Source organism: Ambystoma mexicanum, chromosome 2q (assembly GCF_040938575.1).
Source record: "Ambystoma mexicanum isolate Mex_15411 chromosome 2q, UKY_AmexF1_1, whole genome shotgun sequence".
Classification (NCBI taxonomy): Eukaryota; Metazoa; Chordata; class Amphibia; order Caudata; family Ambystomatidae; genus Ambystoma; species Ambystoma mexicanum.
This window is the reverse complement of record NC_090924.1, coordinates 708,874,950-708,947,038: the sequence shown is the minus strand read 5'-3', so window position 1 is coordinate 708,947,038 and position 72,089 is coordinate 708,874,950.

The window sequence follows — 72,089 nt, the reverse complement described above, 5'->3', positions numbered from 1 at the left end:
GCCCCATGTGTGACCAGTATGCAACCTCTCTTAAGATTTCAAGTGTTGTATGAAACCCCCTATGACCGGCTGTGGCCGCATCATGGGCGTGACTTAGCATCAGGCTTCTGTTACGCTCACCTGGTATCCACGGGGATGCCACCCAGCCAGTTGGTCATTGGTGCCCTTCCCAATGATTCCCTGGTGTGGTCTCGGTGTCCATGGGATTCCGCCTGGAAGTGAAGACTATATTAGGACTGGGCGACCAAGGTAAGTTTTTCCCCACCTCCCTTGTGTTTCCAGCCCCTCCATGTGGTCTTCTCACCTGGTTGTCGGAATCGGTGGGCTCTCCGTCCTGCTCTCTGGGCAGGGGCGTGTTGTCTTTTGTGGGCGCTTGCGGTCCAGTTACTTCACTGACTGCTGCCCTTGTAGTGTCTTTCAGGTAGGTCTTATTGCGATTGATGGCGTTGTAATTCTTGCATGCCTTATCTCTGTTCTAAATGTCTCTTTTTTATCTTCCTAGGAACGCGGACTGTCCGCTTGGAGAACTGGGTATGCTGGTTCTCACCAGGAGATGATGGCGCACTATAGCGCTATGATGCGGTAAGGAGGTGCTTTGCTTAGCGCAGCAATGTCTTCTCCTCACTGACCTGTGCTTTTCTCTTTTCGTAGGTCGCTGTGAGTTCCCAGCGCAGATGGAGTTCTGGAGCTATGCTGGCCGAAACGCAACCAACCAGGTAAGTCTTTAAGCGCTTTGTGGTTGTAATGTCTCCACTACCTCCTTTAATGATGTCTTTCTCTTTTTCTCAGGTCCTTCGATCCGGGCGGTGAACTCCACCAACAGAGCTGCCCAGGAGCTGCGAACAGTGAAGGATGATGAATGCAGGTAAGATTCTGCTGCTAACAATGTTTTTGGTTTTTCTGCAGGTCTGGAATTCAACAGGGTCGTGAGTAAGCTGGACACGGTGAGCGTATCGTTGCTAGAAGCAAAGTAACACGAAGCGTGTTGTCTTGTTCGGGTGTGGTTTAAATAGCCACAGTAAAGTAGTCCAGGTTAAATAGTCCCTAGGCCACCACACCCAAAACACTAGACAGCATAGCTTGGTTCTGGGAACCAAGCTATGTGAATGCCTCCATGTTGGCTGAAAGCCTAAATAAAGTAGTTCCTCAAGCAGGTGTCTTTCCTTACTGATGAGCCTGGCCCCAAGAGGGCCTGAGAAGTGGATGCCAGGCCTTATTAGTGATCCGAGCCCTGATTCCACCTGGCCAATGGGCTTGCCAGTGGGCATCAGGGCTGAGGGTTATGACAGCTTCGGAATGAGGTAGGAAGCACCCACTGATCATGGCCAGCTAGGGATTTCCTCACCAACAAACCGTCTTGGATTTGGAACATTTTTGGACATTTCATCAACACTCTGAGGTCCAATTTCCCGATGTAATCGTTATCCGTCAGGGGAAAGTTTTCAGGGTCCTCAATGTGTTGATAAAACTTACCAATTATTGGATCCACTTTTTGAGCCGTAATCAAATCAGTGTCTGGGGTCTCCTTACTCCATTGTGCAGTTGAGAGGTCATTGTGAGCATTTGTCTGGGACCTAGTGATAGCAGTGACCTGGATTTCCCCCAACAGGGACTCGATCTCTATTAGATCCCCTTGGATGGCCCCGGTATTGGCCAGCTGATCGGCTAAGTCATTTCCAGTTTTGTCTGGCCCTTCTACTTTAGAATGACCATTGATCTTTTTCCAGTATATGGTCATCCCATTCGAGGTGACCAGATCATCAATATTTTGGATTAACTTCTCATGTTTCAAGGGTTTGTTATTAGCACATAGCATGCCTCTGGTTTTCCAATTAACCAGGTGCTCCATAAACCCGTTCCGTCATAATCCGAATCGGTGATTATGACCAGTTTGTGGAGTTGATGTTGGACAGCAGTGAAGATGGCCTGATACACAACCATCAACTCTGCCACTTGACTACTTCGGGGACCAATCTTGTACCCAGCGGAGGGTTCTGCGATCTCATTCACCCATGCATTCCCTACGCCGGCCACAAGTTATTTTTCCCCGTTGTTGTCAACATGGTAAGAGCATCCATCCACATAGACAGTGGGCATTCTCTCACACTTGTCTTCTTCAAAGACTTTGTGTGGGGAATTGAGGTATGCCTCCATGTTGTCCTTGATTTTTAAACTCGTGTCCTCAAATCAGTTTTCTCTGGCACAATCATGCAAGTCAGCCAGACCTTGCGTGAGGGACTCTTCTTGTTTTGGCCATATCTGACCTCTACAGGAAAGCCTTGCATTGACAGAATCCAGGAAGTAATTCAGGAATTACGCACATTTCCGGCCCGGATTCTGTCACTTTGGAGATATTGCAGAGGCTGGTGTGGAGTCTCCACTATGATGTGTTCCCCCTGGAAAACGGGCGGTAATTCTTCAATGCCCACACCGTTGCCAGGAGTGCCTTCTCACAATCGTTGAATTTTTCCTCCACAGAGGATAAAGTTTTACTCGCATAGGAGATTACTTTATTGACCTTGTCATACTTTTGGTATAATACTGCAGTCAAGCTTGTATTTCAGAACCCTGTCTCCAAGAAGAACTCCTTGTTTCTGACAGGATAAGCTAGGCAAGGCGCTTGTGAGAGGCTTCTTTTGAGCTGTCTTACTGCCTCGGCTTGTTCTGGACCCCATTCCCACTTGACCCCCCCTCCTTCAAAAGATGAATCAGGGTCTGGTGATCTCTGCGTAGCCCTCAATGAACTTTGTGCTGTAATTAGTCAGTCCAAGGAGGTTGCTTAGTTCCCACAGAGTTGTGGGATCTTTCAGTTTCTGGAGTGCTTCCACTTTCTTTTCCTGGGGACAGAGACCCTGAGGAGTAATATCATGCAGCAAGAAATTGACACGGGTTCTACACCACTGTGTCTTTTGAAAGGAAAGTTTTGCTCTGGCTGCCCTCAACTGTGTCAGAATATAACAGATCTCCACTATGTGTTCCTCCACAGTTGAGCTTTTGATGAGGACATCATCTAAATAAGCCAGGTTACCCCTTTCACTCAGGTCGGGCATGGCCTTATGCAGAAAAATGTTGAACTCATTGCCGGAGTTGATGTATCCGAAGGGAGTCCGGGTCCAGGTGTACTGCTGCCCCCAAAGGTAAAGGCCAGTTTGTATTAGTCCTCCCTACTGACAGGTGCAGTCCAGTATACATTGGTCAGGTCTATTGCAGTGAATACCTGTGACCCCTGGATCTGGGCCAGCCCTTGGTCAATGTAGGGAAGAGGCCATCGGGAAGTATGGACCTGTTTGTTGAGCTCCCTAAGGTCGGCGCAGAGTCTCCAATGGCCGTTTGGCTTCAATATCCCCAGCACCGGATTATTGAAGGTGCTGTGGACTGGACGGATTATCCCACGGGACTCAAGGTTCTTAATTATTTCAGTAAGGGACTCCATTGATGCGAGAGGCAAGCGATATTGCTTCACAAACACTGGAGTCATGCCAGAGTCCGTGGGAATTGTTGTTGTGTGGATGTCGGTGCGACCACAATCATATGAGTCCACCGCAAAGAGATCTTGAAAATCGAAGAAAACTTGTTTCAACTTTTGCTTCTGCTCCAGAGTCTCACAGGCATCAGCTAGGTTGACTCTCTCTTCAACCATCTGCCTGAATTTGGAAAGACTTCTGGTTTCACTATCTCAGCGGCCTCCTCCAGCTGGTTGGAGAAGACCCTGGTCAAGGTGCTGATTTGTACTTGTGGCTTCAGGTGGGAAAGGCAGCCCTCATGGACCTGGAAAATCACCTCATCCCTCCTGAAGTCACAGGTCACATCTTCCTTACCATAAGGGCAGGAAGTGTACACCAGGAAGTTCCCCCCATGCCGGGTAAAGATCCTGTCTGGTGTTGTGTCGTCATCACTGTCACTGTCAAAACAGTCCTTGGGGATTGGTCCTAACAGTTCATTTCCTAAATCTAGGGAAAAATGTCTGTCATCAACCGCCATTCCAATAATGGTGCCTGCGGCTAGAGTGATACTCTTAAAGTCGCTTTATCCACCTCTATTGGAATGGTGTCATGTTCTATGTTGACTAATGGTGTTGGGTTTACCCCCAACACTTGCTATTGGAGAGAAGCATTTAGATGAATATAAGCATCAGGGTTTTTCAATTTCTGTCCTCTTTTAACTTTCACTTCCAGGGAGAATTGTCGGGTCCTTTCTGGGATGGTGACTTCCTCTCCAATCTGAATTTCAACTGCATAAGGCAGCAGTTGAGCTGACCTAAATGCTTTCTCTGGGTAATGAAAGTCCATGGGATTATCCGTTAATCAGGACCAAGCTTTGAAGTTTATTAGATCCAAACTAATGGCAAAGCGATTGAGAATGTCACTGCCTAAGTAAAAGGCGGTAGTGATGTCTCGCACGACCCAACAATTATGGACTATGCTCTTGTTGCCTATGGAGATTTTTAGTATACACCTGCTTGGCAGGAGATGTTTGGAATTGGGTGTTTCCAGATCCATTTCCCATTTGTCTATCAGTCTAAATGTGGGAATGGCTGGATCTTTTGGGAGTTGGCGGAACATGGCTTCGCTGATGAAGCTCTTACCGTTGTTCACACACACTCGGCGAGAACAGAGTCCTTCCCTTCATTTAACTGAACAGGGATGAACAACTGCTCTCCAATTTGTTGAATATCAGCCAGGCTCTGAGCTGATTTCACATCCTTCTGAACTTTGGGAGTGGGAATACCTGATTGTGGATTAGTAAAGAATTTCAGAGTGTTTCCTTCCAGTGTGGAATGCCACCTTAAACTGGAAGGAAGGTTGATTTTCCGAAATAGAGAGGACCCCCCATCACCAGTTTGCTGTCCTATTGCTATTAATGTCACGTCTGGAATTTGGTTGTTCTGGAAGTGAAATTCTACTTGGTCGGATTTTTGTTCAACCGTGTGGCATGTGCCATTTAAACTAACATGGTTGACGCTTTGTTTCAATTGTATTGGTCGGCTAGACTGGGTCCAGAGGACCTTGTTTACACAGTCTATTAGAGGTGACAACCTTCTCAGGAGGTCGCTCCCTAGTAAACAAGGGGTGCCCTCTGGAGTCACAACTATGACCGGGTGCTTCACCTTGTGTCGCCCAATTTTAATGTCCAAATCCGCAGTCCCCTCGACAGGAATTTCGTTCCCGTCAAAGTTCTGAAGTTGTCCAGGAAGAGAGGTGAGAGGAATTTGATAATTCTCCCCCCTTCCTGAATTCAGTTTATCAAAGGCCTTTTTGGACAGAAGGGTAGCTTGGGATCCAGTGTGCACCAGTGCCAAAATTGTACCTTGCCCCTGTATTTGTACCGCGGCATAGTATCTTCCCTCCTTCTCCACAAGTGGGCACAAATAATGTACATTTTTGTACAACTGTTGGGTGAGTCTTGTAGTCTTTGGACATTGAGAGAGAAGAGATTTGGGCAGAATTCTGTGGGGAGTCTTGGGAATCTGAAAGAAAAAGGTGGCAACTAGAGATGGGAGAAGTTTTGAGTTCCCCTGGTTCTGGTTCTGGGCCGCACCCCCCTTTTTGGAGGCAGTCACCAGGATGGGTTTGAACCAGGGGATTTTCATGCTGTTGGTTCTGGGATTGGATGATGGGCAGCGCTAGCTCAATCCCCACATCTACCCAGTCTGGATTTGAATCCTTTCGGACCCATTTCTCTTTGGGAGGAGTTTCCCCATCTCTGGAGGAGAAGATCCTTTTCGCAGGATCCTCTGGGGATCCCTCTCCTTCAAATTGGAAGATCTGTACTTCCTCCACAAAATGGGTCTGTTTGGACCCTTTGTTTCTCCTACTCCCCCTCTGCTCCTTGGGTGGCAGGCTTTCAGGGACAGGAGATTTTGTTTCTGGTTCCTGGGTTTCCAGGGGCTTTTTACAAGTGGGGAAGGAAGCTTCCTCCAAGGCTTTACACCCCTCTTCCCCTTGTGTCTCCTCCCTGGGAACCGGTGGGTTATCGGGGTGCTGCCCCCGTCATTGTTCTGGAGCACCAGATCCGGAGTTTGGGGCATTCTGCACCGGCATGCTCATCTGAGGGTTCTGTTGAGCCCTCAGCTTGTGACCCAGATCCTGTGCCATATTTTGGAGCTGGCGCTCTAGCTGTGAAACCCACTCAGGCTGATACGGGGTTCTGTTTTCTCCCCTGGGCTGAGCCCGGGAAGGGTTCCCATCCCTTCACTGGTAATACGCCGGGTTAGGAAGATTTGGGTACCCCTCCACCTTCGGCCTCCCCTCTCTCGGATTAGGTTGTCTGGTCTCAGGAAATTGGGGAAAGAAGGATGGATGATTTTGGGGTTGAAAGTTTTGTGGGTACCTGGGGAAGAAGTTCTGTCCAGGATTTGGGGAATTTCTGCCCTCCTGAGGGAAGTGAGGAGGGAAGTTCCCTGGGTTAGGTGCTGCAAGGCTGTATCCCCCCCCTTGGGCTGGAGGAGTCCACACATAACCCAGGATGGGTCTGTTCCCCTTGTAGCGGGGACTTACATAGTCAGGGGAGGGAGGGATCCCATTTGTGGGACTACCTCCTTAGCTCCCTGTCTGTGACTGGCCCGAGGGCCTTCTGGGCTTGGGATTATTCTGCTATGCAGGTGGGTTTTTGGGCCCCCATCTCCAAATCCATAATGGGGGCAACCTTTACCTCTGCCACCTTAGCAGCAGCAGGGATGTTGGTTGGTTTAGGGATTTTTTGAACATTCTTGTTTTCTATGGGCTTTTGCACCTCGTAGATCTGGGTGGCCTGTTCAATGACTCAGTCTAGTGATCTTTTCTCATCAGAATCTCTCACTAGCTGGGTCATGCTGTACTTTGGTAGAGCATGGAAAAAAGTATTAACAAATTCCCTGCTTTCCGTGCGCACCCTTCTGGTAGTCTGCGCAAAGGCAACCTTTAGTTCCTGCACAAATTCTTGTGGGGCCTGATCCTCCCCACATTGCAAGTTTTAGGCTGCCTTACGAGCCTGTTGGGAATTTCTGTGTACAGAAAAATGCTTCAAGATGGCTGCCCTATAGGTGGACCATCTTGAATGATTTTGGTCCTCCAGCCCCGCAAAGAAACTGGAGTATTCTGTTGAGAATGTCCATTTCATGTACTGAATGCAGCTACTACTATCTTTCAAATAGAAAGTTTCCATCATCTGCACAAAGAGCTCTAAGTGCTCCCAAACAGAATGCTTAGCGTTCTTATGATAAGGCATGATGACGCTCCTTATTGCCTTGATCTATTTTAACGGGTCCTTAAGCAAGGCCCTTTTTGCCTTATTGGCCTTCTTGGTTCGGGTAACCATGGTTCATTCATCCTCTGACTCAGAGGCACTGCTCCCAGAGGTGCCCGTCTGGTCTTCTAAGTTTTCCCGGATTCTGCAAGCCTGGGAATGGCTGGCAGAATGTGGGGACCTAGTCTCCTGTGTCCTGGGGCGCTCAGAGGAGTCTTCTGATTCCTCCTTGTTCCCAGGATTTGATGGGCACCCCCCACTGTCCTAGCTGGGCAGAGGTTTTTAGGATGCCCTTAGTGGGCCTACCCTCCTGGAGTTCCCCACTAAACTTCACAGTACTTGGGTACCCATACCCAGGTGCCTGCCTATCCATTCCTGGGAGGTACTGGCCTATTAGCCCCATCCTTCTGACTGGATAGTAATCTGCCATCCCGGTGGCCCTGAGCTCATGTGCATCAGTGGACATGGGGGTGGCAGAGTCCAGGGACTGGGAGAGATGAAGACCTCTGGTACTAGGGTTCCTGAGGTTATGCTCAGGTGTTTCCCTTTCCCAGCGAACCTCATCTCTATCAGCCCCTGCTCCCTGTTGCCATGCAAGAACCTGAGCTTTCTGTTCCTCAATCAAGGCCTTACTAGTCTCTATCAGTCTCTCTTGCATGGCTACCTGCCTGTGGTGCCTGTCATTATTCTCACAGAGAGCCTCATTTTCTCTCTGTGCTTCCTGGATTGCTTTTGAGTACTGGGCCAGTCTTTGCTGCAGGAGGATTACCTCCTGAGTCCTGTCCCTACTGGCCTGCTCCTTTCTTGCCAAAGCATTTTACACCCTCCTTGTGTGCTCTAACAATCTATCATGCTCTTTTTGGAGGTCACCCAGTCCCTGGACTCCTTCCAGTTTCCCTTTTAAGTGACAGACTTCCTGTCCCTTTCCTGAACAAGAGCCTTCCTCTGTGCCGCCAGGTCGCCCCTCTGTCTTTGAAGGGCACCAGCTTTCTGGCACTCTTCATCAAACTCTGCATGGGTGTCCAGGTCTTTCAAAATGAATTTGTTGATCTCTGCCTTCTCTCTATCTAGGTGGCTTTGCAGGGTGACTACCTGCTCTGCGCATACCCTGTTGAAGTCCAGTTGTTGCTCCAACTTTTTCGGGCTCTGCAGTAGAGTCCAAACCTTCTTGGTACTCCTTGTGCAAGGCCAGAATTCTGGTATCATGGTCTGCCTTTTCCTGTTGCAGGATACCCATATCCTCTTTGATTTTAACTAGATACTGCCTGCTTTCATTTTCTGACTCCTGGCTCCTCTGCAGCCTCTGCTCAGAAGAGTCCAGATCAGATTGGGCCTTTTCTAATGCCATCAGTTGCCTACTTGCCAGATCTTGGCCTTCAGCATATTTGTCCTGTATGGCTCCCATAGATAAATATAAATATGCTGCTATCTTGGCAATCTTATTTTGCTCATCCTTGGCCTTAGGGGCCATATATAATTCACTCAGGGCCACATGTAAGGGACCCTGATCTCTCCAGATATCTAACCCAGTTGCAGTGATCTGTTGTGTGATTGCCTGCAACCACACATTCTGGTCCTGCTCAGTCCACTCACCTCTCACAAATAACTTATGTAAAAGGTGTTATCTTGCTATCTTGATGCCTACCAATGGCGCCATTTTGGAAATATTGATTTCCTTCCTGATTTACAGAAGTTTTTTATTTTATTTTGCAAAACAGACTGTTTCCTTAGAGTGTTTCCTTTTGAGGGGTGCTTTTACAGCGTAAAACAGTGTAGTAGGCCAACAGGATTTATGTATCCTGTCAGTTAGCACAGTGTATTAAGCTGCACAAGTGGTAGACCTAATCCAGAAATCCAGCGCACGAGCCCCCAATCTGTAAGTGATTTCAATCCAGCACTCCAACTAAGTCAATGCGTAATATGGGATGCCCAATGAAAATCCTTATTTATATATTTTTATGTCAAAAGTTTGTTTCATTCTGGATGATGTACCCTTATATAAAGCCCCTCTCTTTGAATTCCCCTGGTCTCACTGAACCAAGAAATAGGTTTGTTTTGCAAATTAAAAGATTTATTTGAAGAACTGACCAATATATATAGATTATACTTTTATGAATATGAATAATATCTGAATATCACACTTATGAATATGAACAATGATCAGCAATGGGTAATATTACAATATCAACAATCTCTTTAATCACTTACTAGTAGAATATGAAGAATAATCTAGCAGAGAATACTTTATATGGGTTCAAGAGATTGCAATGATAGGAAGAATTGCAACACAGAAATAAAACTTGATATGACTTCAATCAAAAGACAATATGATCACTCTTCCCCCCTCTTGTTACTCACTCCCCCCAATATGCAATATGAAGATATGGAATGAGGGCACACAGGTATCAAGGATAACAATCAACAATGCAGTTCAATCCCAATTCCCCTCAGCAAGCTTAGAGAGAACAGGAATGTTTTTAAAAACAGGTCAAAATGCTTTTGAATGTGATTTGCAATGAATGGAAAAATGCTAGAAATGATTTTAATTCGCTAAATGAGATTCAGAACTAGTGAGAGTTGCTTTGGATTGGTTCAGGTCAATACAAGCAATGATTGTACAATGATTAGCAGATGGAAAACCAAATTCAGAAGTGGAAAGCAAGAAATAGCTGTTTTTCTATGAAGTGAAATTGAGCCAAATTGCAAATTTGTGGCAACTTTTCCGCGTGCGGGAAACACGATTACAGAAAAACTATAAGAATTTGGAATGTCGTTTGGGGTTTGAAAGCTGAGGATGTTAGCTTCAAAATGACATTTAAATTTCATTTCTAGGACGCGCGGTTCTAAATTTACAGAGGTTTTTGTGAAGGTAGATTTTTCAGAAACAGAGTCAAGATTTCAAAAATGAAAGGTTGCGCTTTAAAGATTAGGAACCAAGATGGACTTATACTAAGGGGCTATGAAAGTACAAGATACCCAACGGGACAACCACCAGAACAGGGCGCCTTCCACTCTGATTGTTGTGCAGCAGGACACTTGACTTTCTTCAGAAAATATCAGCGCACAGATGATTATCGCTACAATTATCACAGACTATATAATGAGAAGAATTCAGGATGGACACAAGATTCTATAATGCATTTATGGATAGGTTGAAATGGATTGAATAGGATTACTTTAAACTAAGAGATGACTATGGACAGTTCTAGACTAAATACTCAGTACTATGGCTTTGGAATGGAATGTACCCGTCAAAGATCTGGTCAAGGGTTTGGCTGGGATTCTCACACCACCGGACAGGTTCAGGCACTGGGTTCTGCTCTCATCAAGGCCCTCTGGTCTGCACAGCCTCTTGGACTGGATCTGACGGGTTGGTTCTTGGTACCGCTCTGCTCTGGGGGTCTGGATCTTGGTTCTAGCACGAGGTTCTTAGCTAGAACAGCAAAACAGATCAGCCAGGCTGTTGGATTTTGTGGTGCCCCTTGGAAGTTTTGGGGTTAGAATCAGGTTGCTAAAGATTCTGAAGGCCAGCTGAGAAGAGTTCAGCTTTTGGATTGGCCTTCCTGCTTCAAAGTTCTAAAGTCTGGATTCTGTGTCCGGTTCTAAAGTCTGGAGCCTAGATCTTCCTGCAGGGTGCTTCACCAACAAATCAGTTGATGAGTGGAAAGTGTGTCTTGTCTGTCCTCAGCAGTCCCTATTTATCCATTTCCAAAGTGGGTGGGGAGGCTGATTATCCATGCCCAACCCTCTAAGGATCTGATAGGTCAGAGAATTCCCTGTCCCCTGATTTGAGAAAGGAACAGTGTGTCATCATGTGTCAGAGTGATGCTGCCATTTACAACGTAGGGAAGAACCTCCCCTTTGCTTTTACTTTGAAAGTATATTTTTCCCAAAAAACATATTTCCCATATGCACAACTTGTTGATAATACATAATTACATGACAGATTGCTTAATGTATATTGCTATGCAACTCTCATCTTCCTGCGAGCTTTAGTTCATGAATGACAACTTTTTTGCACTTTTGGTAGGTTTCTCAATGTTAGTCCTGCACCAATTTTTATACATGCATACACATCCCATCTGGGCATATTCCTGTAATTTCTGCATGTTCCTAACATAAACACAATGGCTACAATATGAATAATTTCTGGGGTTCAGTATCAGAACATCGCACAGATTCCTAATTAGTCTTAAACTGTGAGCACATTTTTTGTTTTAACAACCTATAAGTTTCGTATTTTTGTCAGTTCAGTACACTTTACTATAAGCATGTTTCTAAAACATACATTTACTTCAATCTTCAATCCACATTTCCAGTCTGGCCCGCCTCCAAAGCTGTGCTGAGTCAGAGGGTCACATGGCTTGCCTTCCTGCCAGAGCTGTTGTTGTCAGTCACACCCGAATTAGCATTTTCTATTCAGTTCAAGGAACCCATTCTTTCTTGCTCAGGGCAGCAGAGGAAATCTCCTCCCCTTCTGATTAACATGCCAATGCAAAATCCTCTCCTTTTGGTGGGAATGAACAAGGTCTGAGATTCTCAGGGAAAGAAAGCCTTTTGGAAGTTTTAGTTAAATCAGGTTACCTTATGGTCAATTGTAACATAGTTCCTTGTGAAAACATTACATTTATACATTTAAAATCAGCAACCATATCTTTTAATTCCAGTCTTTTTCAACATGAAATCCATGTGTGGCACTCTATATGGCATTTTGATGGAAATCCATTCTTTGGCATAGTTTGAGTTCAATGTACAACTTTACACCTGACAGGTTTTAAATCGCTGGCTTCTGACAAAGGTGATTAACGGTACTACACCCATTTTTGACAGATTTCTTCCAGCAAGCAATCTTCAAAAGCGGACTTTGTTCAGATAATATATACTTCTGTGGACATTGTATTTATGTGGATTCTCGAAGTAGAATGGTGTTCACCACCCAACAAGGAGATTGGATCTTTTTGAGTGGTTTGTGAGCCATAATTTTTGCAATTTTGACAGCCAGGGAAAAACAGATTTTTAAAACAGCTCTTTGTTTCTTTTGCAATGATTTTGCTCTGTGGCAAGCCAAATGATGGGCTTTGGCAGTGGTCTCCTGTGTTCCCACTGTCATAGGCAAAAGTGGATGGTGGCCTACTTTTCAGATTTTTACTGCGCACTTTCTGGTGATTTTTAGCGAGCATCATGCTTTGCGGCAGCCATTCTGAAGTTTCTGCTGCAAGCAATGCACAGTAATGTTGCAGGGCCTAGACTAGTGGGTTGAAACATCCCACAATATGAAAAATGGCTCATTAAGTAATGCAATGAAAGCACTCCATAATTTGCAAACTGACATGGAAAAGGAAGGAGGGATTACCAGAGAACAGGACTGCTTAGCTGAATTGTTTTCATGGATGCCCACCAGGTTAACATTGACAAACAAAACACTCCCGTTCTGGTCTTCCTCATATTGATGTATTGCATATATCAAATAACAGTGTGTCCTAAGGGAATAAAAAAGAGTGCTTAGAACAGGTAATGCCATTTCTCATTGCACACATGAAAGCACCTAGACAGATGAATGGGTTGACAATAACAAACCAAACATTGTAAGGATTGAGTGCCTAATTAGCCCCTCAGGCACAGTTTGGTCACCCCCCGCCCCTCTGTGGGATGTTTTAACCCACTAGGCTCTGCCCTGCGACATCCCTGTGTGCTGGTGGCACCAGAACCAGCAAAATGGCAGCAAAAGTCCTATGCACGCTAAACGTATGAAATTGCACTCCGAAACCAGAAGAGATGGCCGCCAATCTACTTTGCCTGTGTCAGTAGTGGAAGGAGACCACACTGCTGAAACCTGTCACTGGGCTGCCCACCGAGTGAACATGGAAACTGCATAAAAGGCAGTGCTTTATTGCAAGGAAACCCAGAAATTGCTCTGAAATCCATTTTTCTTGGTTCATGAAAATACAAAATAATTGTTCCAAACATCAGAAAACATCCAACATCCTTGCTGGGTGTTACCCGTCACTGTATTTAAGGAATCAACAGGAGCACACAATGCCAGGAAAAGCAGAATCTATCATCAGAATATCCACATTAAAAAGTGTGCTTGCCCGTGAAAATCTGTCAAGATATGGGTGCAGTACCGCCGGCCACCTGTATGACAGCTGTCAGGAATTGCATTATAAACTTAAATTTTTGCAGTTAAAATCAAATGGTTGGATTTAAGTAACTTGCTATCAAAAGTAATATAGGTTGCAACTATTTCATTTGCCTGTTTTAAAGGCTGGAATTAGAGTTCTGTTTGCCTGTTTTAAAATTGTAAGTTTAATTTCAACAAAGAAAAATGTAACAATTGACTTTAAAGTAAGCCAGATTCAGTAAAACTACAAACAAGCTTCCCCCACCGGGAAAGACACCTCCCTTCTGCTTCGCATCAAAAGGCCAGGAAATCACATTCAGGTGTTGATGAAGAGGGGAGGAGATTTGGGCTGCTGCTCCTGGGAGAGACAAAGGACTTCCTTGGCTGAAAGTGTATGCAGATTAAGGTGTCAACAGTAGCTCCTGCCAGAGGAAGAAGGCGGGGATTGCTCTTGAGCCACCAGAAACTTTGGGGGCCGAACAGACAGTTTTGTTGATTCTCAAAGCACAGAAAAGTATATTTTTGAAAAGGACTGACAAGGGACTGTGCGAATTTGTAAAAATTGTAAAATTACAGTATTGTTAATGTGAATTTTTGGGGGCATGTCTTAAAAGGACTCAGAACTCTGTGCAATGTTCTAAGAAGGCGTAGTGAAAATGTGTTTTTTTTAGCAATTGTATTGATGTCAGACGCATGAAACTTCATATGATTATGCCCAGATATCATGCGGACATATGTATGAAATTGTGGACAAATCAGTCAATTGGGTCCTGGACAAAAGTGCAAAAAGTTGCCAAATCCAGACCTAAGCTCTCACAGCGACGGGGCTTGGATGAATACTTGCTCCACAAAATATGTGATATAGATATGCTATTGATATCAAGCTTGTAAAATTGTAAATATGTATTATATGAAAAGTACATTTCATGTGCAAAGCCAAAGGGGAGGTTTTTCCCTGGATCATAAAACACATCATAATGATGACACTCTGGTTTCTTCTCCAATCAAAGAAGAGAAAAGACCCTTACCAATGGACTACCTAGGGGGTGTGCCTAGGATAATTCAGCATACCCACCCCTTTAGGAAACACATAAATAGATACAGCTTAGGGAATAGAAAGACACACCCATTCACCCACCAACCGATTGCTGGCGGAGCACTTTGCAAGAGAAACCCATATTCCAGACTCCAGAAAATTTGAAAGCAGAAAGGCCCATTTCCAAAGCTGAACCATTCTCAGCTTGGCCTTTAAAAATCCAGAAACCAGATTTTACCCCAGACCTCTAAGGGGAACCAAAGAACAGCCTGGCTGTGCTGTAGCTGCTTTCCTGCTAAGAATTATTGCCAGAATCCAAAGCTCCAACCCAGTAGAGCCGTGCTGTGACCAGATAGCTGTGAACAAGAACCAGAGCCCGTGGGATCCAGTCCAGTCCCACCGTGCCGTGTCCAGAGGGCCTTGCTGATCGCTGACCAGACCATTCTGGTGCCCAGCAGTCTGTCCCAGAAAGTATCCCTGCCCAGATCCCTGAGGGGTCCATTCAAACATTGGTAGTGAGTATTCATAGCATAGGATTGTCACTAGCATATGCATTGTCCATAAGTCATCCCTATCCAAATTCATCCTCTCTTATATCCAGAACTGCATTGTTAGAAATTATTTTTGTCTTGCCTGAACTCTTTCTCTTATCCTATAGTCCTTTTGTAATAGTGGTGTTAAAATCATCTTTGCGCTGAAATATATTTTCTGAAGAAAGGCGAGCGTCTCGACAGGCAAAACCAGCCAGAGATATCCTGGGCTGGTGGCTGTGCTGTCGTGTAGTTTGCATTTTCATAGTCTACCCCATAGCGTAACAAAACCTTGTTTGTAATTTTAAAAGCGCCGCAAATTTTTCGTTTGGCTCAAATCTATAACGTGTGAAATAGCTATTCATTGCAACCGACCTCAAAATTAAGTTTTCAACTTGCTAGTTACTCTATAATCATTGCTAGTGTTTGTCTGATACCATACAAAGCGGCTCCCACTAGTATTGAAACCATTTCAGTGAATTAAATCCATTTTGAGTGTTTTTACCATTCATGGAAAGCCAAATCTAAACCATTTTTGACAAGTTTGCCAATCAATTCTGTTTTTCCCTGATGTTTGCTGGGGGGAAATTGGGATTGATACTATTTTGTTGAATGCTGTATTCCTGAAACCTGTTTTCTCTCCTTCCATCTCTTTATATTGCATATTGGGGGGGATTGAGTAGTGTGCAGGCGGAAACAGTAATCACATTGCATTTTGATTGAACCCACACAAAAGTATTATCTCTGTGTTGCATTATTTTTCCTATCATTACTTACACCTTGAGATTAAAGAGATTGTTAGTGTAACATCACCCCATTGGTGATCATTGTATAACCATTAAACTAGTGTGATATATATATTGTGAAATCCATAAAATAAATATTTTTAACTTTGCAAATCAGCCTGCTTCCTGGTTCAGTGTGACCAGGGGGGATTCAAAGAGAGGGGCGTGATATAAGTGGCACATCGTTCAGAAATAAAATAATTTATAGACATAAATAAATAATAAGGGTTTCAGCTGTGCATCACACGCTAGGCATTGACTTAGGTGGAGTGCCGGGTTGAAATCTCTTACACCCCAGACCCAGAAAGATACCATGAGTGTTATGTAGATCCCTCAGCAGATGGATGTTGCACCTTTCTAGGATGTAGTCTGTGGGATTATGCAAAGGGGGGAGGGAATTTGAGAAATGTCAGCAAAGTATGGATCCCCAAAGATGTCTATGATTGGTCAAGAGAGCAAGAGTTGAGAGATAAGGAATTAACGGGGGAGGTCATTCGAGAAGTAACAGAAAGGGAATGTTGGAAAGGAGCTCAAAATCCCCAAAAGTAAGAGAAAGTATACATTAAGAAAATATATATAGAATGAACTATGAGCCTGTTAGTGTGCCAGTGGCCTTAGTCACCAGTGCATCCTCCTTACTCTGTTTAAGCAGCAAGGGGTATAGGTAAGTTTCTGAGAGCATTCCATGAAGAATTGTAGGGTAGCAATGTATAGTAGAACTCACACTAAGAGTAACATAATGCAGTAGGTAAATAGTGTGCATAATGCAGTAGGTAAATAGTGTGCAGTAGTGCATTAGGTTTGCAAAACAATGATAGGCAGAGAAAGGTGTAAAGGCCACCATAGGTAGTTGGAATAGCCTTTTTCATAATACCTTGGTACTTGGATTCAAAGACTATTGAATATACCAGTGTAATCTAATATCTAAAGATAACCTTTGGTGACAATATGAATAGGGAAAAGGACCAACTATGATGTGTAACAGCATGCTGCCACTTTAGGTATCTCAGGGCATTTGACAATAGGTCTGGTGGTTTTAGTGTACTACCACTAATCACTGCCTACAAGTTGAAAATGTTGCCTTCATTTCTATATGGAGCTGAGTCCTACCCTGCTGAGGGCAAAACGTGGTTGGACTAGTTGGAGAGTGCACTAAGGAAACCGTAGTTGGGCCTATCCATGAGTACTCAATACAATAGCTCCTGGAAGAGCCATTTGTCGACTCCATTGCGAGTTAGGCAAGGAGACGTCTTGCTACTTATGTTTTGGAAATTCAGAGTACTGGCTCAGCTAGAGGCTTACTGTTGAAACTTTAATATTGCAATTATTGGAAATGAGCCTGCCAACCACTGGTATGGGAAAATTCCAGTACAAATGTTGAATACAATATGATTTAATATTCTTCCAAATAGGACCTTTGGGCAATAAAGGAGTCAACAATTAATGTGATGACTGGGAAAAAAAGGTAAACTACTTTATATTTGAGTTCTAAATCCATGTCACTGTCATATCTTATGATATGTGTATTATTTATGTTTTCAAGAATTTGTATTCAAATAAAGCATTTATGAATCCTATCAATGGAGTATCTGAAATGTATACCATCTGTGTTTATTCTGTATAACCATAAGATTTATTTCCCTTGTTGAGTGAAACCTAGGATACGCACAAAGTTCAGAATGAGCCAACTAGATAAAGGTCAAGTGGTAGGAGCATTGGAATGTAGTCAGGATACCCACGGACCATGTCACCTAGGCCATTGCCCAAATGGTAAGCACACATTATAGCATCTTATGCTAACTTGCTCATCCCTTGCAGGACAAAGAAACAAATATTTGGGGAAATGTTATTGATACACATGCCAAACAGCTATTGATAGTTTTTAGTTACAATGGCTAAGGAATGAAGAACTATGCCCATGGATATGTATTCTAGTGAAAATCGCTGTCAATCAGATGTGGAATAAATAAGGTTGTTTAAAATCTACACTTTTGATGAATTGGAAACTGCTTTTATTTAATTGATTGTAAGCTTGAATTCTATTAATGGTTACACTAATCCAGATGTAAAAATGGCTTATGGAATGACTGTGAACGTTGAATCCCATATTGCTTTTCTTAGATATATACAATGTTTTTTAATCTAAATTATGAAATTAAAAAAAAACACGTGGAGGATAGGTTGTAAGACAGAGCAAATAGGTGTGCTTCCAGAACAAAAGGGAAACTATTCCCAATATAGAGGTTGTCAATCTTGTAGTCTAATAAGCAGGCATCATTATGTGCAAGATTCTCATATTTTCTTGTAGATCCAAACAATTTCTTTTTGACCAGGAAACTTATCTGAAACTGACAATCCTTTCTAAAACGCTCACAAATAATCGTACATTCAGTAGCGATAAAGAGAGACAGTAACTGAAAGCAGAAAAAGAAATGGGAATCTGAAGGAGATGGACATGCAGACACAAGAAGAATTCTGTTAGAGCGGAATGGACAAGGCTCTGTCTAAACATGCTCCAGATGATGTGCAGGTGTAAGAATGTCTTTGGTAAATTGAGGACTCATTGTGGTGGGTCGGGCAAAATGATTACCATTGTATGAATATAAAAACAAGACAGTCAATAAAAGGTATTTTATTACTATGGAAGTTATGGTGATTGGACAGAGAGGCCAAAAGCATGTGCAGCCCACTATGACAGGTGATGTCTGAAAACAGTTTAATAATGACCAATTCGGGGGAGCAGCCTCTATCACCCCAGGGAGAAGTGCTGGACAGATCACTTCCAGACGTTGAAGGTTATGGAGAGAAAACAGCAGTGTATAAAACTAATAACCCAACCAACGAATTTCCTGTTCCGGTGATGCAGACCAAACAGGATTCTAAAGTACATGCAGATAGGTGATTGTCCAATGAGGACACTCATTTAGGGTATGAAGGAAATCCAAGCCCAGAAGATCCGATGAAATCCAGAACCCTGACAAAATGACACCGGATCCCAGGAAAACCCATAAAAAAGAAGGGTCCCAAGAAGAAGCCACCAGATATCTATAGGTTTCCTCCCACAAGATTGAAAGAGGATTACAGGTACCCGTAAAGGTAAATGGGCGGAATATAATTACCAAGTTAGACTCATGACGGCAAGAGCCTTCAGTTCACCCAGAAACAATAACTTAGACAAATCGTGGTTGGAAACCAAAGTTGCAACTGTCTGTCTTCATGGAAGTGGGGAATGTTACTACATGAATGTAGTGTTAGTATGGAGGAGGAAAAATAATGGGAGATAAGGCTAGAGAAATCCTGGGATTACCAGAAGAAATTCTCTTGGGAATAGGCTTTCCTGAATTCAACAAGTGCTTTGGTTATACATGACAAAAGAGAGGCCCCAGAGGTCTTGTGGTCCCCAGAAGAAGTGATGAAAACAGAAAGATAGAGGGACTTAAACACCAGAATTTCATGTCTGGACCTTTCTGAATGCCTTTTTGTTTGCGGTTCTTTGTTTCCTTTTTTATTTTTGTTTTCTTTACCAATTTCTTTATTTGAAATTCAAACAAGTGTAAATAAATGCAAACATCATGTCTCACTGGGCTTACATTAAACAAAGCATCCAAAATAATAGTGCAGTAGGGTGGGCACCCCAAGGCACATGTTCAGGCACACCAAGTCATCATATTTCAGCGATACCTCATGTGAGACTATTTTGGCTATCTGTACTCGGGTAGACTTCCATCAACACCTGTAACCATAGGTGGGCCATACATTGTGTTTCCTAGTCGTAAATCAAGGTTCGTAAATGTGGTCTGTCCTTGGCCATCATTGAGGTTTCTTATCAGTTATGCATCTGACGAACAGGAGAACGGTTTCCCATTGCATCCTGCTTTCCTGTGGGTTTGTGTGGGTTCCGGCTGCATGTGATGCAGTGTATTTAGTTCTACACGCCCCCTGACCCCCATCTGCCCAGATCATGAAACCATCGAGGAATCGGGGCCTGCTGTGACTTCCATGGCATGCTATTTTTTTTTATAGCAAGAACCAGGGCTAAGCTAAGAATGTTGCCTATTTGTTTCCCTAGTGAGCTCTATGACCTGTTGCCCAGGAATAATACCACAGAACACTGGGGTGGCTGGGGTAGTTTGAAGTGTCAATCAGGCACTGATTATTTCCCAATAGTGGGAAAACTGTGGGCAAGTCCACAGCACATGTAGTAGGTCTACCGTCTGGCACTTGGGAAAACTGAGTGGAGTGTCCAGGAACATTCAAGCCAGTCTGCCTGGGGTCAGGTAAACCCTGTGGAGCACATTCAATTGTATTAGTTTAAAGCGTTGGTTTCACGAGAACCTCTTAGGGTGGGTGAGGATTGACTCCCATTCAGTAACCTCAAAGGTGCATCCCATGTCCTCCTCCAATGATGCTCTAATCTTCAATTCTTTCTGTGAGGCTTTGGCGATCAGGGCCTTGTATATAAACGAGATCCTCATAGTCCCATCACTGCATCTGTATAACGCACCTAGCATGTCGTCCTGGCGCAGTTCCGTCAGCGCATCCCCGCATAGATTTTTGGCTCTTTCAGTCAGTGTGAGATAAGTTAAAAATGGTCCCATATGGATTCCCTGGGTGTTACACTGTGTCTCAAATGCCATTAACCTACTATCCACGTACACATCCCCCCAAGTTGCTCCTCTGTGTGTTTCCCAGTGTGATCGCAAGTGTTGTAGTAGTGGTGGGGGGATATAATTTCTCGTGCTCAGTGGGATATCTGGAAAGTAGGGGGATCCCATTCATAGCTAGTTACACATCCTTTTCCAGGCCTGTATTCCCGTCTTGATCATCGCTGCAAGTCCGTATCTGGACCCTTGTAGTCACAGGGTCTCCTTCAACACACGTGGTTCCAGTGAGTCCCCCGCAAGTCTTATGTCAGAAGTCAATTCGACTATCCTTCATTTATAATCCTAAATTCAAGGACTACCTTTCCCTAGAAGCTCAATGTTACAGCCACCCTGAACCAATTTCCATGCAATAAGTCTTCTGCTTCACTTTTGTTTAAAAGAACACTTTAAACACGTAATCTGGTGTCAGTAATTGTTTCTCTTGCATGCGATATAAACTTAAGTATATACATTTTGGGGACAGTAACTGTGTGCTACTAACTTTGCAACCAACTGTGCTGCAACACAATACTAGTGTAACATTGCACCAGTATGGCCCAGGTTTAGAGCTTGGACACTTCAAATGACCTTTTTAAACTGGGTTGCCACCCTCAAAGAAGAGCGTGATGATATGATAATGATATGACATGATATGATATGATGGTTTATTTATATAGCGCCTATACACAATGTGTTTCAAAGCGCTTCAAGGTAAGGGAGGGAACAAGGGAAAATATAATGACATTCTTACAGGCCATGAACAGTAAGGATGTGAAATTAACTATTGTACTCGGACTGACAGCATCGCATCACAAGATGTGATTACATAGCTAAATTTGAGGCAGTGGAGCCACAGTGTCATGGTCCATATCTCGCCTTTGCAACTGGACGATAGTGTGATATGGACACATCAGCTTAGCTCAGTAATGTTTTAATCTGTACACTAACATGGAGATATCCCAATGTCTGCTCTTTCTGTCATGTAAAGCCTTTTAAGATGAGTGGTAGGCGAGGCCCAAACAAATGTCTCAGAAACCCAGCAGGCCTATTTTAAGGTCTGCCTATTTGACGTAGAAATGGTTTGCTTTGTTCTACTATTTCAATCACTTCACTTCATCACTTCATGAATAACGGTCTGCAAGTCTGTATCAAACAATGACTAGAAGCAAGTGAGCCTATTAGATATTGCTTTGCTCGGTGCATGCACAAATAAAGTTACCAGGATTCTCCTTTTGCATGTTTTTACACAGACCTTCTTTAAACAAATACCTTAATGTTGCTTTATCATCTGATTTGTGTACTTTGCCAATTAGGTCTACAAAACAGAGTATTATTTAAAATGTATGGAAGCCAAAAATTCTCAAATATGCGCACACAGCTGGATGACAAGAACTGGAAATCAATGTGGTCAAGCGTCAACATTCCAGTCAGGGGTTAAAATGTGTGATCCTGCACATCTCATGTAATCACATGCTGCCGAAATGTGTCATTCTCTAAAAGTGATTTATTTCTTGTGGTGTCTTGTGTGCTTGGGCTGCGTCTGCTTGGGTGCATGAGTTGGAATGTATTAGTGGAATGCCTAAATGCAACAAGGAATCTGGGGCCCTGGACTCCAGTAGTGACGGTTGGGGACTTCAGGATGGGAGCTGATACCCGGTGGAATGCATTTCCCTGCTCTCATGCTTAACAAATTACCTGTAACCTGAAACAGTAAAGTGCTTTTCTTTTGTACATACCTGGGTCCAGCATTGTTCCTGCTTGCTGCCTGTCTCTCCAGATACCAGGATATGACATGTTTTGGCATGTAGGGTGTTGAATTTCTGAGCCACTGATGAAATGAGAGCCACTCTGGAGATACTGCTGATGGAGATGGGTCACAGAAGAGAGGGGTATCATAGCACCATTGAGGAAGATCTTGAGTGCCTGCTGGACTCAGTGCCTGATGCAGGACACAGGATGCAGTACCTAATGCATGGGACAGCATGTTATGTTATTGCATTTTCTAAAGAGCATGCGTTCGCCCATGGGCATCTTGGCGCTGAGAGGGAGATGATTCCATGAAGACAACAGAGAGAAAAGAGTAAGAGAAGAGGCCCCTTATCAGAAAAGGTAGGTTTTCATCGCTTTCCTGAAGGCAAGATGATTGGATAGTTTTTTTTTTTTACAGACGATGGCAATTCATTCCATGCAATGGCCACGGCTACAGAAAAAGCCCTGCCTCCTATCTTTGCTCGGAGGTAGGAGGGTATGGTAAGAAGATTTGCAGTAGCAGAGCGCAGCTGGCACATAGGAACGCAACATGCCAATTTTACTTGCAAAAACTGAGCTCCAGATTATACACAGCCGGTGAACAATGCATATGGCTTTAAACCTAATACGTTGAATCACAGGCAGCCAATGGCATGTATCACTCAGTATGCTGATTACCTTTGCCTTCTTTAAGGTTTACGGCACAGTGCCAAGAAGGCAAAGTAATCAGCATACTGAGTGATGCATGCCATTGTTACAGGGAGACCTCCTAACTCAATTACATTGAGAAAAGGCACATATAGACACGGAGCATCAATGCTAAGGTAATTTTTACCGCATGGTTTGAAGAATCACAGGGTGACTTTGATTATTGAACTCTCTGGATGGTGGAACTGATTGAATTTTTGTTTTCTTTCTGTTTTCTTTATGAACTGGGATATCAATAATACACAATTTGGAAACACAATACTTGTATGTACATCTGATGTTGATGATATGAAATGTTTTGTGCCGCATTTTGACAAATTTATATATAACAATGTTGTGATTTGTAAACGTGGATAGATATTTAGAATATCAATATTAAAATGTTTTTGAAAAACAGAAACATTTTGATGATGAATTAACTAAATTACTGAACATATATAACAGTGACTGATCTAATATCAAGGAAGGAATTTAGCTCCAACAAGGAGTAAGGTGTGAGCACCAGAAAAAAGAAGACCAGGCCATCTTGACAAAATGGTCACCCATGTGTGCTATACTGCAGCTGAGGATGCAGCCTGCGGTAGAAAAGTACAATGTTAGGAACATTAAACCACTGTCACCAGCCATTTAAAGGAAATAGGGTATCGTAAAAAATTAGAATGTAGGATAAGGGGCTACTAGGTAACCCCCCAGCACTCCACATAAGATGGTGTATGCTAGACCCTCAAAGAGAAAAGTTAAGTAAAGTCAATTTCAATTTACTATTCTTGGGAACAGTAGTTCACACAAGAAAAGGTATTTAAACCTTATGAGAATCTACAGGATTTCTCAGTGACACTGCACTGAAGATGCTGGGCGCCACCATACAAAAAGTAGATGGCTATGGAGTTTGTCAGACTCCAAAAACAGAGGGGGTATCTAAGGTTGAAGGGAATTAGCAAAGAAATTAGAATTCTCCCTAGCACTCGTCACACCCCCCCCCCAGACTAAGGCACAGGAGGATTTAATCCGCTCCTGGAGGAATCTCCTGTTCCAGTCAGTCATACTTTCTGCCCATCAGCATTTTGGTGATTAACACCTGACCTGTGTTCTGTGGTAAAATCAAACCCTTGGAAGCTGATTGACCATCCTAACAATTTTGGATTCATCCCCTTCATCTGCCCCCTTCATCTGCATTAACCATCGCAAGGGTTGGTGGTCTGTCTGAATAACAAAATTTGAACCATACAACTATGGCCTAAACTTCTTTAGAGACCACACAATGGCAAAACATTCATGTTCTATGGTTGCCCACCTTGTCTCGCGGTCTTTCAGCTTCCTGCTGATGAAGCAGATAGGGTGTTCCCTGCCTTTCTCATCCAGTTGGCACAGAACTGCACCTATCCCTGTGTTAGAAGCATCTGTTTGTACAATGAAGGATGGGTTGTAGTCATGAGCTCCCAAGACTGGAGCCTGACAAAGGGCTTTCTTCAGTCCTTCAAAAACCTTAGTGCACTCCGCATTCCATGACCTTCTTGTGGAATTTGTGTGAGGAGATCAAATTCAAGGGAGATGCTATGGTCCCATAGTTCTCTATGAAGTTCCTATAATACCCAGTGAGACCTTGGAAAGCTCTCACTTGGGTCTGAGTAATAGGGGTGGGCCAGTCTTGTACAGCATGTACTTTGCTAAGCAATGGCCTTATTTCATCTCCTCCTACCTCATGTCCCAGGTAGACCACTTTTTCTCTGGCCAATTTTAAATTACTAGCCTTTATGGTCAGACGGCCTGTTCCAGACCCTGCAAAACATATCCTATGTTGTGAAGATGCTCTTCCCAAGTGGGGCTGAAGACTGCAATGTCATCGAGGTATGCCATGCAGACGTCCTCTAAACCATTCAGAACTTGCTTTGCCATCCTCTGAAACATAACAGGTGCATTTATGAGTCCAAAAGGCATAACCTTAAAGTGGCATAGGCCTCCTGCGGTAGAAAATGCTGTTTTCTCCTTGGCATGGTCTGTCAGAGCTATTTGCCAATAGTCTGAGGTCAGGTCAAATTTATTGAGGAACTTGGCTGAACCAAACTTGTCCACCAGCTCATCGGTCCTAGGTAAGGATGGGCATCAGTTGTGGTGTCTGCATTAAGAGCTCGATAGTCCACACAGAATATCAACTCTTTGGTTCCTGTTTTTGGCACTAGTACAACGAGACTAGCCCATTGGCTTGTAGATGGCTCTATAACCCCAAGACCAAGTATGTTGTTGACCTCTTGCTCTATGTAGTGGTTCTGACATGATCTGACATTCTGTAACCCCTGATTTTGACAGGGACACTATCACCAGTGGGAATATCATGCTGGCCCCAAGGGGTGAAGCCTGGTATCAGTGAAAACAGGGAGGCAAACTGATTCAAAATAGCCTTGCACTCCTCCTGTTTTTGCAGAGTCAAATCTGAAGAGAGTTTCACTCCTTGAAAACATGGCTCTTCACACAAGAGCAACCTCACTCAATGCAAGCTTCCTGCTCCACTGGACTGACTCATGCTTATACTTGCTTGATGCTATTAGCCTACCTGTATTGATAATATACTCCTACATGTGTGTAATAATTTGTGCAATTCCACCAATGTATTGTTACCCTCCTCGGAAAATGCTTTGCTTATGCTTATCTGCACTATGTAAAACTAGCTCTATTTCCATGTTGGAATAAGTTCTATAGCACTAATTGTAACACCAAAAGCTAAGTGATCTGCCTCACGGTATGTACTGTTCATAGGAAGCTCAGCGCCTAGATGCCTCAGAGTTTGGTATGCTTTAAAAATGTCCCCTGAGGAGATGAGGGAGAGGATCACTCTCCTCCTCCTCTTGATCAGAGGCTAGAAGCATAGCTCTTAGTTCTCGTCTGGAAACATAAGCCTTCAGACAGTTAGTGTGATAGACACTAGGAGCTTCCTTGGGGTTGCCCAAGTCCACTAAATAATTAACCTCGCCAAGTTTACCCACAATCTTGAAGGGTCCAATCCATTTGTCCTGCAAGGCCCCCGACCTTGTAGCTGCCATAACCAAGTCAAGCTAGTCTGGAGTAAACTCCACAATGTTGGTCTTTTGGTCATGCCAATGTTTGACCAGAGCCTGACCTGCTTTCAGGTTTTCTGAAGCTTCTATCATCATCAGTGCCATCCACTTCCTGTGGCCCAGTACATAGTCAGTGACTCTCACTGGCTGTGGGGAAGGAACACTCTCCAACCCTTCCTTGATCAGGGCCAAAGGGCCTCTGGCCGAATGACTATAAAGAAGTTCAAAGGGGCTGAACCCAACCCCTGCTTGGGGGACTTCTCTACAAGCAAAGAGAAGTCATGGCAGTAGAAGGTCCAACTTTCTTCTTAGGGGTTCCTCTAAAGCACCTATCATGCTCTTCATAGTACACTTAAACCTCTCCACCAATCCGTTGGTTTGGGGTTGGTAGGCTGTTGAGAACGTGTAAGTCACTCCACAGTTCTTCCACATGGTCTGCATGTAGTGAGACATCAAGTTTGGTCTCTTTTCAGAGATGACTTCCTTAGGAAAACCTACCCTGGTCAAGATACCAAGGAGGGCCTTAGCCACTGCCTGAGCAGTAACAGTTCACATAGGTATAGCCGCAGGATACCTGGTAGCATGGTCTACCACAATCAATATAAATCAGTTGCATGAGAAAGTTGGAGGGTCTAGGGGACCAACAATATCAATCCTGACCCTCTCAAAAGGGTCTACCACCACAGTGAGGGGCATTAAAGGTGCCACATTTGTGGACCTACTCTTTCCAGAAGTCTGATGACAAGTGTGACAGCTCCAACAGAATTGATCTACATCAGCCCCCATCTTGGGCCCGTAAAAGGACAGAGATAGCTGTGCTTTGGTCCTCTTGAAACTCAAGTGGTCAGCCAAAGGAATCTCATGTGCTAACTGTAGGAACTGTTGTCTCACCCCCTCGGGCACTACCAGTCTCCTGTAGTCCGCTGGGGTAGATTCAGTAGGTACACTGTACAGGAGACCATCCTCCCAGTAGAGCATGTGCTTCCCTGGCTCTTGCCCTTCCAGCTGTGAAGCTGTTTGCTGGGGCAGACCTTCTGGAGATGGACACTCTCCTTGTCCTCTGCTTAAGTTTGCCCTAGAGGGTCCACATTCTGCAATTAAGGTCTGCAGCTCAGGATGGTCTCTAGGATCCAGATGTCCATCGCAGGGAAGGTTTTCTTCCAGCTCTATGTCACCAGTAGCTGTTTCCACAGAATTGTGTTGGTCCTCCCACTCTGCCTCAGCTCAGCTGGGGAAGTGGTCACCGGTGTGACCTGGGACAGTCCTCCCGGGGATGTCCTTGTCCTATGAACAGGTTTAGATTTGAGACCTTTCTTTTTCCCGGAAATCTTGGATTTATCCTTTGTCTCTTTCTTTTTCCTGGGAAGTGAAGGGTGGCCTTCCCGTGGACTGGAGGTATTGGGAATCTTCTCAAACCGAGTGTCTCTCAAGTTTGCCTCTCTGGCCAATCTTATTTGCTCCTACTTCGTTTTGCTGGGAGGCCTGGGGGTGCTAGATACAACTTCAAGAGTATTCAAATCATTTCCCATCAGGACTCTCCCTGGAACTTCATTCTGTACACTAACAGGATTTCTAACAGTCACATTATTACACTGGATGAGAGTTGGCACAATAAGAACCACTTGATAGGGCCTCCTGCAAGTGTAGTGGGACCTTTGGGAGCCTTAGCTACATCCTCAGGTTTGAAGAAATGTTTATCTACCACTGTAATGCTTGCCCCAGTGTCTCTGATGGCAGGGGATTCCTGACCATTTACAAGAACATGGTCCTTATAATATTATTTTGTGTTGTCTGGAATGGAGTTATACACATCCACATTCTGTTGTTCCCACAGACCCTGGGACACTAAAGATACACTGGCTTAGATTCCAAAAGGGGTCTTCAGCCAGTATTTTAATGTGTGCACTTGCCGTTTGTGCTTCTCCCTCAGGGATGAAGGCTAAGAAGGCAGTGTGGATCCCTGAAGGTTTACCCTTATAGCTGGGATCCCCTTTCACATGGTCTACAGACCCACATACAGAACATTTCCCAATTGTTCTCTGAAATGGGGGTTTCTGTTGACCACCCTCTGGTTTGGCACCAGCGGGTTAACTAGGCCTACGAGGTTTCCCATGGAATTTACCCTTGCTATGTTTGTGGCCCTCTTTTCGATGGTTGGAATTAGAATTATTTGTACCCTTTTTCTTGTGCTGCATCCCTTCTTCCTTCTTGTAAGTTGCCCCAGAATTCGTGTGAGTGGCACTGTTGGCTACCAATAAGTCAACAGCTTGTGCTAGCTTTTTAGGATCAATTTCTTTTGAATCAGCCAAGTGTTGTCGCTGCTCAGGAGAGCAGGCACCAAAAATATATTTTAGCAAAAAAAGATTTATAATTCCTTCAAAGGTGTGTACTCTGTACCCCTTAGCCCAACCATCTAAGTTTTCAAACATTCACAGCCCAGGTAGCCCGAGGGGTACCATCAGTCTTTTTGAGGTTCCTAAACCTCATAAGGTACTGGGAAGGAGTTTTCCCAAACCTGGCTATTAATGCATTTTTCACTGATTCATAATACTTTGTCTCACTGGTACCCAATTCCATCACAGCCATTCAGGGAAAGCCTACACATGAGCCATGGAATTAAATCATTCCCACATATTCCTTGACGACTATAGGTGTATTCAAACGTGCCCAGCCAATCCAACACATCAAGTTTAGGTTCATACATACTCACTTCCTCTTTGGGCAGGCAAGGTCTCTTGGGACTAGCAGACCTAGAGGATCATGAAAGGAAAGCAGAATCAAGGGACATCTTTCTCATTTCCATGTCATGCTGCATCTCTCTTTCTCTTAGTTTCACCTCTTGATGTTTGATTTCAGCTTGGACATTTAGTTACTTGAACTCCAGCTCTAATCTTAGTCTTTCAAGAGAAATATATTCTAGACTTAGATTTGGACCTTGTGGGGTCCCACCAGGAAGTGGCTGAGGTACAGGGGCAGGTTGTGGCAGAGGGGATCTCCCTTCTGGAGACTCATCTACCTCCTCTGGCACCTTTTGCAGATTGGAATTTGACTCTAAACTAGCATCCTCATCATTACCTCCACATTACTTGGGTGAGTAGGTGTTACAGGCCTACAACCAAACTTTGGTGATTTAACAACCTTACAATCAATTCAATATTTTTTCCTTTCAGATTCAGACCCCTGGTTTTGCACATATCTTTCAGTTGTTCTACCGCTAGGACAATCAGGCTACCACATTAAAGTTATCCATATTTGGCATGTTACAATTGCTTCACTCATTGGTGCAGCTTAGCCTTGTGGCTGGTTTAGTTGGGCATAAGTACAGCAAATAGTCACTGTAACCACTCTACGCCAATCCCACCGCCTGCCACCAGTGTTAGGTAAGAATTGGTGAAGTAACATTGTGTGAGACTACACACCACATATCTGCTAGATATTAGGTAACCCACCTTTTGCTATAGGTCTGTACTACACAAGTTGCTAGTGTGACTGAGCAGTCAGGCCTATCTCAAGAGGGGTAAATGTGAGCTGTAGAGCTGTAGCAATGATATTTGCAAATACAAGTAACCTAGTAACACTTACTCTCAAGGTTTCAGTAGTAAATATTTATTTCTTTATTTAACATCAATGTTTAAATAAACGTTCTTTAAAAAGGGCACGATATGTAACAATCAAATATACTCTAAAATACTTTTCCAGAATCAGCACAAGTTAGTGGATACTCTTTGGACATGCTTTTTACACACTTCCTGTACCCGGAAGTGACTTCATTCACAAGGCATCTAATGGCATTTATATATCACTAGTTATATTTTGCAGATTGTGAGGTTGCAGAAAGGAAAGGTTAAAGGAAGGAAACAAAGAATAAACAGGTCCTCAATATATATGAGGCCAACTAAATCTTCCAATGAAATGTAGACAAGCTTTTCCCAGCAATAGCAGTCTAAAACAAGTTACCACCTATGAGGGACAGAAATATCAATTCAATAGACTAGAAGAGTCTGTAGGAAGACAGGACAGCCTAAGTCAATTGGAGCAAAGTCTATGGAGCTGAGGCACTTCTTAGATAATAAAGGCCTTGCACAAAGTTAGAGAGTTTTATAGAAATCACTTGTCGGGTCAAAAGCTGTTAAGCCTGTAAGAAAGCAGAGTTGGAATCAACTCTAAAGGTAAGCCACTGCAAGTCTCAACTGAGAAAGCACAGCTCAAAAGACCCTGAAGTAAGTACCCCAAGTCTAATCAGTACTTCTGGTTTGAAGAAGAGTGGTCCAGCTGGAGTTTGTCCTGTTGCAGCGGTGCAGACCCTGGGTTCCTGAGTCTCAGTCATGGGGACAAGAAGGAGGACGTCTGGAGGGCTACTGCGGCAGCAATTTGGAGGTTGTCGGCAGCTATGGACTCTTTTCAGAACAGCTGTACTTTGCATCCTCAGCACTCAGTAAACAGCAGCATAGTGGATCTTGGATACCGGTTGGGCTTCCTTTGTTCCGTGGGTCCTGAACTCCTGTGAGGGGATTTTAGCACTGCTCATCATGCTTCTGGAGGGTCCTTAGGAGACTCCCAGAGCTTATGTCTGGATTTCATACGTTGCACTAGACTACAGTTTTCTCGACCCCTGGCACTCGGTTCTTGCAGCACTAAAGAAGTACAGCCAACCAGGGAAGATGGTCCTGTGGAGTTCCTCTCGGGGTTAGTTGGTCCCACTAACCCAAAGGAAAGAAGTCATCCCTTCCGGAGCTTCTCTTGTCGATGAGAAAAAGGAGTTTCAGCACAGCAACAGGGCTTCAACAGGCAATTCAAGGGTCCAGGAGGATGCAGCAAGCTACGTCCACGTTTTCTTCATTGGGTCTTCCTCTCAGTGGTTGACTCTCACTCTAGTCCAAAAATCCTTGCATTTCAAGCATGTTTCTCCCAATCATGCACAGCCTAGGCGGTCAATCACACAGTAGGGTGGTGGTCCTGGAAGGACAGCCAGCCAGACAATCAGGACTGGTTGCATTCAGGCGCTCCTAGCGACAAAGGACAGGGGAGTTTCAGGAACCTCCCTCACAGACTCATGGGCGCAAGAGGCGGGCTTCAGGGCTGAGGCACGCCAAAGGCAAAACAAACAAAGAGCTCACCTCAGCCTCAACGCACAGAGTAAAACCCAAGAAAGACCTCACAAACAGAAAATTACAAAAAAAGATGACCAGGGCCATCTTGACAAAATGGTCACCCATGGGTGCTATACTGAAGCTGAGGATTCAGCTTGCTGCAGAAAAGCACAAAGGTAGGAACATGAAACCACTGCCACCAGCCATTGAAAGTAGTGAGGCTAACATAGAAATTGTTACATGAGAATGTAGAATAAGGGGCTACTAGGTAACCCTCGAGTACCACACATAAAATGGTGTGTGCTGAAACTACCTCACTGAGATCTATGTAAAGCCATCCTCTGAGCCAAGCTTTTGTCGGAAGGCAACGCTGCAGGTCTCCATCCTTCCTCCCACTGCACTGCGGGGCGCTTGGGCAACTCCCACCCACCCTAGATGCACACCCGCGGGGGCGTGCAGGCTGGATGGGGAGCACTCTTCTCCCTTCCGGGGCAGCCTGGCGGACCAGATGGCCCCAGCCCCAGTTGGCCGGTCGGTGGGAGGCAGGCAGGGAAGAGCAGTGTCAGCTTAAGCCCCGGCTCTAGGCCACCGAGGTGATGCCTTAAGCCCCCGGACAGGGCAGTAGAAGAGAGGCAGCAAGCTTAAGCCCCCACCCCAGAGCACGGGGTGGTACCTTAAGCCCATGCCCCTGGATGGTGGGGTCAGGCAAGGCATGCCCAGGGGCCACCAGGCCATCTGGCTCGAGGAGTAGGCCAAGATGGCCCGAGTTGTGGCAGGCAGACTCGATGGCCCGAATTGCAGCTGGCATGGCTGGCTCTTGCATTTGTCTCCGGTCGGGTTCCATAAGCCCCCACCTAGTGGGGGCTTAATAGTCAGTATGGAAGTGTCTCTTAGGCCCCGACCTGAGTGTGTAGTGGTGGTGCCTTAAGCCACAGGCAGGGTGGGGAAGAGAGGCGGCAGCTTAAACCCCCACCCCAGAGCACAGCGGGTAGTACCATAAGCCTGTGCCCCTGGACGGGGGGGTAAGGGCAGGCATAGCTGGCAGTCTGCCAAACCATCTGGCCCAGGGAGTAGGCCCAGGTGGCCTGAGTTGTGGCTGGTGGACAAGATGGCTCATGGGGGCTTAATAGTCAGCGTTTGAAGTGCCAAGTGCCACCTTGCGACCTCCAGGGCAGCTGTTGCACTGTTATCAGCCTCGGTTCCATGGCAGTCGTTGGTTAGTCCCAATCCTCGACAAGTTTCACCCGTGTGTGGTGAAGTCCAAAACGGGGTGCGTTAGTCAAGGGGCGCCCTGAGTAGGTCCCTTTCCTCCACCGTGGTAAATGAGCTCATAGTGGCCAGCCCTGAGTTCCACAGTGTTTGTGGGTTAGTCCCAGTCCATGGATAAGTGCTACCCATGTGTGCCCGAGTCCCCAAGCGCAGTAGCGGTCCTGGGGAGCCAGGCTGGAACCCCGTCCTTCCCCATGGGAAAAGCTGTAACGTGGGGGCAGAAGCTCTAAGGTGTCCTGGCCAGAGCTCCAGGATGGCTGGGGCTGGTGCCCCCGGGCATTGGGCACCTGTCTCGTGTGTAGTCGTCTATCCCTGAGCCCAGCAGCGGTCGCAGGGAGCCCCAGTGGGGTCCCGTCCCTCCCCAGATGGAAAAGCTCTAATGTGGAGGGAGAAGCTCTAAGATGGCCCTGCCAGAGCTCCAGGATGGCCGGGGCTGCTGCTCCCTGCCTTAGGTGCCTGTCTCGGGTGTGTGTCGAAAGTCCCTAAGCCCAGCAGCAGTCATGTGGATCCCCGGCAGGGTCTCCATCCTCTCCTGCAGGGAAAAGCTCTTAATGGGCCCTGCTAAAGCTCCAGGGTGGCTGGGGGTGCTGACCTTCGGGCCTTGGGCGCCTGTCTTGCGCGTGTGTCGACTGTCCCTGAGCCCAGCGGGCAACCCCATACAACCCCGGGCACCACCCTGGCCGCCCATCGAGCTTTCTGCTCCCCAACTATGACCTCAGATCAGACATGGCGACCAGCTGAATTTAAGCCTATTGCTAAGAGGAGGAAAATAAACTAACCAGGATTCCCTCAGTAACTGCAAGTGAAGAGGGAAGAACCCAGCGCTGAATCCCCATCCAGCGGCAGGCACAGGAAATATGGCTTACAGAAGACAGACTCCCCGGTGTTGCTCGGGGGACCCAAGTCCTCCTGATCGAGGCTCAACCCATGGACGGTGTTAGACCAGTAGTGACCCCTGGCAAGCCGGGATCGGGTCCTTTCAGAGTCGGGTTGCTTGGGAATGCAGCCCAAAGAGGGTGGTAAACTCCAGCTAAAGCTGAATATGGGCACGAGACCGATAACCAAAAAGTACCGTAAGGGAAAGTTGAAAAGAACTTTGAAGAGAGAGTTCAAGAGGGCGTGAAACCGTCGAGGGGTAAACGGGTGGGGTCCGTGCAGTCCACCCTGAGGATTCAACACAGCGGGCAGGTCGCTCATCCAGAACGGCTGATCCCCTCATCACCCAGTGAAGCGGGGATGCAACACCGGTGGGGCTCTCGCTTCTGGCTCCAAGCGTCTGACACCCGCCGGGTGCAACCCGCTCTGGGGACAGTGTCAGGTGGGGATTTTGACTGCAATGGTACACCTGTCAAATGATAACGCATGTGTCCTTAGGCGAGCTCATGGAGGCCAGAACCCTCCCACAGAGCAGGAGGGCAAAAGCTTGCTTGCTCTCAATTTTCAGTATGAATACAGACCATACAGATTCTTCTGACTTTTTGGGTTTCAAGCAGGAGGTGTCAGAAAAGTTACCACAGGGATAATTGGCTTGTGGCGGCCGAGCGTCGTTAGCGAGGTCACTTTTTTTGATCCTTCGATGTCGGCTCATCCTATCATTGTGAAGCAGAGTTCATCAAGCTTTGGATTGTTCCCCACTAATAGGGAAAGTGAGCTGGGTTTAGACTCTCGTGAGACAGGTTTGTTTTACCCTACTGTTGCAATAGTAATCCTGCTCAGTACGAGAGGAACTACATTTTGCCTTGGTGGGCCTAGTATAGCTGGCCCCTGGGCCAGTGTGTAGAGCTGCTCATCTCAGGACTCGAGTTTGGACAGAAGGGGGCCATCTCTTTTGTCATTAGTGCACCGCAAGTTCATGAGGAACCTGGTGCTAAATCATTCATAGACAACCAGATTCTGAGTCAGGGTTTCTTAAGTAGCAGAGCAGTTACCTCGCTGCAATCTATTGAAAGTCATCCTCTGAGCCAAGCTTTTGTCGAAAGGCTGTGCCGCTGCAACGCGACCAAGGGTCTCCTTTGCACCCAGTTAGGTACACATGTGATGAGCCATTTTTGTCGGGAACCTTGTGGGAATGTGGTATGCTTGGACATTAATTGTTTTCTCTTAGTTTTCATTAATTTGCTACTGCACTTTGTTACACAACCCTTTCATTTCCCAAAGGCTACCTACATTTAGTCACTGCTTTAGGCACTGTACGCTTTTGTAACCTGCACAAGTCACCTACCCTTGAAAAGGTCTGCATGTGCTCTTTCAAACAATGTATGCTTGCCATTCCTCTTCACAATTGTTTTCCTTATTTACACATGCTAAGTACGTCTGTTTAGGCATCATCATAAAAATTCTGTGTACCATGGCTCAGTTTTTGGTTTGTGGTCTTGCTTGTTTTGTGAAACATTACGAAAAATGTGTGATTTTCTAACTAGAAGAATCAAGAACAAGTAACATACCCATGTCAAAAAAATAATACATGCAGCTACCCTTTTCACACAGTTCCATTTGTTGTGTGTCTTGAAAGCACAATCAGAGGAGAATATTTTTGGGATTAATAATATGGTATGTTGTAGGACAAACAATGGAATAGGGCATTTGGTTGGACTATGTCTTTTGACTAGTTAAAAGTCTTTAAAGTCTCGGAATAGTTCAAACTTTGTCTTAGTCCGCGCGGGAATCAGAAAGAACACAAAAGATGACATCTCTATAATATAGGTATATCTTCTTTAGTTGCAGAGGCCCCTCACTGGACCCACAAGTATAACATGCAGGACCAACGTGGCATGAAATCCAGGCAGCACGACTGTGTACAGTGCTTTGGTAGGTGCAGCACAATGGTTGTACCGTACAGGGTGGTTTCATACCAAAACCAAGCTATTTACTCTACAAAAACGCACACTGTCTGTGCTGAAAGGAGATGTTTTAACTTGGAGGCTTGAATGGGAGTGGGTGTTTATGTTGCTTGTGGGGTTAATGATGTAATGTTAGATCGGGACTGCAAAATATTTTGGTTGCATTAGTGATGCTGAAGGTTTCTTTTCTGGGAGGATGGAGACCAACGGTCTCTTTGCCCAATCCTGAGTGACACTACAACAAACGAGACCCAAGAGAGTCACTCTACTGTTAGTATTTGTGTCCACATTTTTTTTTATAGAGCAATAATGTCAAACAGAGCATTAATAGGCATTGGGATATCATGTGGAATGATGAAAGAACTAAAGATGTATTTCTTGAAGCACCAGTCTGTGCTATCAGAGTAGTGAGAATCTTAGCAACATACCAGTCAGCACAAGAGAACATGCACCAAATACTAACAGGACAGACAGGAAGGGCACTTATCCATGGCTAAATTGTGGTAATTGCAACAGTGTGATGAAGGGTACATATGTTTTCCACCCCTGCATGGGGAATGAATACTGTTAAGAAATGTTGCCACCTTCTCTTCGTAGAGCGTCATTTATTGTATTAAGGGCCCTTGCAGTATGTACTATGTGGGAGAGACCAAAAGACAGGCTAAAGTCAAATGCAATGAGCATACATCTTGTATACGAACCAACAATAGGCATTCATCACTGCCACAACACTTTATTTAATATGGCCACACTATTGCACAAATGAGATTCCAGATCCTTGAGATGCTGATAGCAAAAGAATTCCGAGGTGACATCGCAAGGAGAAGAGTGCAAAGAGAGGCCTTTTGGGTTCACAGATTGGAGCCCTTGATGCCACATGGCATGAATGAGTAGTGTATTTACATATAAGCCTTGAATGCACAGCACTTTCCACTCTACATGACAATCAAATGAAATAACAATGAATCCCGTAATTATGTGGACATTCGTTCAATCTTATTACACATAAGCTACATGCGTGAAGATCCAAGGTGGAAGTATTAATGGGAGGAGAAAGGTAAGACGGTGCCACAGGATGGGGGGAATCTTAATGTTGGATTATTCATGGCAGCGGACACGGACAGGGTGTCCCTGCGTTCACTTTTAGATTCGTCCGAGTCATAATCGGCCACATTTTCCTGAACATGGACCTTTTTGATACCGATGTGATTTACAAGCGTGTTACACAGATACACGTGTTTACTTATTATCAGCGATTTTACAGCTTTTCTTTAGTGTTTTTTTAATACATGGGACGCCTGTTGCCATCATAGTTAGGCAAATTAAATCAAAGTGCTAGCCTTTACAACTGCACACCGAATAGTAATTGTCTGTTTATATTGATTTAGCTACAGTGTTGAGATTTTGTAACTGTTGGTATGGAGAACATATGGTCGGTTAAGAAACATCCCTAATGGCTAATTTTTCTTTTTCTATTTCTTCCTTCCTTTCTTTTTTTCACTTGCACAACAATACATGTATACTTTCGCATTGTAAATGGAAATTGCAATTCATGTGATTGAACGGAACCCCCTGACGATGATGTGCATTATGAAAATTGTGACAATTGTGAAAATGGTCCGCTGAATTGTACCGAATGGTGATCTATTGGTGATGGTGCTTGTGGATATGTTGTGCGCACCTACGTCACGGGGTGTTGTACATGAAGTGTTAACTTTCGGGTTTGATGACATTGACTACACCGCGGTTCGGACATTTTGATTTCCTGTGTATGTATGTATATATATATATGGTCCTGGTGACCAATTAATCAATTGTATACATTGGATGTATAGCTATTTGCCCTGATGATGGACGAGCTGTGCGAAATGCAATAGCATTTTTAGCATTGTTTTGGCGTAGGCTGCTATTTGTGTTCTTTAAAAATATAAATACAGCTGGGTTTTTTCATGAATTGTAAGTGTCAGCAACATTATTCATAGTAAACAACCAACGAAGAAAGAAGGTGGAAATACCTACAATTGAATGTTTTTCTAGTCTTTGAGCTAGATTAAGGGTGTGCAACCCGCACCGTAGGCTCCCTGGCCTTGGTCCAAAGTGTTACTTTTTGCGCTGTGCCTGTCATATGATGGCAGCACCTGAGCATTTGAGGTTGTACCTTAGATTGTCAATGGTACATGCCATGTGAATCTTTAACTGTTGAATGAGTACAGTATTTGAATATATGCGACTGCACTTCACACATATGATATGATATGATATTTTATTTATATTGCGCACATACACAAGTGTTTCAGAGCGTGACCAACCAAAAGGAGGGGAACAAGGGAGAACAAAAATAACGATCTTACTAGGTCCAGTGACATTAAGAACGTGCAAGTGCATGGAAAAGAGAAAAAGGGGAAAAGTGCGGAACAGAGAAGAGAACAGAAATAAATAATAAGTGCAATAAAAAATAATAAAGGCAGTGAAAAGTGGTAGTGCAGCCAGCAAATGGCAAGTGCATGATTAGTGAAATAGGGTATATCTGATAAGTGCTAAGAAGAATGGGGGACTGTATGGGTTCAGATACAGATCCCAGTGCAAGGGGTGACTCGGAGGCAGTGCAGCAGGGAGGCAGGGTAAACAGGTACATGGGCCCGAAGGACAGAGTGTGGCCAGGTGCACAGTGCTGAGAGAGAAAAACAGATCAGCAGGGGAGAGGTGGGGCAAAAGCAAAAGTGAAGGGGAAGGTCTTGAGGTGCTTCCAGAACCAGAGATGGTTCCCCTCAAGTTTCAAGGTGGTCGGGAGGCTGTTCCAAAGGGAGGCGCCCGCAGAAGACAGAGAAGTGACCTCAGCTTGTTTCTTTGAAAATAGACTGAGCCTCTGGGAGTTAGTAGTAGAGGAGCAAAGGGCTCGAGAGGGGAGGTATTTACGGAAGGATAGTTGAAGGTATTTTGGAACCAGGCACCAGAAAGCATTGTGGACAGTGCAGAGGGTTTTCAATGTAATCATTGCATCCACTGGGAGCCATAAAGGGCTTTCAGAGCTGGAGAGATACAATCCCAGGGCTTGGGGCCAAGGACAAGTCTTGCAATCTTATTCTGGATTAGTTGTAAAGGACAGAGAGTGGAGGCAGGTAGATTTAGAAAATGGCTGTTACAGTAGTCGAACCTAGAGAAAACCCGAGCTTGGGAGACAGTGAGCTTCTGAGGGAAGGAGAGGAAAGGCAGAGTACCTCTAAGGAGGTGCAGTAGGAGGGTTGACTTTTTAGAGACATCAGAGATGTGTGTGGAGAAGGAAAGTGTAGAGTCAAAGGTGACCTTGAGATTCTTAGCCTCGCAGGTAGGGGTAGGAGGTGGGCAAAGGGAGGCCGGCCAGAGAATGAGGGGAAATGATGGAGAAGGTGTACCAATGAGGGAGATCTCAGTCTTGTTGGTATTTAGACAAAGATCATTGGTGGTGCACCCATTTTGAAAGGCGATTAGGCAATCGGAGATGAGGGAAGGAGAGGAGGTGTCTGAGGGAAGCCTGAAAATGAGTTGGGTGTCATCAGCATAGCACTGGAAGTTTAAATGAAGTAGGCGAAAGTGTCCAGGTATTGGTTGAAAAGCCAGGGCGAGAGGTTGGACCCCTGGGGAACACAACAGGTAGAGACAGAGATAGAGGATAGGGAGGACCCATTTTGTGCCTGGGCAGATCGATCAGAAAGGAAAGAGGTCAGCCAGACCAAAGCCTGATCGGTGATACCCAGGTTGTCATGGAGATGATTGAGCAGGATGGTATGGTTGACCGTGTCGGAAGTAAAGGAAGTAAAGGAGAGATCAAGTAGGATGAGGAATCCAGATTGGTGGTCATGGAGAGAGCCAACAGAATCGGAATGAAGGTTAAGCTAGGAGATGGGCAGCTTTTCCAGGAGCTTCCCCAAAAAGGGAGTAATGGAAATTGGGCGATAGTTAGCCGGACAGGAGGCAATATCTGGGCATGCAACACTGTTTTTAGCCCATGATGAATATAACTGGGGCTATAACTGGTGTATGCTCTTATTTGCTGTCATATGAGTGTCTACTAGCATGAGAAGGCAGTGCCCAGTCCATCCATTTAGTACTGCTGGCTGTACGCCTGGCATGTCTTGACTCCAAAATGGTATATCGAGTCAGTGCCAAACTTAAAATGTTGTTGGTAACTAAAATGCTCTTTTGTTTGCAAAAATAACTGCTATGCGCTCTATGCATCTGTTGTTCCAGTATTCCAAAAGCTGTCTCAACAGTGGTGCGTCTTTCATATCCTGACCCCACATGTTCTGCACCTATGCCCTCTGGCTGCACCACGCAGGTAGTCATCCTCACAAGGGTTTTGCTTTGCAACAACGTTCAAGATTCCTGACCTTCCCTCCCATTACTCCCTCCACACACCATAAGATAACAAACACATCACTTCCTGTTGCAGAGCCTTGAGGCGGATGGAATTCCACCATTTTGAACACCCTGGGAGTTTTCACTTGCAGTGCAAGGCTTATGGTAAGGTCCTAGACGCATGGGGCTTGACACCTTAGGATTTATCTTCTCCAGCAGGGCTTCTTCTTTGCAGTCCTTGCATCTCAATTTGTACACCCTAGGTGTCTGCTTTCTCCAGTGAAGTGGTCTTTCTTTCAGTATTCTTCACCTAGTCCAGTAAATGTGTGTTTTGCAGTAGATCAACCAGGCTTCCTGTTTTTTTCCTTGTACGTATGATTTGTCCTCATGCTCCCTTAGACCCCATTGGTGGCTGGTAGGGTGGCATGTTCTGTGTCTCTCAAAGGTAAGTGTGCCAAAGCTGTTTTAGAACATTTTTTTATTCAACTACTACTTATCATAGTCTCCTAAATTAGCTATGTGACTCTGTGTGCTGGCATCTGGGCCAAAAGTCATGTGACCCGACTTCCTTTAATTAAAGTCAAAGATTATCTGATGGCACTGTGACGAATCAACTTTCTGGGCACCCTTGGTCCAGGGATGAATATCGGTTTCTAAACCATCAATCAGCCACACACCTCTAGTACACCCAAAGGGATCCGAACAGATTGGAAACACAAGTAAATAATAAACCTTCATGTCCAATTTTGGTAACGTGGCAAGCCTATCTCTGCAAGATTTTGGATAATTGGTTAGTTGTAACACAACGAAAAAACAATTATTACCCAATGATAAAAGGACCATACTGTAAAGGAACACAGGGGACAAACAGTTTCATGAAGAAACAGGCTGCACTCTGGATACTGACAGAGGGTAGTCGGTAAAGCAATTAGCCTTAACTGTTCCAATATGGTTTGGTTTCAGCAACAAGGTAGCAAGGGGTCATAAATGTTACTAAGGTGCTTCAGAGAAGGACCCGGGTGACAGAACCACAATGTACTTGGTGCTTGAGATGTTCTAGATGCTCAACAGCATCGAGTCAGTTCCAGGATGCTTTGCAGCTCCTGCGAGAGAGTTCGAGATGGGAGACAGCTGCGGCTATCAGGAAGCAGACTGTTCGGCAAGCAAGGCTGAACGGATGGCTACAGGCTGGCCTACACGGTGGCTCGGGGTCAAGAATCATTGTCTCTGTGCTGGTTGGCGGATCTGGAAGGCTGGCCGAGCCGTCTCAGAAGGCCTTTAGTGACTACAGCGTGACAACAGTCAGTAGTGCAGCCGGTCGCAGTTCGAGGGCTCAACTGCCTCAAAAATGTCCTTAAAAGATGGGTGATGGTTGATGCTTGTTGTGGCCCTCCTCCTAGATTCTTTGCAGGATTTGTGTCATCATTTAATGTGGATGGCCCAAAGCTGAGGAGAGTGCTTGCAGGCGACAGCCTTGTCCTCTGTTCAAAGACTCTCTGGCACTTCACACCTAGGAAGCTTGCTGGTAGAACCTAAAATGGCATGCTCTGTGCTTACTGGGTACCAGTTCTGGAGCTGCTGGATGGGTCCTCTTAGTCCGGTATCTCCCTCTGTTCCCTGGGAGATGTTTAGGGGAGGGATCTTGCTTCCCTCTTGGAAATCCTGGCCTTCCTTCACTGGCGGAAGCTATAAGGCAGACTGTACCTTCAGCCAGGGTGCAAATGAGTCCTTCTTCTTACTCCTTTCAAAGTCGTTGGATGATCTGCTAAGTGAGGGGCTCAAGCCTCTTTTAAAGCCAAATGAGCCCCATTGATTGGTGCAGGCTAAGCCTACCTTAAGGAACCAATCTGGGGACCCCACCAGTAATCTTCTGTTATGTGTGAGGTCAGGACCATAGTGCTTTGCAACAGGAAAGGTAAGAGGTGACAACATGTACTCATAAATCCCACCCAACTTTCTGTCTCTTGTAGATCAAAGTGTCTCTCTGGTTAACTGAGCCCTATGTGGCTCTTGATCAAAGCTCAGGTCTCCCTTGAAGTATGTGGTGGACAGAGCTCTGTCTCCCTCAAATCACATATTTCGTCCCTCTAAAAGGGAGTTCATCTACTGTAGACAGTTGTCCTAGACATGACATTCACTGCCCTTTGTACAGAGGGGTTGAAGCTAGCTTCAGGGTGACACATTGCATATCAAAGAGGTGTTAGTTTTCCTGCCCATTGTTAAGTTCTGTGACCAGGCCTATTTTCAGACCTGCTTCAATTAACTCTCATCAGTGTGTTGCACCACCACACAGAACTTAGACAATAGAACAGGGCAGATCCATGGTGCCTTTGATATTTAATTAGGTTGACCATGGGAGGAGAAAGGTGCTGCCCTTCTCTTCTGGATGTTTTTGTGCACCCCTCGATGTTACCTGTCAAATAAATGTGACAGGGAGGACTGGGCCTGTAGGTAGTGTCCCCCAGAGTACACTGGACTATGTGTTAGTTGTGCAGTGAGCATTAGAAAATGTGTGCGGATTAGCCTCGCACATTTTCTGAGGCTGATCTCCCATCATTCCATTTCTTTAAAAATCATCAAAAAAAGCTGAGCCGAGCTCAGACTCACCGTGCCGATTGGTCACATTCCTCACAGCCACTTCCTTTGAGGTCATTGGACATCTACTGTCCCTTCTACCACTGATATTTTAGGTCATTGGCTGTGACTCTTGATGTGGATGAAAGGAGCAGCAGGCGACCAGAGGAGGTCTGTGCAGGTGAATGTCTGGGGAGTAGTATTTGTGATGTCTCAGGCATGAGAATCAGGATATTCTCCAGGAATACTTTAAAATGGGATTTTGATCAGCAAAGGGCACCATTGATTCTCCTAGTTTCCTTTCCCTGTAAACCTGGGAACCAGAGTCTCTAGAACGTATCACAGGAAAGAGCAAGGAAAAGTGGGCATGGCCTTCCGTGTCCCAGTAACTGGTGGGTGGGGGGACATTTAGGGTCAAAAGGACCTCTGTGCGCCCTTTGTAGCTCCTAATGCTACATTTGTTCTTTGAGATATTGAAATTACTTTTTAGTTTTAAACTTATTGAAGAAATATTTTCTTTCAGTCTTCTAATTTCGTCAATCATGTTATTTCTTAAGACTTGGCTCAAAGTTCACGTGAAGTCTCCTCCTTTGATGGCACCAGTATGCCCTCTACTCCTCCAGGCAAGCGGCTTAAATTAAACAGCATCCTATGCGGGTCAGAAAAGAAGGTGTGTTGAAGAATTATGGGCCATGGGGATTAACTACTGCGCCAGCCATATGAACACCAAATTTTAGCTATGTTCAAGTATTGATCCAAACACTGCCCCAGCCCACGGGAATATTTTGATATCTGTGACTGACTCCTATATATGAATGCCTAGGACAGCTACATGGACGCTGTCCAAGAACTCAACATTAATCTTGCGTTGAAAATTATATTGCAGAGGAAAAGTTTCAAGAAAAATAAACGTAATCTAGACCTAGTCATTTCAGTACTTCAGCACCCTAGTTAAACAATATTTTATTACAAACAACATGATGACATAGTGAAAACATACAGGGCCTGATTCACAAACTTGTTGTGTATCTCTACTCCCCTCAATAAAGTTGTGCCCTATGGTGTCCACACTATAGATTTGCCCATTAACATGTCCATTTTTACTTTCGTGAGAAAGGTTGCAGCCTGGCTTATTCACAAAGGGATCAGAATGTTTGCATTGTAGTTTTCCACCTATAGATATCCATTTTTCCCTTCTTTTCACATGTTCCCTTCTTTATACCACCACCCTAACCATGAGGTGGAAGGGTGTGTTGCCAGACATTTAAATTCACATACTCTATTCACAATTAATATGCAGAGTTAAATGCATGCAACAGTCATGCATTTCCAAATGGCTGTTCGGAGCAGGCACATGAGGTTGTGCCATACAGAATGATTTTGCATTTCGACTGCATTCTGCTAAACCCAGGAAGGAAGCACTACAACACACTGTTGTCTCAAATCGATTTCCTTTCAAAGGGCTTGGAATGTTTTTTTATTTTTACCATTTACTATAATAGGCCCTATACAAGGTGTAATTCTGAAATGTGTCTGTAGCACCCACGTGGGTACTGGGAGCATGTCATACACCAGTATCGACAGCACGTGACTGATCCTAATGCATGCAAGAGGGCTGGGCAGTACATCATCTTTTGTTCTGGGGCAAGGCCTAGGTGTAATTCCCAGTACTGTGGACATCTTTCTGAATTCATTTCACATGCATCTTTCACAGAATCAGGCATCTGTAAATGTCTATTTGTCTATCTGTTCACATGAGTTTCCTTGAGTAAATCAGAGAGCGGATGCACCAGTACTTTTCAAAAACTAGAAAGTTTGCCCCGTAAAACATCTGCTCATGTATTCAATGTTTGCAAATGACCAGTACTTAATGGAATCAAAGTGCCGTCGTTTTCCAACTGTTCTGAATTTAGCACAGCAATGGTGTATTACCCCAGCATTGACCACCGAATGCAGTTGCGGTGTGGGGTGTGATACGCTGGTTAGGTGTAGCCAGAACAGATTTATTGAGACCAAAACGCCCTTTGAAATATATGTCCTTCATAGTCTACTCAGGTTTCAGGTGACTGGGTTCTCAAAGGCAATTAGAGTTTTGTAATATATGTCTATTTCACATCATGAGTAGTCTGTTCATTTTCTAATTAACTGCATATCGATTTGCAAATCTTTGCACAATGAATGGCGGAAGGGCCAACTAAAGTTCCAGTAATAATAATGATAATTATATTGTATGTATCCATCATGGTCTCCGTTTGGGCTGGAGTTCACATTTTACATCGGTAAGTACATTTGGAAACACATTATGTGTCATTTCAGACTAAAAGTGAGATCATTACAGTAAAGGCATGTAAGTCTAAGAGCACTAAAATGTATTACCTGCACATATTGAAAAGGTGCCATAGATGTGAATGTAATCCCATTCTAGACCCAGTGTGCATTATTTCCATTAAAGTGTACGCAGCGTGGAGGACCGCCAACATGTCGTGGAGATGCACTGTAGTACACGTCACTATATGTGTATTGTTTCCACTATAAAAAGGAAAAAATGCATGCAAGCCCAGACCAAACTGGGTTTACATGCATTATTTTCATTTCGTAGAGCAAACAAGAGTAAATGCCTCCCACCAGGTACACATGTCACGAAGTGTTTAACATGAATTCGTATGGAATTGTATGCATTAATGCCATGCTCAAGATCTGGCACGGGGTATACAGCATTCGCACATCAGGAAGGGTGCTCAGCCAATCAGGAAGTTGGAAGAGCAGCGAGAATACACTGTGTACCACCCACCCTTTGCAGACACCGAGGCCCTTCCCCGAGTGGCACCATCTTGATTGTGGGGAGGCAACAGGCAGCCTCTCCCTGTTGACAGCCCACCCTCCCATCAACCCTCCAAAAAATGAATACCTCTTCACCCAGCTGATCCCTCCCTTCCCACTTCTCTGCTGGACAAGAGCATTTTGCTCCGGTCCATGCGCTCCTCCCGCCCACGGCCATAGGAATTGAGGCGGATTAACCCTGAGGTGCGAATGGCTATCATGCCCTTGTCGGGGGTGAACAGGGTCATTAACGGCCCGCAGCCCTCGCCAAGGCCCTCGGTTTGCTTGGGGCTGCCTAGGCTCGGGCTGGTGGGCTGCTACCGTCCAAGTCCAACCCCCCCCCAATGCGAGGGTGATTGCCATATTAGTTCTTAGCCTGCAGGACAGTTGGCGGAGACAGACACATAGCTTTTGTTCTTTATCCCTGCTCTGCCTCAAAGTACACATTCCCTGAGTGCTTAACGTATGCGTAAATACATTTATGCATGCTTTTATATATGTTTTAACACAGAATTGGGAAATGTCGCCCAATGTATTATTGCACGGTGTGTGCTGAAAGGTGACTTGTGGTCATCATTAAAATCTAACTGAGAATAATCATTACATATTCATTCATAGTAAATGCTATGCATCGCTGCCACCTGCCTCTTTTTTAAAGTAAGATGGCTATGGGCACCCTTGTAACTCTGTGGTGCCTGAATCAAGATGGCTGACCCATTCTCCTTGTTCCTTGTTAGTGCCACTAAAATGGGTGCCTGCACAATTCAAGCAACACATCTTGACATGCCCGCTTTGCTCTTCCTTAAGCCGTTGCATGATTTCCTCCCCTCTTCACGTAAAATAAGAGTGGTACAGACAAGTGATGCAAAGCATGAACATACACAAAATGGAGGTCAGATATTTGGAATATGGAAGAAGAGACATATGATTGACCTTAAGGTGAGTCCAGAAAATATGATAGGTGGAGGAAGAGTGGATTGCAAGCAGTAGTGAGTTACAATGAAAGGGGGCAAGTAGGAAAAAAAATTAAAATGAGAGGACACGCAGCAAGGGTTAGCAACCTCAAAACGGAAAGTAGATTGTGAGCAAAGAGAACATCTGAAAAGAGACTAGAGGAAATGGGAGAATAAAAAGAGACTAGAGAAGAAAGGGCAGAATCCTGGATTGGTTGGCTGACCTGAACTGCTCCACCACAATCATCAACAATGAACCTTGTGCATGGTCCGACCACCAATGCATCACCTTTTCCATTCAGGAAAAAGCTCCCCCGAATCCCGACATAACTACTGCCCCCCCCCTACTCTAGCGAGGAATAAGTGTAACCTAAAGCCAGAACAATTATTACCTCTGCTACCACCTATTGCCAACATTCCACTGAATGCTGATAAAGACCCTGCCGATTTAGTCGATAGATACAATACAACAATGAAGCAAGCAATCAACAAGATTGCTCCTCTAAAACTGCGAAAGGCCAAACCCACCTCCCACCTAAATAAATGGTTTACCTGTGATCTACAATTGCTTCGTAATGAAAAAAGATCAGCTGAAACTGTAAGAAAAATCCATCTATCACTAACAAGGAAAATATGCGTCCATTGCCTCTTCCTATAAAGCAGCTATCATTAGAACCAAAAAAGAAATATACAATGAAAGAATCCAAAATGCCAAATCAAGTACTAAGGAACTTTTCACAATCCTTAGGGAACTTGAGTCCCCTGCACCAATCACTGACGCCTGCTCCAAAGACGAGGCATGGTACGCAAATATTCAGAAGGCACTCCCAGATAAAATTGCACTTTTACAATCCAAAATAGATACAAACAGAAATAACTTACCCCCTGGTTCCAATACCTCTGAAAACCCTAATCATCAAGGTCCACTATGTACCCCCTTCTAATTCTCCCCAGTCTCCATCAAAGATGTGGAAAAGATTATCCTGGGAATTAAACCTTCCAACTGTCAGGGTGACATATGCCCTGCGGCTATCATCATGGACAGTGCAAGAGAGCTAGCACCATTTATCACAACTCTGATAAACATGTCATTCAAAATCTGCTCAGTTCCTGATAACCTCAAGGAAGCCTGGGTCATGCCACTACTAAAAAAGCCGAAACTAGACCCAAATATCCCCACGAATTATAGGCCCATTACAACGGTCCCCTTTCTCTTAAAGATTCTGGACCATGCGGCCTATATACAAATTCAAAGACACTTTGAAGACAACAACTTATTATGCCTCCGGCAATCTGGATGTAGACCCAGACATGGCACTGAGACGTGCTGTCGATCTGAAGATTCAGATGGATGAACTTAAAGATAGAGGCAAGTTAGCTATCCTCTTGCTCTTGGATCTATCAGAAGCCTTCGATCTGGTAGACTATAAAATCCTGACCCACACCTATCTTCAGCAGCTGCTTTCTCACCGAATGCAGCCAGATGGATCCAATTCTTCCTCTCTAACAGAACCACAAGGGCTTTCTCACCCATGGCCTCAGCACCGATCAACTGTGGAGTCCCACAAAGATCATGTGTATCGCGCACGCTATACAATATCTTCACAAAGCTCCTATTCGACCGCCTCGACAATCTGGGTGTCACATACACCAATTACGTGGATGACACCCAGATTCTCATCACACTCACTGGATGCCATACTAAAGACACTAAACTGATCAATGACATATATCTAGAGATCCAAGCCTGGATGGCAACTCATAGTCTTTGTTTAAACAATGAAAAAACCAAACTACTGATCATTGGTTCCCAAACTCGTTTAAACAAATTAGATAAATGCCATGATGCCTTCAACATTGATGGGAATATCATTAGAGTCTCAAGGGAAGTCAAAACTCTGGGTATCTACCTCGACTGCACATTGACGCTAAAAAAAACAAGTTAATTCATTAGCCTGCTCCAGAGCCTACACTAACAAACTTATCAATGTGTGGAAGCCCTTCTTATCCACCACCAGCTGTATTACATTAGCGAGAGCACTAATCCTCTCTAAGCTGGACTACTGTAATACTATTCTCCTCGAGACCTCTGTGCGCAACTTAAACAAACTCCAAGTTCTGCAAAACAATGCTTTAAGATAGACCCTAAATATCCCTCGCTCCAGTCACATCTCATTTTTCAGAAGAGAAGTTCATTGGTTACCCATCCGTGACAGAATTACACTCCGGGCGCTTGTCATCACCAATAAGTGCTTAGCAAATACGGCACGTTCATACTTGACAGTTAAATTCTCGAGACATCAGACCAATAGACCTACCAGATCCAACTACCTCAACCAACTCACTATCTCTAAATTCAACCTAAAAACAGCAGGAGGATCCAGCTTCCCAGTGTTAGCGGCCAAATGCTGGAACACCCTCCCCTCTGACATTAGAGAAGAGCCTGCGTTCTGGTCATTCAGAGCCAAAACCAAAGCATGGCTCCTAGCTCAAACGGCCCCCGAGCATGACTAAACACTGGCATGGAGCACACACACTCATAGTTTGTGCTGCTATCTTTCCTTTGTAAATGTTACTTAGGCCTAGTGATTGTATATCTATAATATTGTACTTCTGTCTGTAAATATGTTTGACTGCATAGTTGCTTCCCCTATGTTTCTCATTGCTCCTTGACTGCTTAGTTGTTTCCCCTATGTTTCTCATTGCTCTTGCCTGTAAGGTGATCTGTAGCACACCTCCTCCCCGCTCTTTTGGGGGCTTGTGTATTATTTCTGTAACTACCATGTACCTAAGTAAAAGCGCCCAGATACCTTTGGGTGGGGTGCGTTATATAAGTAAATAAACTGAACTAAACTAAACTAAAGATATGAGGTAGCAGCCCTGTGAAGGCATTTGAAGACAATGGATAGATTTTGAAACAGGAGCTGAGATTCAAAGGAAAGAAGAGAGGCAGATAACAATGAAGAAGCAATATACTCACAAGGGGGAAGACCAAAGAGGAGATGGAAAGCAGAATCATAAACAGATCATAGACGATTGAGTCATGACACAAGATGACCAACTAAGAGGGCAGAACAGTAGTCAATCCTGGAGAACATTAGAGCAGAGATAAGAAGTTTAGAGGCGTGGAAGGAAATAAAATGTTGAGCCCGATGAAGATTGAAGAGAAGAAGGCAGTAGTTGAGTGCATTAAGTGAAATCTGGAGAAAAAGAAGAGAGAAGAATCAAAGAGAACACCAAGATTGTGAGCAGAAGTGGAGAAAGGAAGTTGGGTGGGGAAAAGAAAAGGATGGAGGGGAAGAAGAAGGTGAAGGAGAAGATGGATGGAAGAAGAGAACCTCTGTTTTAGATTGTTTAAGATGAAGAAAACGGGATGCCATCCAGGACTGGAGGGCAAAGAGACAGGCAGAAACCTGAGAATGAAGTGCATCAGAGAATTCAGAGAAAGAAAAGAAGATAGGGGAATCATTGTCTTAGAAGTGACAAAATAAATTAAAGGACGAAATAAGTGAAGAAAGAGAAATAATATAGAGGCAAGATAAGAGGGGAATAGAACTGACCCTTTGGGAACAATATAAAGGAGAGGGCAAGGGGTAAAAGACAGCCTGCAGATGACACAGAATACGAACGTCCGGAGAAATAGGAATCGAAGAAAGTGAGGCCAGAGTCAGAGATGCCAAGGGAGGAGTGGGTGAGGAGAAGGGTGGGGTTGTCAACAGTATCTAAGGCTGCCGAGAGTTCAAGAAGAATAAGTATTGAAGAAAGTTTATGACATGCAGAGAGAAGTGAGTTGGAGACATGAAGAAGAGCAGTTTCAGTTGAATGCGCAGGTCGAAAGCCAAACTGAAGTGGTTGCACAAGAGAGTGAAGAGTAGTAGATGATGCTTGGGAGTAGACAATTGCTCCAAGAGCTTGGATAGAAAAGGTAGAAAGCAGAAGAGATGTAGGACGGACATTAAAAGAAAGAGAGGGATCAAGAGAAGGTTTTTACAATATAGGAATAATAGTGGCATGTTCGAAGGTATAATGGAAGACCGGAGAGGAGAAGCAAGGCATTGATAAGAGCAGTGAGAGAGGGAATAGTCCAGGTATAGACAGGCTGGATAACTGTTAGGCGTGAGAAATAAAGTGTGCGGCATCAAGGCCAGAAAGAGGGGAAAAAACAGAAAACAGGGGGAGGAGGGAGAGCAACAGGGAGTGCAGAGAGTAGTGATCTTGGTAGAGAAAAAATCTGCAATGTCAGGCTCCGATAAGTAAGAAGAGAGAGAGAAGGATCCAGTGGGGAAAGGATATTATTAAGAAGTTGAAAGAGATGACAAGGGCTTTGCAATAGAGAGAGAATGCATGAGGAGAGGTATTATTTTAGGCAGTAAGAAGAAGGGAATCGTAGGAAGTGTAGAGAGAAGATAATAGATCTTGATTTCAGGGTGATTGGGTCTTTTATCCCGCAGCGTTCCAGTTTCCGAAGGGAGGAATGTTGGGATGTAAGTGATGGAGTTACTCATGGCTTAGTGGGTTTACGATAAGGGGTGAAAGAATGGGCAGGGTGAAGAGTGTCGACAGTGGATGTGAGGGAATATTGAAAGTGGCAGCTGCAATGTATGCAGATAATTGTGAGAATTACTCAAGAGTGGGGAGCGTGAGACTAAGAGAAAATAAGAAGCAAGAAATGGCAAAGGAAAGAAGATCAGGACAGAGAAAAGAAGAAGAAATAGTGGAGGTACTTGGAGAGAAATGAGAAAAGAAAAGGAACGGAAAAAATTATTGGAGGAATACATAGGACATGAAGAGGCAGAAGTGTCACGGGAACAAATGAAAAGGTAAGGCCTAAAGAGGACCCAGAGACATGGACTGGGGGGCATTCTAAAGGGATAAGGTTGTCGGAATAAAAAGTATATCGTGCCTCCTATTGTAATAAATATATTAATATTGGCCTACGCCAAGCTGCTCAAAAGTCATTTGCGAGATCTGTGTTACAAGGTCCTGAACTTTAATCTATGTAGGCCGCCATTTTAGGTCAAACCGCCATTTTAGGATTTATGTGGAAAAGTCACCCTGTGAGCTAAAATGGTGGACAATGTCATTGCAAAATACAACATGGCCGTCTTGACCTCTGTACATCGCTAATGTGTAATCTGCCTGCAGGCTACTTGTTGAGGTCATGAACTGAGACCTCGTCCTACGTTGACCTATGTGTAAAAGGATTACTCGCGCAATGAAACCAATCCACGAGTATATATTATGATAATGTATTTACACATTGGACAAAGAACATCTGTTTTACTATATCGTATTAATGTTTAAGAAGACCTGTAATACGAAACTTAGAATACACAGTTAATGCATACGCTTATTGTTACATGTAATATAGAACAAACCAGTTAGATGCGGTTATTTGAGATTCGGCAACAAACCCTAGAATTGGTGATGTATAAAGTAGAATATTAACCCGAAGAAGGGTTGGCCATAGCGCTCACAAAATGTATAAAAAGTGAATGCATTCTAATCTACAGTCTCTCACTGAACACACTGAACCACGCTGGAGTTCGTTGTGTTGTACTGAGGGCCAATAGCTATCTGACTTTGCACTGTTTCGTAATTGTATTCGATAGAGAATAAAGTACTTTGTATTTTCCTTTGAAATCTGTGTTTGGCGTATTTCCTTTTGGGGTACTCAGCCTCGATATTTTGTTTCTATTTTCACAGTTGGCGCCTGAATAGAAGACCCTCAAGATTGATGCCGGATTGTTGAAGGTTGACACTTGCTATCGGACTGGGATCGGACGGTGTACAAAAGTAAGGGGCCCCCAGATGAGATGCGACACCTCAGCAGCGCTGCACGATCCGATCCCTGGATGACTAGCCTGTGGTCTGAGACGGCATCTTGACGAGGGTCCACTTATCGAGGCGGGCAGATTTGCCGAAATCACCATACACGAGGTAAGATTAGTTAGGTAAGATTCTTAGAAATACCGATCGGTCCTCCTTAGGTTTGGCCAGGTGAGTCGTGACCCGATTCTTAATTTAACCCTGGCAATTTGAATTTTGGTGCATTGTATCTGCAGACACAATTATTGACCAGGTAACACCAAGAATTTGAGATATGCCTGGGAAATTGTCTACCTGCTTTAGGGCATTATTCCTCAGTGATAGACAATCTTTGGAATTTAGCCGTCCGGCACCACAGGAGGGGTCGCCGGCATGTACTATGTACTCTAAGCATGGCATTGGAAGTATAGTATTTAATGATATTTGGCACAGACGAACCAGACATACCTCTGAACTTCAGTGGCCAATCAATGGTAGTTTCGAGATCCCTCGTATTGAATATTTGGAGTCTGTATTGTTAAAGAAAAAGGCTAGACCTGCAGAATTTGATGTTTTACAGAATTGGAAAAAAGAAGCATTACAACAGCTTAAGAGTAGAGAAAAACATGTGCGCCGTCATAAGACGGTTGCCGAAAAAGCATTATTATATGATCAGGATAAACAGGCTGAGTCGGCTAAAAATATGGAAAGGGCTTTTTCACTTGGTATTCAGAAAATCTACCCTTCCAAAGATCTCCATGATTCTGATGAGTTTTTTGAGAAAATATTAAATGAACGAAGGCCTGGTGCCTCTGCGCCACCTCCGTATGTTCCTCTTCCGGTTGCGGTACCTTTCCCTGCTGTTATTCCTACTCTTCCTGCTCAACCTGTTGTTCCTATTCCTTTGATTGTTGTTCCTCCACCTGCTCCTCCTCCTCTTCCTGTCGCACCAGTTATAGCTCCTCCATCGAAATTGCCTATCCCCTCTCTTCCAAGTGGTCTTGGGCCGCTTGTAATCGATCATGGTGCAGGTTCGAAGGTTGTCACTCGCAGTGCTGTACCACCGGAGAAGAAACGTGAATTAATTACATGGGCTAAACTATGAATGGAGAAGGATGATCAGGCTAGTGTTTTTTCCACACTTTCTAATACAGATAATTTTCCTGAGAAAAATGTTTTTATTGAAGGTTTGGGGATTCAGTTATGTATAATGTGGGGAAGATTAAATAATATGGATGTTCCGCAAGGGTTAAGGGATGTAAATACTTTAACACTTTCCAGAGATACTGTGGAGAAGGTAAATGAGCATGTCGAAAGGTTATTTGAATATAGAAAGGAGTTAGAAAGGATACGGAATGAGGATGACGAAGAGGAAAGTATGTATGTACAGAAACGGTACCTTCCATGTCGTAAACCGATATCGGAGGAAATGCGAATTTGTAAGAAAGATGCGATTAGATGGATTTCAGACATATCGATAACTCCAGTTGAGGTATATGACACATTTAGTCAATATACGTTGGAAATGCAGAGAAAAGTGATACAGGTAATGGTAGAGTACCTGCAAGATGAATGTATAAAGAGGAAGATTAGTTGCCTCACAGAGTTATTGAATATTTATAAGAGAGCTTTTTCATTTGACACTTCTTCGACTGCTTTAGCACTCGATTTGGCTCTGTTGCTTAGTAAGCGTTCGGAGTTGCCTACATCTCAGTTGCCTATGAGAGAGGTTCCTCCGACATTTGTCCCGAAGGTTGAGGTTGCGGCCGATGCTGCACGAGGTATAGTCGCTGTGGACATTCCCGCACATTATGTATCACAGTTTGTTCACGTCCCGTTTTCACGACAGGAAGTGAACACCATTAGACAGTCTATTCCTGATATTAGGAAAAATCCAACAGGGTTCTATAAAGAGATGGAATCTGTTTTGCAATCCTCAGTGTTCACCTTGGGTGACATTGATTTGTTGTTTCCAGTACTCCTGCCCGTAGATTTATGGAAACAAGTTAGAACTATTGACGATGTACCCGGGTTGGGAGATACATGGGCGAATTTAACTAGATTCGATGGGGAAAGGCCAGCTGGTGAAAGACCACAGCATGTGATATTAACCTTGCCTGATAGAATCATTGCTAAATTAAAAACCATAATTCCCGAAAAAAGAATTATATGAGACAAGCTTACGGCCTGTGTCCAAGGAAAGTCTGAGGGTGCTACCGAGTTCTTTAATCAGTTCGAACAGGTATTTTCGGATTTCAGTGGACAAGACTTTAGCACAGAGTCTGGGAAAAGGTTATTTGTGGACACATTTTTACGTGGATTGCTGCCTGACATCCAGTCACAGATTATGTCCTCTGAGAGCGCTTGGCAGGCGAAATTGCAATCAGAAGTACTGCATATGGCTCAGTATTATGAGAATTGTGTCAACAATGAAAAAGATAGAATTGAAAAACGGAAAGGTGATTTAAAAACAAAGGTGCTATTGCAGCAAATTGTTAGAGGCCCCAGAGGGGGTAACTCTCAGGTTAGAGGTCAGTATGTCCCACAGGGGAATGTGCCCTTGGGTCCTGTGAACATTAATCAATGTGCTTATTGTCGACGAGAGGGTCATTGGCGAGCACAATGCCCCTTCCTTCAACAGAGGTCGAATAACAATATGGGTAGGTGATCTAGAGGTTGCCCGGGCGTAGGGGGCCCTGGTAGAGGTCAGTTCACACAGGACCCTCAACAACCTTTTTCGCAGGACAATCAGACTCTGAGTGTGGATACTAGGAACATATTCGATCATCCTTCTGCTGCATATTTGTCTGAAGAGCTTCCTTTTGACAACATTCTGTTTCGTTAGGATTGCCCGAAGCAGGGGTTGGAACCTACACCTATTCCCGTCAATCAGAAAGGTCCCTACGTTGAAATGATGGTGGAAAATAGGAAACATCAGTTTTTGATAGACACTGGAGCGCAGAAGTGTTCCATTGATCGTTCATGGGTTCCAAACGTTCCACTGTCAGGGCAAACCAATGTTTCTGTAGGGTTTTCCGGTACTCCAGTTATTTGTCCAGTCTCTATGCCAGTACCTATTTCTTTGGGTCCTTTTACGGACCAGTGTCCTTTCCTATTTACCTCGGATTGCGGGGAATACTTGCTGGGATTGAACTTGTTAAAATAATTAAATGCAGTGATTTATTGTTCTCCTGATGGAGTATGCTTGACAATTTCACCGCAGCAATCTTCCACCTCGCAATTTCTGACTAGACCTTTGCCTCCAGAATTCATTGATGTACCAGAGATCTTATGGGCTGTTGACGACAATGATGTCGGTGTTTTGCAGAATGAGCCTGTTAAGATAGTTTTGAAACATGGAATTGAGCTGCCACGCATTCCCCAGTATAAGATTTCGGTTGAGGGCGAGCGAGCTTTGAAATGTATTGTTTCCGATTTTGTGCACCGTGGTGTTTGTTTGTTTGTTTGTTTGTTTGTTTATTTTATTTGTATGGCGCTCCAAACCCAGAGGTAGAAGGGCGCTAAGAATTTGGTTACATATTTGAGAGGTATCAGTGTTGCATACTTCGTACAGGTTTATAATATATACATATATATACAGAGGACAATAAATAGAGCGTGTGTAGTGAGTACAATATACAATTTCCTGAATAAGTACAGTGTCTAAGCTAGTAGTCGCGCAGGTCTAGAGTTAGTGGTGTTGCTCTTTGTTTAGTAGCCAGCTAATGACCTGCTTCCTAAAGATCTGGAAGGATTCGAGGGTTTTGATGTTGAACGGTAGGGAGTTCCAGAGTTGGGGAGCAAGCACTGTAAAGCTTGCCCCTCCAGCTCTTTTTAGGTGGAATCTGGGTACTAGTAGGCAAAGAGTGTTGGAGGATCTGGTGAGTCTGGTGGCGGGTTTCAGGGTGAGTTTATTAGCTAGATAGGGTGGTGCTAGGTGGTTGAGGGCTTTGTACGTGAGGCAGATGATTTTTAGGTCAATTTTTTGGCGTATGGAGAGCCATTTGCAGGCTTTCCTAGTTGCAGAGATCTGCTCTTGTCTTGGAATGTTGAGGGCTGTGCGCAAGGCGTTGTTTTGAATTACCTGTAATTTATTGAGTACGGATTGATTAGCGCCAAGGAACAGGCTATTGCAGTAATCCAGTTTGGATTGTATTAGGGCCCTGGCAAGGGTGAGGCAGCTGTTGGGTGATAGGAAGGGTCTGCTGGCCCTAATGAGCTTGCCGGTATAGGCAGCAGCTGAAGCTGTCATATTGGTATGTTTGCTAAGGTTGGTGTTGGCGTCTAGATAAAAACCAAGGGTCTTTACGCTTTTGGCTATGGCAATGGAATGACCATCGATGGTGATGTTATTATAGCTAGGGTCAAGTTTGGTTAGAGTGTTGGGGGAGCCGACGATTAGGAGCTCTGTCTTCTCATCATTCAGGCAGAGACCATGGGAGGCCATCCATGCCTGAATGATGGAGAATATTTTGTTGATCCGGACCGAGTCTTCTTGGTAATTACCAGAGATAGTGAGGAGTATCTGGGTGTCATCTGCGTAGTTTGTATAGGTGACACCCAGGTGATCCAGTTGGTCGAATAGAGGCTTTGTAAATATGTTGTACAAAGTGGGGGATACACAAGAACCTTGTGGGACCCCGCATGTGATGGGGATGGGGTCTGCAGCAGCTGTGGTGGAGAAGACTCGTATGGTTCTGTTTGCCAGGAAGGATTGTATCCAAGTGATGGCAGGTGAGGAGAAGTGGGCTGCGGTGGCAAGGTGATTACAGAGGACCTCATGGCTGACCAGGTCAAAGGCCGCTGAGAGGTCTAGGAGGAGTAGGATTGCGGCATTGCCTCTGTCTTTTATTTCATCGATCTGGCTTTTGAGATCAACAAGGGCGGTTTCAGTTCCGTGTTGAAGTCTGAAGCCAGATTGACGAATTCCTAGTAGTTGGTTGGATTCTAGGTATTCCTGAATTTGGATGTAGGCGACTCTGTCCAGGATTTTCAGTAGGAAGGGGACTGTGGTGATGGGCCTATAGTTTGTGGGTGTGGCCGGATCGAGGGATTGTTTTTTCAAGAGAGGGAGAACCCATGATTGTTTTAGGTTGCTGGGGATGGAGCTATTGGTGAAGGATAAGTTGATGAGTTTGGTGATGAAGGGGGAGAGCTCTCTGGCTGCATCTTTTATGATTTGAGCCGGGCAGCTGTCTCCTTTACAGTTAGAGGGTTTCAAGGAGGTGATGATTTTTTGAACTTCCGGGATGGTGACTTTTTTGAACGAGAAGCCTGCGCCGGTGGTGTTAGGTGTGGGTAGGCTAAGGTTGGTGACATTGTTGTTGGATAGTTGTAGCCGTTTGTTTTCGATTTTAGTTTGGAGTCCTAAGATTTTGTTGTTAAGGGCGTTCTGGATGTTGGTGCACCAGGGTTTGTCTTTTAGGCAGGTTTCTGGGGGCGAAATAGGGTTTTCTAGTTCCTTCAAAATTTTGAATAATTCTTTAGTGGAGGATCCTGCCTGAGTGATCCTGGTGTTGTATGAATCTTTTTTGGTCCTGATTATCTCGCTTTTGTAGAGTGAGGATAGGTTAGTGAAGTTGGATTTGTTTTCCGCAGTGGGGTTAGTCTTCCAGGCGTGGTGAGCCTTAGCTTTCTCTTTCCTAAGTAGTTTGAGCTCAGGGGTGTACCATGAGTTCAGATGAGCTTTGGGTTTGGCTTTGCGTATTTTCAAGGGGGCAACGGTGTCCATTGCTTTGGCCATGGAATCATTGAAGGTGTCAATCAGCATGTTTAAGTCAGCGTTAGCTGGGAGAGCATTGAGGGTAGGTAAGACCAATGGTAGCAAGGCTTCCGCAGTGATGTTGCGTTTGTTCCTGGTGGGGCATGCTGGTGCCATGGGGTGCTTATTGGGCAGTACCTGATTGGTGTTAAGCTCAAGGGGGATCATGTGGTGATCGGTCCATGCTAGGGGTTGGGGGTCTTTGCAGGTTGTGTTACAGTTGTGGGTTGCTACCCAATCAAGGGTTCTGCCTTTTTGGTGGGTAGGGAGCACAATGTGTTGAGTGAGACCGTGATCAGTTAGGATATTGGCTAGGGATGCAGCAGGTGCATCGTTTGGGTCTTGGTAGCCGAGGTTGAAATCTCCAAGGATCATGATTTGTGCTGTTAGTTTGGAGGTTTTGGTGATGAGGGATGTGATGTCTTCTTCGAAGGTCCCGGGGGGACCTGGGGGTCTATATATGAGGTGGATGGTTATCGTGGTTGTGGGGGAGGTTTGTAGTTTGGTTGTGAGTAGCTCGCAGGATGTGAGTGCGACTGTGTCGGTTGGTCTAAGGCCTAGGGCGGATTTAGATATGATTGCTACGCCTCCACCTCTGGCGTTTGGTCTGTCCGCTCTGAGGATTGTGTATTTGTCTGGGATGGCTAGCGATAAATAAGGTCCGGACGCTTCATGAAGCCAGGTTTCTGTTAGGGCTAAGAAGTCAAGGTCGTTGGTGAGGATGATATCTGCAATTTCTGTGGGGTGGGCAGCCAGGGATCTGACGTTGAGTAGGGCGCCTTTTAGTGTGGGAGGAGTGGGCTCGCTAGGTGCAGTGTGCTTTGTATTCGTTTTGGTGTAAGGTTTGGAGTTAGGTTTAGAATTTGTGGTGGGGAGCCTGGAGCCTAATCTGTCGTTGCGGGTTGTGATGTTGGGAATGAGGGAGAGGGGGTTTGGCCCGGGAGGCTTAAGGCGGGTGGGCGGTTTGGAGGTCATTTTGGTTAGGTTAGAGTTATCAGTGGGACTGTGGTGGTTGTTGGTGGGTAGGTCGTGGATGACGATGGATTTGGAGGTGAGAGGGTGGTGGTAAGTGGAGGGGAAGGGGGGTGTGGAGGGTAGGAACGGAGTGGGGCAGGGGATGGGGTGGTGCCTGGGGCATCCTAGTTTGGCTAGGTGTGATTGAAGAAATCTCAGGAAGTTTGTGCAATAGTCCGATTTTACCCGTGTACAAGAAAGGCGATAATGTAATTCCATTCCGTTTTATAATTGATTTACGTGCCATTAATAAAGATGTGGCACCACAGTTTCCAATTGTGCCTGATGTGACAACGATCTTAATCATGATTCCAGCTACAGCTACTTACTTTAGTGTTGTGGACCTAAAGAATGCGTTCTTTAGTATTCCTATACACAAGGATAGTAGATATTTGTTCGCCTTCACCTTAGGGGGACGCTCATTTACATTTACTCGTGCACCTCAAGGGTACACAGAGAGTCCAAGTATTTATAGTAGGGCTTTGAAAGAACAACTTGATGCCCTTGAATTACCCTCTACTTGTACTTTGCTTCAGTACGTTGACGATTTGCTTCTGGCTGCAGACTCTGAGAGTGCCTGTAAGGAGGGCACCGTGTTACTACTTATTCATCTAACTAAGCATGGTCACAAAGCTTCGCTTAAGAAATTTCAATATTGTTGCTAGGAGGTCGCCTATTTAGGCTATCTCCTGTCAAAGGAGAGAAAAAGATTGACACCTGAAAGAATAAAACACATTGCTGGTATGTCTGTCCCAAATACGCAGAAGGAAGTTAGGGCCTTGATAGGTATGGATTCTTACTGTTGGTTGTGGATCCCAAATATTTCACTAGTGATAAAACCGATGTTGGCCTTGACGAAGAAGGGCATTTCTTCGCCGTTGCCATGGACTTCGGAACACCGGCAATCATTTGACTTGCTTAAGACTGCATTATGCTCTGCACCAGTTTTGGGCACACCAAACTATGAAAAGGCCTTCGCATTGTTTGTGCATGAACGTGATCGATGTGCTTTAGCTGTATTAACACAGGTGCATGGAGGGAAGAATAGGCCGTGCGGTTACTATTCCTCCACCCTTGATCATTTAGCATGCGCTTTGCCAAGATGTTTGTGCGCTCTCGCTGCTGCTGCTGCGTCTGTAAAGCAGAGAGAGGGAATGTTCCTAGGCCATGATTTGACCCTGATGGTGCCTCACTCTGGCCATGATTTGACCCTGATGGTGCCTCACTCTGTAGATGTTCTATTGAACCGAACTCAAACGCAACACCTCACTTCCGCACGGTTGACGAGATACGAATTGATCTTGTTTGCCCCTCACATTCAAATTAGGAGGTGTTGTGTTCTTAATCCGGCTGAACTCCTACCTTTCCCGCAAGGTATTACTTGCGGCGGTGAAGACTCACATGATTGTTTGTATACGACCGAGCAAGAAACAAAGGGCAGGATTGATTTGAAAGATACCCCTTTGGATAATCTGCAAGGAGAGCTGTTTTGTGACGGCTCCTGCTTCAAACTTCCGGATGGTACATCCACAGTCGCTTATGCAATCACTACCTTGAGCACGGTTGTGGAAACTAAGAGAATTACGCATAATTCTGCACAGGCCGCAGAGATTATAGCCTTAACCCGAGCTTGTGAACTTTCTGAAGGGCTTGCAGTGAATATATATACTGATAGTCAGTATGCCTTTGGGGTGCTTCACAACTTTGGGAGGCTTTGGTCGAAAAGAGGATTCCTAACCTCGCATGGCACTAAGATCCAACATGGCACCCTAATAGTGAAACTTCTCTCAGCACTTGCACTCCCTACCCAATTAGCAGTTGTGAAATGTGCAGCACATTGCAAGATTGTAGATAACATTGGAAAAGGGAATGCTTTCGCTGATCAAATAGCTAGACAAACTGCCACTGATCTCCTTACGGAGATATATGTTTCTAGGAAAACTGAAAATACTAATGTGATGGATGAGGATGTGGCGTCTGTATGGGATATCCAAGCCGATGCCACAGTAGAAAAAACCAAGAGGTGGGCTGAGGGCTTGGGAAAACTTGATGACGATGGGTGCTGGGTGGACACGGTGGATGGGGAATGGTTACTCCCCGATGCGTATGTGCTTATGATGGTTGTAATGGTACACAGTCCTACGCATGTGTGTGCTCAACAGATTATGAAAATGTTAGAAAGAGTGTGGGTAAACGACAACATTTCAAAAATTGCTCAGCACTATGTCCAGAATTGTATGATTTGCCTACAACATAATGTGGGAAAGGGGACAGCAACCCAGAGGGGAAGATTTGGGCCACCCTATGTCCCATTTGAAGTAATTCTTTTTGATTTCATTGAAATGGAGCGATGCAATAATTTAAAATATGTATTCGTAGTCATTTGTGCCTTTAGTAAGTGGGTTGAGGCTTTTCCTGTTAAAGATGCCACAGCTATGACCACTGTGAAAACTATGTTAAAGGAGTATTTTCCTCGGTTCAGTTTGCCGAGAGTTATCTGGTCGGACAATGGTCCACACTTTGGCGGCCCTGTAATCCGACAGATATGTACAGAGTTACAAATTGACAAACGGTTCCATTCGGCCAGACATCCTCAGAGCGCCGGACTAGTAGAAAGACACAACGGTATCATCAAGAACAAACTCTCTAAGACGTGTGCTGGCACCAAACTAAAATGCCCGGACGCCTTACCGATCGTGTTACTAGCCATGCGTACAACCCCTCAAACTAAGACTGGGCTCTCTCCATTTGAGGTGGTAATGGGGAGACCTGCCAATATCTGGAATTTGCCAAAATGTCAAAAGTTAAGAGATATTGAAAATGTATTACTTTCAGATTATTGCAGCCAATTGACTAAAAACCTGTATTTGATTTACCACCAGGTACGAGAGACCTTACCTGTGCGGTACGAAGGCCCGGGCCACGGCATACGACCTGGAACCTCGGTGCTCACTAAGTCATTTGAGCGCACCTCCTGCCTCGCGCCTCGCTGGCGTGGGCCGTTCCAGGTCTTGTTGGTCACCCAAACAGCGGTGCGGATAGCTGGCCGAAAGAATTGGATCCACACGTCACACATCAAGAAACTTCCTCACCCTGTGCCACACGTTACAGAAGAAGCAGAACCCCTTGCTGATACTGCAACCAACAATCCTAAAGCAGTAAACAGCACCGAGAGTGTGTCGGAGAATATCTCTAAGCCCGAGAGGCTTGGGGAAGCTGCCATTTTATTTCCACACTCTCCACCGATTTTGCACCCGGGAGCGGCTGTTTCAAATGCAGCGCCTTTGTTTGTCCCGGATACATTGCTTCCAACGGGAAGTGACGACACATTGCTTCCGGATCAATCAGTACCAGGAAAAACCAGATACCACTTGCGTCCAAGAAAATAGATATACGGCACGGTTCGACTGTGCATTCAAGGAAGGAAAAGAATCATCGAGAGCTTACTTTTGCCCAAATTTGAGAAAGGGGATTCTGTTGGCTAGGGTTTTGGAACGACACAGAAATCGCGCGACCGGGGGGTCGCCAACAACGAACATTGAGGTTTCCGTTTTGAAGACTGCAATGCCTGCTACCGCCACCGCTCGTATTAAACTTGTAAATAAGGGGGTGACCAACCGGGACAATGGACAAAACGCCTGGGCCCCGAAAACTTACTACTGTGTTTTTGTAATAATATTTGGTTTTATAATAGGCACTTTGTAGGCCTTTGGTATTTAGAAGAAGCTTATCCTTTAGAGTTTTTGCCATGTCTGTAAATGTACCCACTGTTCATACACCTTTTGTGCATTCGCATACTTTGTCCCCTAGAGATTCCCAGCACAGACAAAAGTATCATAATAATACTTTGTTACTTATAATGAACGCTACACATGCCATTTTTAATAGATCCAATTGCTGGGTCTGTTCACATTTACCACAACACGGGGATAAGGGGCTAGATTGGTATATTCATCTGTTACCGTTGACAACTGCTTGCTATGCTTCTCTTAGAGCACTGTTCTTTGGCCGATGGAATGATAGCGTCTCAGGGAACTTTGATGGCACCAATTTCAATAGTTTTGAGAAACGTGTTTTGACTCCCCTGGGATGCTCTCTTTTTTTAATAGCAGTAGACCGAATGTTGCTTCTATTAGGTGTTCTGATAGACTGTCTATTCCCTTTCAATCTTTGATTTGCTTTAAAATGGATCCGATAGGCAATAAGGATGCCATGCCTCCTTCTTACACTGTTAACCATAGCCCCGATTCAGTTTCTTTCTGCATACAGAGGAATGGCACTCGGTCAATGGGAGATTTTAAAGGTTGTGCCAACGTTGCAAATTTGACTGGGGAAGACAGATCTTTATATGTAGGCGAACCTGTCTATTTTGTTTGCGGCATTATAGCGTTTCCATGGTTGCCCAGGGATTGGCAAGGAACCTGTTATTTAGGGATCCTCTTACCTGGGGTGTTTATAGCGAGTACTAAAGAAGTTTCGAAGGCTCGTCCACGACGGGATGAGAATGGTGATACCCCGTCATAAGTATTGGGAGATATAGCAAAATCAGTTGTGCCTTTTTGGGGGCAGATAGCGAATTCAGAAGATAGCAGAAAACTAGCGAGAGTACTGGAGAGAACCATCAACCGGACCACAGGTATACTCTACAATATGACATTAGAGCAGAAAGCAATAAGATTAGTAGCACTCCAAAATCGAATGGCATTAGATGTCATTCTAGCTGAGCATGGTGGAGTATGCAAATTAGCGGGGTCCGCTTGCTGTGTTTTCGTACCAGATTCCTCCCCAACTATCTTTAAGGCAATACAAAATCTGCACGTCCTTGGTTCCGAAGTGCATGTTCCCGAGGGAAACTGGGATCTAAGCGCTTGGTTCTGGGATTTCTTGTGATCTTGGGGTTGGAAGGTACTTTCGGTTTTATTAACTATTTTAGGAGTTCTGTTGTCCCTTTGTTGCTGTATTCAGTGTCTGCCTGGTATGTGTTCGATGCTAGCGGGATGTTGTGCACAAGCAATAAATTCGATAGGACATGAGGTGTATGCCTCAGATAAAACTTCCAAAGAATATGTGTTAAAAGATATATTAGTAAAAGACCTAATGGCAATAGATATTTCAGATAGTGATTCAGGGTACATGGATACTGATGCATGGAGTTATTTGTAAGGAGGCCCAAAATAGTTTTTAGCACTTGGCATAGGCCAAAAGGAGGGTTTGTCGGAATAAAAAGTATATCGTGCCTCCTATTGTAATAAATATATTAATATTGGCCTACGCCAAGATGCTCGAAAGTCATTTGCGAGATCTGTGTTACATGGTCCTGACCTTTAATCTATGTAGGTTGCCATTTTAGGTTTTATGTGGAAAAGTCACCCTGTGAGCTAAAATGGTGGGCGATGTCATTGCAAAATACAACATGGCCGTCTTGACCTCTGTACATCGGTAATGTGTAATCTGCCTGCAGGCTACTTGTTGAGGTCATGAACTGAGACCTTGTCCTACGTTGACCTATGTGTAAAAGGATTACTCGCGCAATGAAACCAATCCACAAGTATATTTTATGATAATGTATTTACACATTGAAAAAAGAACATCTGTTTTACTATATCGTATTAATGTTTAAGAAGACCTGTAATACGAAACTTAGAATACACAGTTAATGCATATGCTTATTGTTACATGTAATAAAGAACAAACCAGTTAGATGCGGTTATTTGAGACTCAGCAACGAACCCTAGAATTTGTGATGTATAAAGTAGAATATTAACCCGAAGAAGGGTTGGCCATAGCGCTCATAAAATGTATAAAAAGCGAAAGTATTCTAATGTACAGTCTCTCACTGAATACACTGAACCACGCTGGAGTTCGTTGTGTTGTACTGAGGGCCGATAGCTATCTGACTTTGCACTGTTTCGTAATTGTATTCGATAGAGAATAAAGTACTTTGTATTTTCCTTTGAAACCTGTGTTTGGTGTATTTCCTTTTGGGGTACTCAGCCTCGATATTTTGTTTCTCTTTTCACAAGGTGACAGCAATTAATGAGAGGAAGAAAAGCTGAAGTGGAGTGAGCAGAATCAAGATGTATGTTAAAATCACCAAGAATAAAGAGAGAAGAGACCGAGGGTAGAATGGAGGAAAGAAGAGCGTCAAAGTCGATGATAAAGGTTGAAAGTGGTCCGAGGGATGGTAGACTGTGATGTGATATGATATGATATGATATGATATGGCATTCATCATGTGCCTATACACAAGTGTTTCAAGGCACGACGAGGCAAGGGAGGGGAAACAGAGGGAAGGCAGAGACAGCGATCCTACTAGGCCAGGTGACATTGAGATTGCGCAAGTGCAAGTGCAGGGGAGGGCGGAAGGGGAAAAGTGTGAGGGGAAAAGGGAGGGGGCAGTGCCATACTAGGATAGCAGTAAAAATAAATAAAGACAAACATAAATAAAAAATAAATAATAACAAAAGTGCGGCCAGCAGGAGGCAAGTGCGAGGTTAAGTGCAGGCATCAGGTGTCCCCAAATGTAACGGTTTCCAGGGGTCAGTGCAAGTGTGCAACTGGCAGGGAGGGGACCTGGGCCTAAGATCAGAGGGTAGACAGATAACCAGTGTAGTTTCAGATTCAGCAGGGGAGAGGAGGAGAGAAAGCAGAAGCAAAGAGGAAGGTATTGAGGTGTTTCCGGAACCGGTAACGGTTCTCCTCAAGTTTCAGAGAGGCAGGGAAGCTGTTCCAGAGGGAGGCCCCAGCAGAAGAAAGAGCTCTACCACCCACTTGATGTTTGGAGAAGTGACTAACCATGAGGGAGTTGGAGGCGGATGAGCAAAGAGCTCGATAAGCAAGATATTTAGAAAGAGAGAGTTGAAGGTATTGTGGCCCTAGGCTCCAGAAGACCTTGTGGACAATGCAGAGGTTCTTGAACTTAATCCTCGCTGCCACTGGGAGCCAGTGCAGAGATTTCAGTCCTGGAGAGATACGATCACTGGGCTTGAGGCCAAGGACAAGTCTTGCAGTCCTGTTTTGGATGAGCTGCAGAGGGTGGAGTGTAGATGCAGGCAGATTTAGAAAGAGGCTGTTGCAGTAGTCCAGCCTCGAGAGAACCTGAGCTGTGGTGACAGTGAGCTTCTGCAGGGAGGAGAGGAAAGGAATAATACCTCTGAGGCGGTGCAGTTGGTACTGTGACTTCTTAGAGATGTCAGAGATGTGATGAGAGAAGGAAAGTGTGGAGTCGAAGATGACCCCGAAGTTTTTAGCATTGCAGATGGGAGCAGGAAGAGGGGCAAGAGAGTCCGGCCACAGAGTGACAGGAAAGGAGGGAGCAGGTGTGCGATGAGGAGAATCTCAGTCTTACTGGCATTAAGGCAGAGAGCATTGGTGGCACACCACTCCTGGATGGCGGACAGTCAGATATGAGAGAAGGCGAAGAGGTGGCAGAAGGGAGCCTGAAAATGAGTTGAGTGTCATCCGCATAGCACTGAAAGTTGGGCATGAGAGTGGCAATGCGGTGGGCAAGAAGTGCGAGCTATTATTTTAACAGCCTAAGCATCACAGGTAGAGATAGAGATAGAGGAGAGGAAGGACCCAAGTTGGACCTTAGAGTGTCGAGCAGAGAGGAAGGAGGTCAGCCAAGCCAGGTCCTGATCAGTGATACCCATGTTATCATGGACACGGTTGAGCAGGATGGCATGGATGACCGAGTCAAAGGCAGAAGAGAGATCAAGTAGGATGAGTACACAGGAATCAAGTATGTATGTTGGAATCAAGGTTGGAGAGCAGGTCTTCATGGATGTGCAGGAGAGCAGTTTCTGTGCTTCTGGCAGCTCTGAAGCCAGAGTGATGGACATGGAGACAGCCAACAGAGCCCAGACCCCCGAGGCGGATGAATATAAGGGAAACGGGAAAGGTCAAGTGGTCATGTGGTCATGTGGTCCAGTAATCACAGTGCCACTAGAGGAGGTATGTGAGAGCCAAATGACACAGGGGCCAAAATGAAGTGATGGCACCTCGGACAGCATTCCTCCCAGGACCAACAGATGGAAGCAGACATTTCCTGATGATCTTTATGTCACCTGGAAAGTCACATGGTCCGGTATTCACAGTGCCACTGGAGGAGGCCGCTATGGAGATATGGCACATTGAGCAGCGTTCTTCCAGGGGCCAGATATGGAATAGCTGAAAGTGTCAGACTCGCATTTACTGGTCCAGAGTCAAGCAGTAAGTGGGAAGCAATTCCTGATGATCTTCATGTCTCGTGACAAGTCACGTAGTCCAGTAATCACAGCACTGCTGGTGGAGGCAGGGACAGGCCAAGTGATTCAGAAACCACAATGGTGTGATAGAACCTCAGGCGGTGTTCCTCCAGTGAGCCTCAGATGGAGGATGCAAGGCTTTCTGGGGCCTGGGTCCATGCTATCACCAACCTTCTCCCCTAAGTACTTCCCTGCTATTTCCTGCTATAGCCCTCCACTCCTCTAACTCCTACTCGCTGCATGTCAAAAGCTTCTCTAAGCAGAAAGTGGGGGGGGGAGGTCTCTCTCTTCGGCTGGTTCCTCTCTCTGGAACAGCCTCCCTGCCCCTCTCAGATTTGAGCCGGACCTCCTTATGTTCTAGAAACCTCTCAAAAATCTGCTTTTTTCTACCTCATTTCCTCTTTCCTTTCCCTGCTAATCATCCCACTGCCACCGAGACTGGCAGCTGGTCCTCATGAATCACACAGGTTACCAGGCCCTCTATCCAGTTGATACCAGCACAGTGCCTCCCCACCCCCTCAGCACTGCCCTTGCAGTCCCTCTGCCTGGCTGCTGTGCATCCTACCCTTGAGATTCCTCTACCCTAGCCCTTAGCCAGTGGGCTTCAACCTTGGCACCCCTTGGCACTTCCCTACCACGCGCCCACCAGCACTTGCCAATACCCATCTCCCTCCCCTCCCTCCCTTCCATAACTCCTGCACTTCTCTTCACTGCACTTGCACATCCGAATGTCACAAGGCCTAGTAGGACCACAATTGTATGTATTTGCCATTGCTATTTACTCTCCTTGTTCCCTCCCCACGTTCTCTTGTGACACCTGGAAACACCATTTAGTTGGATAGGTTCCCAAAAAATTCTCAATAAATAAAATAAATTAATAAATGGAGCAGCCAAAAGCATCAGTTGAGTGTGCAGACTCGTATTCAGCTGTCCGGAGTCAGATGGTTGGTACAAAAGCAATACATGCTGACTTTTATGTCATGTGACAAGTCACGTGGTCCAGTAATCACTGTGTCACTGGAGGAGGCAGGGGAGGGTCAAAAGGCACAGAGTCTGCGATGGAGTGATGGCGCCTCACACCCAGCTGTTGCTGGGTGTGAAATGCAGTAAGTGTATATGTTGTTGTGAGGGAGGTATTTCACTTAGTATGTCTGTATGATTTGGGGTGATTTAAGTTAAGTTGTATTTTGTTATGTTTTCAAAAGCTCACAGTAAAATTCATTCAAAGATACATATTATTCATAAATTCCTGAAACATGTTATATTTCCAACTAATATTTTGCATGTTAAATGTATCAAATTGAAGGCTGCCAACAAGAGGTTCAAATTATTGTATTATCTGTTAATCATAGAATATTCATACAATATTTAAGTGTTCTGATTTGCTTTGCTCATTGGTGTATGCATGTCTGGAATATATAACACCAGGGTGACTATAGAATGTTAGAATGTGTATGGAGGAGTGAGAGAATGTTTTGCCACTGGCGTTCCACCAGAGGCAGTTGGAAGATGTAACCTGGTTGGTGGGAGTCAGTGGGTTCCTGTCTTAGTATGTTATGGACTTAGACTGTAACTAAATAAAGTAATTTGATGGCAATTTACCTGCACTGTTGAGGAGCTTTCCTTCATAACAGTAAGCTTAAGCTTCTTCAGGTCATGCAATGTTTGGTAGTTAAATAACACGCCATCCACCACAATGTCACCATACCATGATTTCAGCTAACAGACTTTGCAAGTCCAAGGTCTGATTGATAAAGTTAACAACAAGAAAAATCTCATCTTACTGGCTATTGTTGGGGTATTTTATCCGACCCAAAGCCACAGGGTTACCTGGTGTTATTATTAAATTGGGATCTTGAGCGGCAAGCTAAAAAATAGACCTGGTGCGCACTGGGCCTCAATTTCCAACTTAGTGGTATCTCATTGGTGGTATTTCATTGGTGATATGGTGTAGAAACTCTGCATAGACTTACCAGATCACCTGAAGACTGTAATATGGGGAATCAGCTCTTTACGATTTGCCTTAGTTCACAGTGTTTTGGTGAATCTTGTTTTTTTTACCAACAGCGGTACTAAAAATACCTCCTTAGCTTTTTGCCTGTCTACATGCCATCACAAGTGACTAGAACACAAAATAAATAGACCATAGATGATCCAATTCCTTGTGGGTACTTTATAAGCAATAGTTAATTATGACATTTTCCACAATACAGAAATGAAAGCGGACATCTCAAACCCTGATTCCTCTTTTGCACTGATAATGGATTCTATTCTTCAGGCCAAAACAGAGTTGTGGGTACACTTCACAGTAACTGCTTCCCCGTGATAAAAGCTTTTCCCACAATGTACTTCAATCACACTTTTAGCTTTTGCAGTTCAAAACACTGTTATCTAATGGCCTTGAAACATAGCATTGGTTTTGGCAGCTTAAAGCAGTCAGTTATATTTGAGATCTCTTCCTTGGATGGTAAAGATAAACACATGAAATAAGCTATCTGCTTTTATCAGTGCAAAGGTTGCCAGCCTGTAACTGCCCACGATATGCAATTACACCATGTGCAACAATACAACACCTACCTCACTTGTACTTTTTTTCCTCACCTAATTAATGAAATATTCACGCCAACCAAGTCAGCGAAGCATTGTTTCAGTCTGCTCTCTGCGAGGCATGGCTGAGATTCCCCCTCAGCACACTCTCCTTCATCTGCAGCAGGAACAAATCCAGCAAGCTGCGACAGTCAGCAAAAGCAGTCAGTTCCTCTGAGAGACAGTCCTTTTGAGAGACAGTCTTCATTCTTGTTTCTCTCTGCACATCCCTTACTAAAGGCTATCTCCTCAACCTGCCCCTTATTGTAAATTCCCCTATGGAAAGCGTATGAATTGCCTGCCCCTGACTCTGATGTTACATGTCAAGCCGACACCACCTCCTCTTACCAAACCTCCTGGAAGCTTCCAGAGAACACGTGTTTTCCCTGCCACCTTTCCACAGAGATTCTGGGCAGCACACAGATGCCAAACGTTTCTCTATGCTGGCTTCCTGCAGCAGAACATGAGCAATGGAGCTACTTTGAGCTATGTGACTTTTCACATTCCTCACCTCACATCTTCATGCAGAAGCAGCTTTTGTAAGTTTATTTTCCAAGCAACATCGCAGGCTCTGTGCTTGCAAATCTCATAAAGTGAGCCAGTTTTTACTAACAATCTGCACCAATATTTTGCAACAAAGAGCTATAGACTGAGCTGCCTTCAATATTAGTAAAGAATTGAATATTAGTATGTTAGGGGTAAATAATTGTTAATCTCATGCTTCATTGCAACTGAGTCAATGCTATACCATGGTCTGGTGCAATATGCTGTGGTATGGCTACCATGCAAAACTATTTTCAAATGTTTCTCTTTGTCTTGTTTTGTATAAATTCACATCACTAACTCACACCATATTCGCATCAGAGTCTCACCAGAGTCTCACACATCTTGCTGTCAGAGTCTGAGTTTAATAACATTCTGCTGCAGATGAAATTCAGAGCCCCATTTTCCGTACACTATCCAAGTCCAAAATTAATTTTGTAAGGTACACAGCATGACCAAAAAATAGATATCTGTCCATCCAATAAGACAAAATTACAAATTTAAAACACTGGGCCTCATTACACGGAAGGCGGTAAGGGTTTACCGGTACCGGTAAGGGCACCGGTACTGGTAAACCCTTACCGGCTTACTACGAGGTCTCTTTGCGGGTCCTCCCTTAATGCCTGGTTTTTACAGGCGTTAAGTACGGGACCCGCAAAGGGACCTTGGTGCTAATTACGGTACCGTAATTTGCGGTACCGTAATTAGCACCTTCACCATTAACATGGAGCCCTATGGGGCTGACTGGCAATGGTGAAGGGGCAATGGTGGATGGCGGAATTAGCGCCCCCACACACCTTGGAATATGGCGCTAATTCCGCTATCCACCAAGGCGGACCCGGTAAGGTACCGGCGGCAGCCATGGCGATAATAGCGCCATGGCTTACCGCCTTCTGTGTAATGAGGCCCACTGTTTCAAACTTTACACATTTCTATAGTACTATTATTTCAAAGAATCCAAAAAATCAAGGAAGTGAACATTATGATTTCAAAAACATTTGATGTATGTGATAAGTACCGAACCTCTAATAAATATTTGCTGTCAAGCATTACTGTCCTGAAGAAGCTTAAATATTGTATGATTAATAAATCATAAAATATTGTGAAAAACGTGTTGGCCGCCTTCAATTTGACACCTTTAACTTTTGATGCATATGTTGGAAATACGAATTAGTAGAAATGTATGAATAATATGTATCTGTGAGCTAATTTAACTGTGAATCTATGAAAAATAATGTATGAATGAACGTACCTGTAAAAAGAAATGATATGTTCATGAATTAATGGCCAGCTATTATTTGAGACATTGAGTTTGTGGAAGTTAAGTTAAAACAAGAAATGGTTTCATGAATGTTTGAAGAAATGTTTTAAATAATTAATTTACCTACATAAAGAAATCATCTCATTTTGAATCAATGGCCCAAATCATTAATATGAATTTTGACAAACACCAAGAGCTAATTGTATTGTAGTTTGTTACTGCTCATAAAATGGAAATGTGTGTTTTCAGAATGTATGTTTGTTTTGGATGTTGGTTATTTGTTGCTAAATGTCAGACATTCATAAAGATATCGATATGTTCAAATGCTACTTTTTACTTCTCATTTGTGAGGGTGAGTAAATGTTTCAACAATGTTTGTTTTATTTTATGTTGCGTTATGTTTTAATGTTTAATTATATGTTTAACCTTAATGTTGGCCTTACCAAAATGTGTATATTTTAAATTTGTATATGCAGTAACCTTATTTATATTTATTAAAGTCCACATTGATTCTATCAGGATTTCAGACAGTACTGTATGATTTGAATGCACATTATCTTGTTTGAATTGTTTGGCGTCCTAAGGTTTTCATTATGTAGGTATGTTTCCTCGTGTATGTGTGTTTTCTTGATAGGTGCTTATTGTTTTGAGATTGATTTGCTTACAAGCACTTTATACAGCATAAATCACCAGGGGATGTATGTTTCGCAATACATTGATATAGTATTGGTCAACGTTGAAGACAAGGTTGTTGATATTTCCTCTTTTGTTCATGTAATGTTGTTGTTTTTGTGATTGGATGAATGGGTGAAGAAGTGAAAGTGAAAATAACAAAAGTAAACTACTCACAGTGTATATTAATATGTATTTGGAAGTGTGATTTTGCATGCAAAGTTCTTACTTTCAACGATTTTACAAATGCACTTGTGGTCATTGGGTCTCTGGACTTGATAGCATATGGTTGATTTGTACCTTCAATGCGGTTTGTAAGTAGTTACTCTATGCACCCATTTGTTATGATTTAATATTAAGTAGTCTTTGTTAAACTTGTAAAGTTTAATTATTTGTAATGTGTTTTATTTTATTTTTAGATGTGTAGTATTTTGTGAAGTGGGCATTAAACGTTGATTTCAAAGTTGT